Source organism: Oncorhynchus kisutch, linkage group LG1 (genome assembly GCF_002021735.2).
Source record: "Oncorhynchus kisutch isolate 150728-3 linkage group LG1, Okis_V2, whole genome shotgun sequence".
Lineage (NCBI taxonomy): Eukaryota > Metazoa > Chordata > Actinopteri > Salmoniformes > Salmonidae > Oncorhynchus > Oncorhynchus kisutch.
Genome location: NC_034174.2, coordinates 37,935,684 through 38,007,772, shown reverse-complemented (window position 1 = coordinate 38,007,772; position 72,089 = coordinate 37,935,684). Strand labels below are relative to the sequence as shown.

Below are 72,089 nucleotides of genomic sequence, written 5' to 3'. Positions count from 1 at the left end.
AAGCAGAATATTTGATAATGAATTGGTTGTTGAGATAAGAATAAAACACATTAGGCTACAGAGAAAATTGAGAGATATGATTTTCTAAAATTACATATCAACCCCTTACAATCTCAGAGCCTATTTAATGACCAGTATCTAATAAACGTTCCCCGTGTAGGCCTAACTATTATGAAACTGGCCATTCAAAAAAAATAAACATGTTCCACTTTAAAATTAATTATGAACTTTCTAGGTTTAATGAAACAACCATAACCCATCATGACACTTACATAGATGCTTCACAAACCATTTATGAGCAGTCATGAGGGGTGATATAGAATGTCCTTACATCTTGTGCTTGGCAGAAGGTAGCATAACCCTTTTGACACCATTTACCTAACGTTAGACAGTGGTGTAACAATTACTCAATTGTCATACTTGAGTAAAAGTAAATATACCTTAAACTATTGCTCAAGCAAATGTGAAAGTCAAGTAAAATACTACTTGAGTAAGTCTAATGTATATATATTTTTTAAGTATCTGGTTTAATAAATAAGTATCTGGTAAAAAATAAAGATCCGACTCAATTAACAAACATAAAAAGTAAAAGTAAATGCTATAGGTCTACATCAAATTCCGTATATTAAGCAAACCAGACAGCACGATTTCTTATTTTCTAGTTTAAAAAAATGTATTTATGGACAGCCAGCGGCACACCAACACTCAACCATCATTTACAAACTAAATATTTGTGTTTGCAGTAGGGATGACAATGCGTTATATTGATAGGTGTGGAATTGGACCATGCTGTCCTGCCTGAGCATTCGAAATGTAGCAACTACTTTTGGGTGTCAGGGTATATGTATGAAAGTAAAAAATATATATTTTCTTTAGGAATGTAGTAGAGTAAAAAGTAAAGTTGTCATAAATATATATACTAAAGTACAGATACCCCCCAAAGCTACTAGGATCCTACTGAAAGTATTTTTACAGGTATTGTACACCACTGAAGTTACATTTGCCTTTGGGTGTGTTCATAAATTCAATCTGGAGTGCCAGAGTGCGCTAAGAGTGATCTCTGGGCGTTCGTAAATTCAGAGCGTTGTCAGATTGTCCGTTCATAAATTCAGAGCTCTCAGAGTGCTCAGAGCACACACTGGACGCTCTGGCCGAGGAGCCTGTTCTGACCACACAACTGCAGTCAAGCACCCAAGCTAACTGGCTAACGTTGGCTAGTTTGCTAGTTTCTTCCAGACACAAAAGAGAGAACACCTCACTCTGACCATTTTACTCTCCCTAGCAGAGCTGGTTAGGCTGTTTTCATGTTATCCAGAGTGTTGGTGACTGTAACTGTGCTGCTGGCAACAATTTAATTATGCATTTTTGCCGACGTTTACTGACACCGGCCATATTCAACTGGTGTTGAGCGTTCATAAATTCATCATTTCTTCTGAGCTCTGACACACTCAGACTAGAGTGCTCTGAAATCGGAGTAGATAGCCAAAGCGAATTTACAAATAAGGCAAAGTGATGTTCTCATTAAGCCTCAATTGGTATCCTCCATTGAAGGGGAGACCATGGCAACATCCATATTTAGCCTACATAATGCAATCTGTATTCCAATAATGCTTTTCTGCCTACTTCAGTTTTTTTCAGTAGGCAATTCATGTTATGGACCTGTTACTTACTATGCTATCTATTACATAGGGATGTTGAGAGCAGCCCAGGGCCCTTATTCACAAAGGTTCTTAGAGTAGGCATGCTGATCTTGGGTCAGTTTAGCCTTTTAGATCAGCACTCTAAGAACGTTTGTGAATAACGGCCCAGTTTTATGAAATGGACTGCACCCAGCTGGGGCATGGGTCTGCAGTCAGTGCAGCCCACTGAGGTTTGGTGTGATGGAGAGTGGAGGAGGAGGTCAGTGAGTACCATCACTCAGAGCCTCTCTGAAGGTAGATTTTCCAGGGCCCTGATAAATGACAGGATAGGCCCAAACACACAGAGCTATCTCTCTCTCTTTATTCTTTATCTCCTTTCTTCTCTCCCACTATCTCTTTTGCTCTCTCTTACTCTTTCTTTTTATCTCCCTTTTCTTTGCTACCTCAACAAAAGGCCAACGCACACAGAGCTATCTCTCTCTTTATTCTTTATCACTTCTTCTGCCCTTTGTGGCCTTTCTGTCTCTCTAGGTCTGCCCCATTTATATAGGTTAATTTCTAACATTTAAGGTAATTTATATCAAAGACCAGCTTTTTACAACACCAAACCAGTCCATTGTATCACTGTTTAGACTAACTTGGCTCACCACTTGACAGCAAGTAGGCCTACATTTATGCCCTCTTTATACTGTATATCCTTCTATCACTGGTTTCTTTAAGACCTCACAATGACCTTTCAACTCTCTAAGAACTGGGTTTATCCTATAGTTGGATAGCATCGCTCCAAAATGTGATGTATTGTGATTGCTCTGACCAAGTGTCTTTATTAGGCCTATAGTTTCTCATTTGATATCATTGGAGAACAGTTTACCCGATTATATTCATTTTATAGCCTACGACACCATGACAGGAGCCATGTTAGGGATACTTGAGTTGAGTACTACACTTGTCAAGGGCCGAACCTAACTTTGAAGCACGTGCGTGTGTCATTCGAATTTTCACACATTTCCCATTGACATGAACGCATGATTTAGCACAAGCGTTAAAGTTTTGTGTGCGTGTCTCAAATTAGGATTTGGACTTTTGTCTCTTGACATGTCAAATGATTTATTAATAGCCTATGACTTCGTTGTATATGAAGTCTACAGCTCATTGTTCAAAATATAATCTTAAACATATCAAAATAATACCCTCGACCCTTACCTGAAACAGGTTGACCTGTCAAGCGCCTCAATTCAATCACAACCTCAGCCTATACACTTCAGAAGTAATTCAACCCTAGGACCCGTGATGACGTTGACTGCTTAGATTGTCCCTCGGTTTGTTCATGCAATGGCACCTTACCTCGAGTTGAGGACCAAAGTTAGACAAAAGTTATGCATGATCTGGAAATCAACAGGATTCAACTTTTCATTTTCTCTATTAGAAGATCTGTATTTAAATATTGAAAGTAAATATATTTTCTGAAAAAACAGTTAGCCTACTAACTGAAGTGATCTGAAGACAATGATGATCTATAGTGGACCCATGACTTTATTATGGACTCAGCATTGCATAAGCTGCATGACTCTGTGGTGGGCTCGGATGGTAAGAATCTGGTCGATCCAACTTCTGTTGTGGTGTTTATATTTTTCAGTGAGACATACATTCATGAAACATTTCCTGCACATCGAGAATGTATGTTTTCAAAGTTAGTTTCAGGAACCATTCGAATGTGCCTTGACCCCATTACATCTTAGTAATTTAGCAGACACACTTTTTCAGAGCAACTTACAGGAGCAATTAGGGTTATGTGCCTTGGTCAATCACACAATGACAGATTCTTCACCTTCTTTGGGATTCAAACCAGCGACCTGTCGGTTACTGGCCCAATGCTCTAACGGTATTTTGCAGTACAATATAGGCACATGTTTATCATGTCATGTTTCCCCAAACTATTAATTATCATCTGGCGAAATGTAGATTTCTAATCGAGGTCTACCTCTTCCAAACTGTTATCATAAAACTAAAGCACATTTTTATCAGTGGGGGAAAAATGCTAACATCCAAATCTCTCTGAAATCGAAGGAGACCTAGCAACACAATTAAAGTAGGCATTTTGACAAACTTGAGAAAAAAGAGATTCACATTCTCAAATTTGCAAAACACTTTCAAACGTTTTAATTATATGGATGATATGGAACTGAAACCTTAAATTCAGCATGATCATACATTTCTGTATGCTAAATCTATAAATTGGATTCATTTTGTAATAAGGGGACAAATTGATGTGTTTAACTGTGGCTGTTGTGCCATTGACATATCTTTTAGAGATTAATACAAAAAATAATAAGAGATTAACCATGCTGTCTCTTAACCTTTTAAAAAGATATATCTTAAATTATATAGCTAATCATTATTTGACCTTTTTAGGTTTTGAGAAACTTGTTTTTTTCTGAATGTTTTACAATTCTCTAATAATATGCCAGGCTCCAACAGAATGGATGTATTTATAACAACCGTTCATTTGAAAATATCCAGCACAGTCTAGTAATAATCCTAATAATTCACAAATGAACAGTTGTTCATTATGTAAGCCACTTACCTTTATTTGTTGTGTTTGGATGCCATGTCTGTCTTCACTCACATAGACCAGGTGTCAGGCGTTGTAGTAGAGACAGGGGCAGTCGCTATAAAGCCATTGACACTTGAGTGTTTCTCATGTGTCTTTCTATTCACTAGCATCAGTGGTCATTGATCTCTGAAAGGTATTTGGTCAAGTGAGATTTCCCCTCATCACTGGGATCACAGGTCAGGAAGCTGCTGGAGCATCATGGGCCCAGAGCCCGTATTCATAAAGCATCTCAGAGTAGGAGGGCTGATTTAGGATCAGTTTTGCCATTGAGATTGTAATGAAGGGACGGGGGGACCTGATAGATCAGCACTCCTACTCTGAAGCACATCAAAAATACGGACCCGGAAGGCAGCTTAGCACTAGTAGTCATATTGACTTTCCTTCCTATATGTACAAGATGACACACCTTTGAATTAAACCAACAGTGTATGAAGAAACAATGTATATTATATTTCCCTTTTGTCACTATTCTCCCTTTTGTTTTCTTTTGCTACTGTGTCAGTTTTTCATCATGGCAATACCACAGTATACTCCCATTGCATTATTGATTGATGTGATTGGGTGATATGGAGAATGGTAGTGAGTTAAAGACAGATAGAGACAGTGTGCAAATAGAGATAAGTCTTCATAATAAACAGACCAGGGGCCCTGTTTCCGATCACACAGTGATTCCTATGATTGATAGATGAGTTGCTGTAACCCTTGCATGTGTGTGTTTTCCCTATAGGAATCAAGTACAAGAGCAACTCCTGAGGGTGTGGTTCAGTTGTGGAGAGGCCTGGATGGTGAAAAATAATCACAGTGTAAATTAATTTATGTGCCTGTGCTCCTCTTCATCTAGCAGTCCTGCTGTGTTGACTACTGTCTCCTATGTAAACCTTTTTGCTGTTGTGTGTGTGTGTGTGTGTGTGTGTTAGCATTTGTGTTGGTCTTGTAGACTCATCCTGTGTGTTTGACTACTAGAGAGAATACAATTCAGATCTGTAGAGAAGCCAATTAAGATACAGTATGTACTTCATTATTGATATATGTACAGTACTTGTTCCCCATTTTTGATTACCATTGCAGAAATGGAAATAAACAATCAATAAACATAATTCAAATGTATTTACTGCTTGAGGTTGTTATGGTTGAATTATAATGATCTAAACATGATTAAAATGTATTTACTACTTGAGGTTGTTATTGTTGAATTACAATCATCATCAAAATCATCATAACCATCATCATAACCATCATAATCGTCATCACCATCACCCTTCCTCTCAGTGTCACCATCATGGGATATGGTCTGTTTGCATGGAGGCCATTTCGGGGAGATTTGATATACATTTGCAAATTAACAGCAATATGCAGTGCATGAGTACAACACTGAGACACATCCACGGTCCCAGCTGGGTGGGCTAATGGAATCCTACAGGCTCACTTCAACATTTGCATAATAAGCAGATCCTGTCTGTGTGACAGCTCCCAGGGTCGTCCAGGGTTCACCTGCCTCCCCTGCTCCTGTTTCTCTCCAGAGCATAATAAATAAATCTCCCGGTAGCTTCTTCTGTTTACCGTCTGAATATTAATTCATTCACAGTCGATAGTGGAGCTGCCCCAGAGACACACAGGAAACCGTGTTTATTTGTAATAGCCTGCATCTGAAACAGGGCACAAAGAAATGTCTGCCAGCAAAAAAAGGTGTCCTTCCTCGTCCTTCCCTTTTCTCTTTAATTAGCCCAGCACTGCATCACTCTTAAACCGACCTGCATTTCGCCAACACACACACACACACACACACACACACACACACACACACACACACACACACACTTCCCTAGGTTGGAGCATAATTCATTTTTTGTCTGAACTCATTTTCAGCTCATGTTAATTCATGAAATAATTAATTACTAGTCATTAACTTTGTTTAAAATTGGATCATAAATGTGCATGATGTCTCGATGATTCCATGCACCTCATCCAACAGTCCTTAGCCTACTCATGCCCTGAGTTTACTGGGTAAGACCTAGATTCAATCAGATCAAGCGTTTACAGGTAATAGCAGACACCCGCATAGCATATTGTTTTGGAGTGTCAGAGGTGGAAAATGTGTCATAGCCGTCAAATCGGTGAGCAGCTACTCTTGCGATCATTGTCACAAAGCCACATCCGAACCATCACATTAGAAGTTCAGAGCTAGAAAATCTAGGTTATATACAAAATGTTATGCTAAAACTGAAAATTCATGAAATGAAATAATTAGGATTTCTATCATCTAATCAAGGTGTAGATTACATCTCACATTCCAGTGTTGGAACTTGTAAACAAGGCTGCATGGGATTTCTGTTAATCTGATCACAGTGCAGCCAATGGCAATGTCTGCTTTAGATATAATACTGGGAGACACTTGCCTTTTCACTTGTCTGTCTAATCCTCTAAGAGCCCATACAGTACATCTAGTTTCCTGATAAACCTGCTAAATGCATTGGTGAGCCTTGGTGAAGTGGGTCAACCTTGGTACTCAGGTGAAGTGACCCATAGGTCAAGTGATAATGCTGTCATGTAATCAATCAATGCATGCTGAAACCCTTCAAACACTGTGGAGAGAAGAACAGCCAGACAACAGATCCAAACACCCTAACTGCTCAGTGAGATGATGCAAGTAGCAGCATTGTCATTTGCTAGCGGTGGACACGCCACACTGACCTCAAATCTCTCTCTCTGTCTCTCTCTCTCTGTCTCTCTCTCTCTGTCTCTCTCTCTCTGTCTCTCTCTCTCTCTCTCTGTCTCTCTCTCTCTCTGTCTCTCTCTCTCTGTCTCTCTGTCTCTGTCTCTCTGTCTCTGTCTCTCTCTCTCTCTGTCTCTCTCTCTCTCTGTCTCTCTGTCTCTCTGTCTCTCTGTCTCTCTCTCTCATATTTTAGAGTTCATGTTAAAGCTTGTTAACCCATTGTCTTTAAGGGTCTTGAACAGTGTCTTAACAATTCATTATCCTTCCTCTTGACTGTGCTCTGTGTATGTGTACCTTATACAGTTGAAACCTTATCCCAGAGCAGAAGCAGATGTCCTTGATTGTTCATCTCTCAAACATTAGGGGAGGATGGAGTTGAGTGCTTTCTGAATTACAGTGTTGAAATAAAAAATTATGTTTGGCACAGAAGTGAATCCCTAGATCCAGTTCATATAACACCAGGTCATATATTCATGTGTTTTCCTGTGTTTACATGAAGAGTTATAACCACGTCCCAGGCCTTCCTCTGCATCAGATCAGATCGACATCCCAATGACCTTGGTATTTAAGAACAGGGACGATCACATGGGGAGGTCAGGGCTGTTATGTAGTGAGCCTCACCCCATAGCGCGTTACCTCCTCACCTCCCTTGACAAGGCCCCGGGATATTATGCAGCGCCTGGGGGCCTCTCGTTTGATCCCAGTGGAACTCAAGGTGCCATTATTTGTTAATCTCTCAACCCTGGGATCACCGAAGGGATGAATTGGTGTCGACAGACGACTGTTAGCACCAGAGGTCAGTGAGCCCTGCTGAAGTTGAGCTAGGACTACCTGGGCTCCTGCTTGCGCTGTGGGGAGAGAATGATTGGTGTGAGCTGTGATGTTGTATTTGGGCCTTCACTTAATTCAAACATGCCAACCTCTGTGAAAGTATTGAGTGCTGCTGAGAAAAAGGGAGAAAGAGATAGAAGGAGAGAGGGATCCTTTACTCCATCTAAATGGACAGAGTGCCGTGGACAACAGCTGCCTGGAAGCATAGTACACTGAAAGCGAGCCATGTCATGATCTAAACACACTGACATGGAATTGATGTCACTGGTTAAAATCAAAGAGATGTTTCATGGCGGCATTTATTTCAAGAATACATTCAGCTACTTGAATCAGAGAAAAAATGTAGAGGGTATTCAAATGATTCTCTATTACCAAACATATGGCATCTTACTAGTTATTTCTATTGATTTAGTTGACTGTTATATTAATAATGACATTTGTTCAGAGTTGTTGTGTTTGTTTGTGTTTACCTCAAGCCTCCTCATACCTCTGCTTTAACTGGCACCAATCATCTTAACGGGAGTGCTGTTAAATCCCCATTGATTTTGATCATGTGCTGTTTTAATATAACAGAAACAGTTGTAAGCAATACAAGAAGTCAACTTCCTCGGATTGATGGTGAGTTACAACCCATCTACCTTACTGATGCCTCTGTCCCCAACACCATTATAATAAAGCAGACAAATAAATAAGGGCCATAAAGTTGACAAAACAAAAAGGGATATTTAAAATTCCCCAGTGAGACTAATCGTGTCCCAGCACACCATGGAATATCTGATCAAGAGAGGGGGAATGTGTTGCTCTTGGGGAAATTTCGTTTTTATGACTTGTATGTATAGCTGTTGGTTTGCAGTATGATTAAAAATAAGTACAAATGTTTCTTGATGTTTCCAATTTGATGCTATTATGATATGTACAGTGCCTTCGGAAAGTGTTCAGACACCTTTACTTTTTCTATATTTTGTTACATTAAAGCCATATTCTAAAATGTATTTTAATGTTTTTTTCCCTCGTCAATCTATACACAACACCCCATAAAAACAAAGCAAAAACAAGTTTGTATATTTTTTTACTAATTTATTAAATATAAAAAACGGAAATATCACATAAGTATTCAGACCCTTTACTCAGTACTTTGCTGAAGCACCTTCGGCAGCGATTACAGCCTTGAGTCTTCTTGAGTATAACGCTACAAGCTTGGCACACTTGTATTTGGGGAGTTTCTCTACGATTCTTCTCTGCAGATCCTCTCAAGCTCTGTACGGTTGGATGAGGAGTGTTTCTGCACAGCTATTATCAGGTCTCTCCAGAGCTGTTAGATCGGGTTCGAGTCCGGGCTCAGGCTAGGCCACTCAAGGACATTCAAGGACAGCTGTGCGCTTAGGGTTATTACCCTGTTACCCTGTTGGAAGGTGAAACTTCGCCCCAGTCTGAGGTCCTGAGTACTTTGGAGAAGGTTTTCATCAAGGATCTCTGTTTACTTTTCTCCGTTAATCTTTCCCTCAGCCCTGACTAGTCTCACAATCCCTGCCGCTGAAAAACATCCCCAAAGCATGATGCTGCCACCACCATGCTTCACCATAGGGATGGTGCCAGGTTTCCTCCAAATGTGATGCTTGGCATTCAGGCCAAAAAGTTCAATCTTGGTTTCATCAGACCAGAGAATCTTGTTTCTCATGGTATGCAAGTCTTTTGGAGCATTTTAGCAAACTCTAATCGGGCTGTCATGTGCCTTTTACTGAGGAGTGGCTTCCTTCTGTCCACTCTACCATAAAGGCCTGATTGGTGGAGTGCTACAGAGATGGTTTTCCTTCTGGAAGGTTCCCTACTCTACAAAGGAACTCTAGAGATCTGTCAGAGTGACCACTGGGATCTTGGTCACCTCCCTGACCAAGGTCCTTCTCCCCCAATTGCTCAGTTTGGCCTGGTGGCCAGCTCTAGGAAGTCTTGGTGGCTCCAAACGTCTTCCATTTAAGAATGATGGAAGCCACTGTGTTCTTAGGGACCTTCAATGCAACAGAAATATTGTGGTATCCTTCCCCAGATCTTTGCCTCGATACAATCCTGTCTCGGAGCTCTACGGACAATTCCCTCAACCTCATGGCTTGGTTTTTGCTCTGACATGCACTGTCAACTGTGGGACCTTATATAGACAGGTGTGAGTCTTTCCAAATCATGTCCAATCAAGTAGACTCCAATCAAGTTGTAGAGCCATCTTAAGGATGATCACTGGAAATGCACCTGAGCTCAATTTCAAGTCTCATAGCAAAGGGTCTGAATACTTATGTAAATGAGGTATTTCTGTTTTTTATGTAGAATACATTTGCAAACATTTCAAAAAAAAAAAATCTCTTTGTCATGATGAGGTATTGTGTGTAGATTGCTGAGGATTTAAAAAAAACCATTTTAGAATAATGCTGTAATGTAACAAAATGTGGAAAAAGTCAAGCGGTCTGAATGCTTTCCGAAGGCACTTGTATTTATAGGTCAAGTGCACACACAGAGTTTGAATTTCAATGGGATTGTTTTGCAAGACAACACTTGATTTAATGTCAAGTTATTCCGTGTAAACAGGACCATGCACAGACCTTTCAGGGGGCAGGTGCTCAAATTCGCATTGGCCTATTTATTTCTGCAACAACACTCTCACTCATCATAACAAGTTGTTAGCAAGCTAGTTACAGTGCCCCCTAAAGACATGATTGACATCTGGAAAAGAGGGTGGGCTATCAGCTGATCTTTGATGTTTATGATTGATGTAAATATGCTAGTTAGCTAGCTCGACTGATCGATTTGACTGATTGTGATTTACCTCTCTGTCTTTCTGCCTCTCTCTGCTGAGCATATCAGCCAACCAGTCTGAATATTGATGATGATGTAGGCTAAATCAGTTATGAAGTGTTAATCAAATGTTAGGCTGCTGTGGCAGTACTGTTGATATTTAAACTAGGTAGCTACACACAGTGACCGGTGACTGCATCTCTCAGGGAATGCATGTATGGATACCGGGCGCGCAATCTCCACACAGGGCAGACTGGGGAAAAGGCGCAAGAGGGCACGAGTGAGCCTCACCTGTGCAGGTGCCTGCATGTAAAACAGCTGTTGTTCAAGCAAGAGAGATTTTCACATCTTTTGGAGGCTCTTGACACATCTTGGAGGCTTGAAAGGGAGCTGGAAGTGGTGTTGGAGGGCCAGTAGGAGGCACTCTTTCCTCTGGTCTAAACAAATATCCCAATGCCCCAGGGCAGTGATTGGGGACACTGCCCTGCGTAGGGTGCCGTCTTTCGGATGGGACGTTAAACGGGTGTCCTGACTCTCTGAGGTCATTAAAGATCCCATGGCACTTATCGTAAGAGTAGGGGTGTTAACCCCGGTGCCCTGGCTAAATTCCCAATCTGGCCCTCAAACCATCACGGTCACCTAATTATCCCCAGTTTACAAATGGCTCATTCATCCCCCTCCTCTCCCCTGTAACTATTCCCCAGGTCGTTGCTGCAAATGAGAATGTGTTCTCAGTCAACTTACCTGGTAAAATAACGGATAAATAAAAATAAATAATGATAATATTTCTGGACCTTCAGAAGTCACGCACACACACGCATAGTATAATTCAAACCTTAACCGTATTCACACTCTACTTTTCTTAACCACAGTATGACTTGAGGTAGGAAAGAAAATACAAATAAAAATGGAACAAGAATATGAGAAGTTTGAACAGCAGGCTTGGTTGGACCACTGGGGCAATAACAAATAAACACAATTTTAAACAGACAAACAGAGGAAAAACTTGTTTGCTATTGGTCATTGGGGCTTCCCTTCAGCATTGTGGCAAGTGCTTGGAGTTTATCCTTTGATTTAACAGCCGTGGGATTTGGAGCCATGTGTCAACAAAATGCTCTCCTATCTGCATCTGTTCCCATATTTAAATCATTTTAATCTGAGTGTGATTATTCCAAAATGTCGCTATTCAGCAATGGCTTGGGCCACCAGTATGACCCCTTCAGGTAATACAGAACATAGGGTAAACTCTGTTCCAGGTCTCTGGGCTTCTGGAGTCATTTGGTTCTGGTGTTGACTCCATTTTGTAACTCCAGTAAGTAGTATGGCAGTAGCCTACTGCAGGGCCTCCGGAGGAATGTTAAATGTTGCACTAAAGATAAACGGAAAAACAAACATCATTCTCATTTACAATAGTAGTTTGCATTTTTTTTTAATATAGGGTCATGAAAAACCTTTCGATGAATAAGAATTTCTAGATTTCTTTTTTCACTAAGACCTAAATTAAAGTTTTCAAGTTCCATTTGTGAAATCTGCAGAAAAAGAGTGTCTTCATGTGGAATTTCGTGTAGATTGAGTTGCATTAATTGCGCTGGTGTATTTCTTCCCCCTCCAATTGTACTCCTGTGGCCATGATTAATAGTCATATGACAGTAATATCAGAATTAGAATGGTAGACCGCGAGGCTCGGAGCACAGAGTTGGCATTTGCTAGTGTCACAAACAGGGGCCATCAGCGGGCCATCTCCACCATTAAGCCCACCGCTGACTGCGTGAGTGATGGATGATGATGCAGTGGCGTATGTACAATAATAGCATCAGCATACACAGCCGCCACTGCAGAAACCATCAGAGAGGCAGAGAGAGAGAGAAAGGGAATGAGAGAGAAAGAGCAGTATGAATGAAATAAAAAAATAAGCAGTTTAAACATGCCCAAATCTCATCCTATGTTATTCACTGTCATTTTTTGACAATCATTATTTACATATTCTCTGAAAATAAAATAATTTGAGATGCTAGCAGGTGTTCTGCAGTCATTATTTGGCAAAACCTTTTAACCTAAAACAGTATTAGACTAAATTAGAAAGAAAACAGAGGGACAAAGCTGGATTTGACTGCAATGGGGATAATGTCAACAAGGTCTCACAGTCTCACTGCAGAATTAGACGTTCATCCATGTACTACAAACGTCAAATTTTGAAGTTGCTGCAAACGTCACATTTCATGGTGTTTTTGTTTCTCGTGCTGCTCTGTATCTTTCCATTTCTCCAAATGTCAAATGTTGAAGTTCAGGGTTAAGTTTAGGAACTCATTCCGAGTGGTTAAGGTAAGGGTCTGAACCAGAGTCATGGGTTTGAGATAGGGTTAAAACATTAAGTTTAGGCAATCATTCCAAATTGTTACGGTAAGGGTTAAAAAACTGTGTCTACCACTGGGATCAAACAGGCAACCTTCTGATCCAGAGTCATGGAATTACACCCATTCACCACCCACATCCACAATGCCCTAGTAAAAGGCTACTTGATGGCCGAAGCGCACACTTTTGCCCCTAATGGCCAGTTTTGAAGGCATTTCCCCATATCCTCAGGACATGAAGCGATGTCCAATTTTGAGCTCAATCTTGATTGATCTCTCTGAGGAAATTGTGTTTTTTGTGTGATTTCCATACAACAAGGAACACACTGTTTTATTTGTCACTGTCATGAATCCCCCTCTATCTCTCACAGTAAGTAATGTTATTATTTGCATGTCTAATTTGAACATGTATCACATTTACATTGCTTAGTACTAATGGCACAAACTAGAAAAATACCATCAATACTCTTATTAAAGAATTTAATCAACAATTTCACAATCTGTGCAGCAAATGTGTTTCCAATCTGTCATTTCACAGCTGTATAATAGACATATATACAGTACCAGTTAAACGTTTGGACACACCTACTCATTCAAGGGTTTTTCTTTATTTGAATATTTTCTATATTGTAGAATAATAATGAAGACATCAAAACTATGAAACAACACACATGGAATCATGTAGTAAGCAAAAAAGTGTTCATCAAATCAAAATATATTTTAGATTCTTCAAAGTATCAACCCTTTGCCTTGATAACAGCGTAACACATTCTTGGCACTCCCTCAGCCAGCTTCACCTGGAATGCTTTTCCAACAGTCTTGAAGGAGTTCCCACATATCCTTGTTGTCAGCTTTTCCTCTACTCTGCGGTCTAACTCATCCCAAACCATCTCAATTGGTTGGAGGCTGGGTGATTGTGAAGGCCAAGTCAACTGATGCAGCACTCTGTCAGTCTTCTTCGTCTTGGTTAAATAGCCCTTACACAGCCTGGAGGTGTGTTGAGTCATTGTCCTGTTGAAAAAAAAATTGAGTCCCACAAACTAGATGGGATGGCATAACGCTGCAGAATGCTGTGGTAGCCATGCTGGTTAAGTGTGCCTTGAATTCTAAATAAATTACTGACAGTCACCAGCAAAGCACCCCCACACCATCACACCTCCTCCATGCTTGACGGAGGGAAACACACGTGCAGAGATCATCTGTTCACGTTCTCTTCGTCTCACAAAGACAAGGTGGTTTGAAACATAGATCTAAAATTTGGATTCACCAGACCAGGACAGATTTCCACCGATCTCATGTCCATTGCTCGTGTTTCTTGGCCCAAGCAAGTCCCTTCTTCATATTGGTTTCGTTAAGTAGTGGTTTCTTTGCAGCAATTCAACCTTGAATTGCAATTCACCCACGGTCATCCCCCTCTTCAAAGGGGGAGACACTCTAGACCCAAACTGTTACAGACCTATATCTATCCTACCCTGCCTTTCTATGGTCTTCGAAAGCCAAGTTAAAAAACAGATCACCGACCATTTTGAATCCCACCGTACCTTCTCCGCTATGCAATCTGGCTTCCAAGCTGGTCATGCGTGCACCTCAGCCAGACTTAAGATCCTAAACGATATCATAACCGCCATCAACAAAAGACAATACTGTGCAGCCATATTCATCGACCTGGCCAAGGCTTTCAACTCTGTCAATCACCACATTCTTATAGGCAGACTCAACAGCCTTGGTTTCTCAAATGACTGCTTCGCCTGGTTCACCAACTACTTCTCAGACAGAGTTCAGTGTGTCAAATCGGAGGGCCTGTTGTCCGGACCTCTGGCAGTCTCTACGGGGGTGCCATAGGGTTCAATTCTCGGGCCGACTCTTCTCTCTGTATACATCAATGATGTCACTCTTGCTGCTGGTGATTCTCTGATCCACCTCTACGCAGGTGATACCATTCTGTATAATTCTGGCCCTTCTTTGGACATTGTGTTAACAAACCTCCAGATGAGCTTCAAAACCATACAACACTCCTTCCATGGCCTCCAACTGCTCTTAAATGTAAGTAAAACTAAATACATGCTCTTCAACCGATCGCTGCCCGCACCCGCCAGCCCGTCTATCATCACTACTCTGGAAGATTCTGACTTAGAATATTTGGACAACTACAAATACCTAGGTGTTAAAATATGTGGACAACTACAAATACCTAGGTGTTTGGTTAGACTGTAAACTGTCCTTCCAGACTCACATTAAGCATCTCCAATCCAGAATAAAATCTAGAACCGGCTTCCTATTTCGCAACAAAGCATCCTTCACTCATGTTGCCAAACATACCCTCGTAAAGCTGACTATCCTACCGATCCTTGACTTCGGGGATCTCATTTACAAAAAAGCCTCCAACACTCTACTCAGCAAATTGGATGCAGTCTATCATAGTGCCATCCATTTTGTCACCACATCCCCATATACTACCCAACACTGCGACCTGAAAGCTCTAGTTGGCTGGCCCTCGGTTCATATTCGTCGCCAAACCCATTGGCTCCAGGTCATCTATAGGTCTTTGCTAGGTAAAGCCCCACCTTATCTCAGCTAACTTGTCACCATAGCAGCACCCACCCGTAGCATGTGCTCCAGCAGGTATATTTCACTGGTCACCACCAAAGCCAACTCCGGCTTTGGCCGCGTTTCCTTCCAGTTCTCTGCTGCCAATGAATGGAAAGAATTGCAAAATCACTGAAGCTGGAGACTCATATCTCCCTCACTAACTTTAACCTCTTTAGGCTAGGGGGCGGTATTTTCATGTCCGGATTAAAAGCTTGCCCAAAGTAAACTGCCTGCTACACAGTCCCAGAAGCTAGGATATGCATATTAGTAATATTAACAGTTCTAAAACTGTTTGAAAGATGTATGTGAGTATAACAGAACTTATTTGGCACGCGAAACCCAGAGGACAAATCATCCAGGGGAAAAAAATGTTGAGGTCACTCTCTTTTCAATGGGGTTTCTATGGGGATCTAGATTTCTAAGGCACTTGCTTGCAGTACCTATCGCTTCCACTGGATGTCAACAGTCTTTAGAAATTGGTTGATGTTTTTCCTTTGTGCAATGAAGAAATAGGGCAGTTCAGAACGAGGGTCGAGTGAAGTGTACTGTTTGTTAGAGGCGCGCGACATGAAAGCACGCTCCACTTTGTTTTCGTCCGGTATTAAACGCAGTTTATTCCGTCTTAAATTGTATCGATTATTTACGTAAAAAAATACCTAAAGTTGTATTAGAAAAGTTTTTGAAATTTTTGGACAAAGATTACAGGTAACTTATTAGAACCAGTGTTTTTCTGGATCAAATGTCCCAAATAAATTGACATTTTGGATATTAATCCAACAAAAGGACCATTTTTTATGTTTATGGGACATATTGAAGTGCCAACAGAAGAAGCTTCAAAGTTACGGCATTAATTATATCGTTATTTCTGAGTTTTGTGTTGCGCCTGGTGGGATGAAATATGATTGTCTGTGTTTGTTTTACCTTTATTTAACTAGGCAAGTCAGTTAAGAACAAATTCTTATTTTCAATGAAGGCCTAGGAACAGTGGGTTAACTGCCTGTTCAGGGGAAGAATGACAGATCTGTACTTTGTCAGCTCGGAGGTTTGAACTTGCAACCTTCCAGTTAGTAGTCCAACTCTCTAACCACTAGGCTACCCTGCCGCCCCAGGTGGGATGCTGTACTCAGATAATCGCATGGTTTGCTTTCACCATAAAGCCTTTTTGAAATTTGACACCATGGCTGGATTAACAAGAAGTCAAGCTTTAATTTGACATATTGCATGTGTATTTTCAAGAATGAATTTACAATTCTGTAGTTTGAATTTGGCACCCTGCACATTCACTGGATGTTGGTCAGGTGGGACGGTAGCGTCCCATCTCGCCTAGAGAGGTTTAAGCATCAGCTGTCAGAGCAGTTTATAGATCATTGCACCTGTACATAGCCCATCTGTTTCCTTGGGATGTTTAAAGCTTGGGAAATCTTTTTGTATCCAAATTCGGCTTTAAACTTCTTCACAACAGTATCTCGGACCTGCCTGGTGTGTTCCTTGTTCTTCATGATGCTCTCTGCGCTTTTAGCGGACCTCCGAGACTATCACAGTGCAGGTGCATTTATACGGAGACTTGATTACACACAGGTGGATTGTATTTATCATCATTAGTCATTTAGGTCAACATTGGATCATTCAGAGATCCTCACTGAACTTCTGGAGAGAGTTTGCTGCACTGAAAGTAAAGGGGCTGAATAATTTTGCACGCCCAATTTTTCAGTTTTTGTTTGTTAAAAAAGTTTGAAATATCCAATCAATGTCGTTCCACTTCATGATTGTGTCCCACTTGTTGTTGATTCTTCACAAAAAATACAGTTTTATATCTTTATGTTTGAAGCCTGAAATGTGGCAAAAGGTCGCAAAGTTCAAGGGGGGCGAATACTTTCCAAGGCACTGTATATATATATATATATGTATGTATATATATATGTATGTATATATATATGTATGTACATTGTTTCAGTATTCAATATGAATATCTTAATACACTATTTCAAAAAATATAATTAATTAAATTAATTTAGCAATGAAAAATCAACTCTCTCACTGACAGTGAAATTTGAGGAGTCACAATGGGTCCACCAGATACAATGCTTGTAGAAATAGGCAGTGTGTGTGTGTGTGTGTGTGTGTGTGTGTGTGTGTGTGTGTGTGTGTGTGTGTGTGTGTGTGTGTGTGTGTGTGTGTGTGTGTGTGTGTGTGTGTGTGTGTGTCCTTAGAATGATCTTATCAGTTGTTCTTGTCAGAGGCTTCTACCAATGTCCCAGCTTTAGCATCACATATCACATTAACATGATTGGAATAGGTGACGGTCAATGGAGCTATTGGAGAGCTGACTGGCATGCCGGTCGACAGCAGTCCTCAGTGGTGTTGTCCAAAAGAGGCTTTTCCAAGGACCTAAGTGTAGCACTCTGCTCCCAACAGCCTTCACAAGTCATAACTTACAGTAAAAACTAAAAATAATTTAATTTATAATCACTGGAAGACCCCCCCCCTCCTAAGCCTCTACAGTTCAGCCTTGTTGACTCCTCTGGTTTCCTAATGCTGAAGCTCCGTTTACTAGGGGGCCAGAGGATGCACCATTTGCTGTAGTAGTAAGGTGGGTGGGACATAGCTTGTGCACTTAGATCCTTCTCAGAGCACTGAGTGAAGTGCTGCTGCACTCAGATTATCCCTTAGAGAATCATATCAAGGGGGAGCCCAAGAGCCATGTTCCTCACAGCATCCATCTCTGTTCAGTGTACTGTGGTCGTCCATGAGGAACAGGTGTGCTAGGCTCATCGGCTGACTTTGTCATCGGACAAGATCCACCCCACTGTGCCTTTCAGGTGACATTCCTGGGGAGATATAAAGCAGGGGAGAAAGACACATAGGGTAGAGGTTACACATACGAAATCAACAAATTAGAGACTGTCAATACATTTTTGTGTCATGATGCAATGCAGCAATTCGCAAAAAGCTAAGAGAATATCATTTGTATTTGCAGAAATTTGACAAAGCATTCTTGTGTGATTTTTAGATGTACAGTTCCAGTCAAACGTTTGGACACACCTACCCATTCAAGGGTTTTTCTTTATTTGACTATTTTCTACATTGTAGAATTATAATGAAGATGTAAACACAATGAAATAACACATACGGAATCATGTAGAATCCAAAAAAGTGTTAAACAAATCAAAGTATATTTTTGATTTTCAATTCTTCAAAGTAGCCTTGATGACAACTTGGCACTCTCTTGGCATTCTCTCAACCAGCTTCACGTAGAATGTTTTTCCAACAGTCTTGAAGGAGTTCCCACATAAGCTGAGCACTTGTTTGCTGCTTTAACTTCACTCGGTCCAACTCATCCCAAACCATCTCATTTGGGTTGAGGTTGGGTGATTGTGGAGGCCATGTCATCTGATGCAGCACTCCAATACTCTCCTTCTTTGTCAAATAGACCTTACACAGGCTGGAGGTGTGTTGGATCATTGTCCTTTTGAAAAACAAATGATAGTCCCACTAAGCGCAAACCAGATGGGATGGCGTATCGCAGCAGAATGATGTGGTAGCAAGATGGTTAAATGTGCCTTGAATTCTAAATAAATCACTGACAGTGTCACCAGCAAAGCACCCCCACACCATCACACCTCCTCTTCCATGCTTAATGGTGGGAACCACACATGCAGAGATCATCCGTTTGCTACTCGGAGTCTCACAATGGCACAGCGGTTGGAACCAGAAATCTCTTTTCAGCAATTTGACCATGAAGGCCTGATTCACACAGTCTCCTCTGAACAGGTGATGTTGAGATGTGTCTGTTACTTGAACTCTGTGAAGATTTTATTTGGGCTGCAATTTCTGAGGCTGGTAACTGTAATGAACTTATCCTCTGCAGCAGAAGTAACTTTGGGACTTCCTTTCCTGTGGTGGCCCTCATGAAAGCCACTTTCATCATAGTGCTTGATGGTTATTGCGACTGCACTTGAAGAAACTTTAAAAGTTCTTGAAATGTTCCAGATTGACTGACCTTCATGTCTTAAAGTAATTATGGACTGTTGTTTCTCTTTTCTTATTTGAGCTGTTCTTGCCATAATATGGACTTGGTCTTTTACAAAATAGGGCTATCTTCTGTATACCAACCCTAACTTGTCACAACACCACTGATTGGCTCAAACGCATTAAGAAGGAAAGAAATTCCACAAATGAACTTTTAACAAGGCACACCTGTTAATTGAAATGCATTCCAGGTGATTACCCCGTGAAGCTGGTTGAGAGAATGCCAAACATTTGTAAATCTGTCATCTTGGCAAAGGGTGGCTACTTTGAATAATATAATTAGATAGTTCACAATTTTTTGGTTACTACATGATTCCATATATGTTATTTCATAGTTTTGATGTATTCAGTATTATTCTACAATCTAGAAAATAGTTTAAAAAAAATGAAAAACCCTGGAATGAGTAGGTGTGTCCAAACTCATGACTAGTACTGTACCTCTCTCCATCCAGAGCCTTGAACCAACACCAAAGTTAGAGGACAAGCTACTTGGCTTTCCCTCTTTCATATAACAATTGTATGTCATATTTGGGAGACTTTATGCCACATATAGCTGCCTTCCACCCTCTGAGTCACATTGTTAGGTAAATGGAAACGTTTGTAGCCTCCACACTAAAGAGAACAAGGATACTCTCTCATCCCCTAAGTGGTTTGAAGGATGTTCTGTAGATATAGTGCAACAAATTCAATTTGTCAATTCTACTCAGAGATGTTTGCTGTCTTTGTGCAACCATAGACCTTTAAAAATGTAATTTGCATTTATTTCAGATTTGCCAAGACCCTTTCTCTTGTGGACATCTACTTATGAGGAGGTGAGTCCATTCCTTCCAGGAAGAAAATGTAATATTTCCCTTGTTTTAATTTGGTTACAGATATCACTACACAATATTTAGTTGAGTAACAGCCTGAGACATCAGTCAAACATGTCAAAATGTATTAAAGCAAGGACGAAACTTGTACATACCACAGCAAATTTGAAATAGCAGAGAAATATATACAACAAATGAAATATTGTTATAATTACTTGATACTCGCAGTCTGACATAGAATTGTCACCAGTTCTTGTGCTCATGTGTGTCACGTATACTCCCTCTCTGGCCTCTAGGTCACCAGACTGCTGATTATTACGCACACCTCTCACCATCTTCACGCGCACCGGCGCTTATTGACACTCACCTGGACTCAATCACCTCATTGATTACCTGCCCTATTTATGTCACTGCCTTTGGTTCCTTCCCCAGGCGATATTGTTTCTGTTTCATGTCAGTTCCCTGTTAGTGATTCTGGTTTTGGTCATGTTTGTTTATTAATTAAATGTATTCACTCCCTGAACTTGCTTCCCTACGCTCAGCGTACATTGTTACAATCTGTGTGTGTTGCATATCAAATTGCCCAATGTTGGGAAAATATAGCTTTTCTCAATCTGAAACATAAAAAAACATATTATTAGAGACACAAAGTAGCCAAATAGACCTTTTTCCATCTCCCCGATGATGGATGCCATGTAGGAGAGCATTAACCCAGTGTTGATGCGGCCTCTACTGCATATACAGATATGATCTCCGTTTAATTTACCCTTCAAACCTTTGCGGCCTCCACGTAGTGCTGATAAAACCTATCTGCCCTATTCCATTAATGCAACTTAATGAGAATTTAACATATTATGAATAAAAGTATATATTAATTTTACCCACAGAGGTTATCATAAAAAGCTGTAAGGAGGCCATGCCAGTCCTTGAAGGAAAATTCCACCCAAAAACAATATTTTGGTAGGCCCTGAATGAGACATGAGCTCCCCTTAACGCAACAAAAGTAAAACTTTGAGAAGGGTCTCTAGATTATAAACCTTACTGTCTGTCTCTCTGACATTTGCAACATTGTTTCAATATTCAAATTAGACCTCCAGCTGTCCCATGGTAATGAACATGTCGGGAGGAGACAGACAGACAGGCAGGCATGCAGCATTTCTCAGCCAGTTGAAATCATGAATCAGGTAAAACGAAACAACTTGCAGCTAGTTTGCAGTCTTTCCAGCTTCATTTTGAAGTGATTGTTTTACCTGTGCTGTTGGCTAGCTCTTCTGAACAACAGTGTCCTGATGAGTGAAATCGTGCCTCATTAGCTCAATGTTATGGATGTATCCAAATATATGTCACTAGAAACAGCTGAAACAAATGCAAATACACCTACTTTGCTGTTATTCTGGCTGCACTTTTTGATGTGACTATAAATTAGCTAGCTAGCAAGCAAGGGCTAAGAACCGGGGCAGCGAGTAGCCTATTGGTTAGTGCATTGGGGTTGCTGGAGTGATTCCCCGAGCTGACAAGGTAAAAATCTGGACTTCTGCCCCTGAACAAGGCAGTTAACCAACTGTTCCCCTGTAGGCGTCATTGTAAATAAGAATTTGTTCTTAACTGACTTGCCTAGTTAAATAAATAAGAACATTGCCAGCCAGTAATTTTTAATTTAATCTTTATTTAACTAGGCAAGTCAGTTAAGAATAAATTCTTATTTTCAATGATGGCCTAGGAACAGTGGGTTAACTGCCTGTTCAGGGGCGGAATGACAGATTTGTACCTTGTCAGGTCGGGGGTTTGAACTTGCAACCTTCCGGTTACTAGTCCAACGCTCTAACCCCTAGGCTACCCTAGGCTACCCTGCCGGCCCCGTAATGGAACATTTCAAAATAACGACTGTATCGTTTCCATAAATACAGAACAAAAAGACTGCGAATGACTGGGTTCGGGTCCATAGATCCAGGATAAAAAGACTGAATCACACCAGCCGGTTTGGGTAGCAACCCTAGATTTGTGTCGGGACTATGGAAATCTAGGGTTCTTGTGGAAGGATGAGAGTGTATGAATAAATGTATCAAAATAAAAACAAAATGAAAATATGTCAATCATTATTTGAATATGTTGTATAAAATGGATAATGGCATCGAAGTCGGTGTTTGGAGGATACATTTGCATGGTTTACCGGCCAGAGACCAAACACAATATATCATCCAAACACCTATATCCTCAAAACCATCGGCTTCTCGGGCATTATCAGTTAAATAACCACGTTTGCATCCACAGTTTTTAAGCCAGTAAAGTAATACCATAAAAAACATCAAGACAGTTGTGATGGAAACAGGAAGTTTCGGTATTTAAAAAAAAAAGTGTTTTTTTGACTTGGTGCAATCTTTTTTGTTGAAAAAATTAATTATGCGAGACAATTGTGGTGGAAACGCAATTATGTGCAAATATTGATATACTAACAATCATATCATATATGGTGTGTGGTCCTCCCACTATGACTCGGGAAACCATGCCGTTTATTAGGCTATATATTAAATAAGTCATGATGAACTTCACAGGTTGGTAAAAGTGCAAGGTGTGAACATTATACCCCTTTCCAATAAATGTCAAGGGTCTTATTCTGGTGACATGATGATCGATCATTTACTGCCATTTGACAAATAAAAAATATTTTCGCTTTAAACCATAATAAATTCATTATGTGCAGACTAACCTGCAGAGCCTACCCCCAATGTATCAACGAGCTGTTGGTTGGTTGGTTAGAGCATATGTCCCAAGACCATTGGCACATTTGCTCTTTAATCAACAGTTTGTGACAAAACTGTCGATAGACTTGAAAATGTGATGGAACACATTGAACATTAGATGTGTATTTGGTACATAAATACTTAAGCGAAAAAGTACATTTTGTGCGCAGTATGTCATCACGCGCTGATTTTTATCTGCATCAAGTCCGTTTGGTGGAAACACACCACTGGTGGGAAGATGTTTTCTTTATGTGATTTTAGAATGTTCGTATGAAAGTCCGTCACCAGTTGGATGAAAACCTAGTTACTAACCAGGTTTCCATTCAACTTTTTTTTATGCAAGTAGGATAAAAATGTCATGACAGGCCTGATGGAAACAGCTCATTTGTCTGTAAACTTTTTGAATGTAGACAAAATAAAATAATCCAGACAAGGCGGGATCTTTATGTTGGTAAAATGTATTATGCCAGAGATGGTGGTGATATAATAAGCATCATATGCAAGTCAACTTGGAGTCAAGAGATAACTCATTGTGTGGTCCTCCCACTATGACTCGGGAAAGCATGCAATTTACTAGATGACATAACTTACATGTTTTATTTAATTTAACTAGACAAGTCAGTTAAGAACAAATTATCATGTACAATGATGGCAATTGTGCACCACCCAATGGGACTACTAATCACAGCCTGGATTCAAACCAGGGACTGTAGTGACGCCTCTTGCATTGTGATGCAGTGCCTTAGACCAGTGCGCCACTGGCGAGCCCTTATAAATGCTTCAAATGGTTTTCAAAGTGCATGGTATGAGCTTGATGCTGCTTTCCAAGAAATATCGAGTCTTAATCTTCTGACGTGATGATAGACGCTTGGCTGCCTTTTGACAAATACAAATAATCTGTCCATCTCACCATCTCATCATGCACTGTATCTGCAGCATGTTGGTGAGAGCGCACGTGCAAATACCAGAGTGGGAACATTCTGGTATTTAACAGTAAAAGTTATATTTATGTGAAATAAATAATCACCCACAGACTTTTATGCATAGAATATATTGTTTTATGCGGATTTTCGAATATTCGTATGAACATTTGTCGCCAATTAGATGGACATTTAGCTGATCGGATGAAAACATAATGACGAGGTTTACTGTCAAAATACACGTCTTTAGTATTAGGCCCATAATTTAATTTAACTCGTAGGCAAGTCAGTTAAGAACAACTGCTTATTTTCAATGACGGCGTAGAAACTGACTTGTTCAGGGGCAGAGCGACAGATTTGTACCTTGTCAGCTCCGGGATTCGAAATTGCAACCTTTCGGTTACTAGCCCAACGCTCTAACCAATAGGCTACCCTGCCGCCCCATTATAATTCCCCCACTGTGGAAAATAAGACCAAGCATTTGCTTTCCATTCTATTAACTTGTTGTGCCAATTGAACATTCGGCTAATAGCTGTTAGCGTTAATATTTTTTCAAACCCATTTCCGTTTAAATATTCTGCTGTGATTTGTATTGTTGTTGTAATTAGCAGGTCTAATTTTAAGCTTTGCCAGGTTGCCCAGACAGAACAAGTGAGTACAAGCTGGGGAGGTTAATAGACAAGAAAAGCAATATCAGGAAACTATATTGCACTTTACACAAGTCTTTTCTGCCTGCACAAAATAGAGGTAAGTTTGACTCAATTTCCTGTGTTGAATTATCCTCATAATAACTGGTATGTCTTGAACATCAGAAAAGACAGATATAGGCCTAACCAAAGTCATTATAGGACAATTTCCTTGTCATTTTGCCTAACATTAAGGTTATCATAAGTGTATCAAATTTGTATAATGTTATGGAAAATTATGCTTTCTCCAAGAAAATGTAGTTTTATAGACTAGGCCTATTGTTCAGGTGAACACTTTGTTTTCTATGAAATAAATCATGCATATATTGCACAATTATATAATTCTCAATCTCTTTATTCTTAAGCAAAACTACTCTGCCATAGCTCTCTCAATTCTGCTTCACCAGAGTGACAAAAAAGTATGTATTGTTATTATTACTACTACTACTTCTTACAGGGTAAACATTAGACTAACAATGTAATTATAATATTTCGTGCTATCGTTGGGTTGCCTTATTATTATCAACATTTTCCATTTTATATTTTATATTTTGTTATTCCCTTTCTTCAGAGCGCTAGTCTAGCTCGAGCCTTTCCTTTCCTCTCTGCACAAGCAGGCAGCAGCTCCTCGTGAACTCTGTTTGAACCGCGATGACAACAATAAATTATTTTCTCCCATCGCTCGCGCCTGCCGTTAGCTCACCCTGTCAAACCATTATAATGTCTCCCTGCCTCCCTTCCCTTGATCTGGTCTAGGCTAGGGTATATCGAGAAGCAATATAAATAAAAACGAATATTAAAGATGATTTGAATAAAAAATAAGTAAAACTGGTTGTGTGCTGCTGGTAACTGGCATGCAGTCAATAGTCTCACATGTTACAATGGGTTTACTATTGTTTGTTTAGTGAATTCATCAGGCAGAAAGTGACTTATGAATTGTAGTTTTGATTCAGCCCCAGGTAAACACAGCCTCCCTCCCTGGGGTCAAATTGTGTGATAGTCTATAGAGTACAGCCTGACCTGGGGGTAAGAGAAGGCAAGAGGCGAGCTGGGGAGACGTGAATGGGCAAGGCACTGGCTGTGGTTAGAACCATGCATACAAATGGCGCTGTCTTGGCGCGTTCGGGGTAAGATTTATGACTCCATCGCTTTCTTCGGATGTAAACAACGCCGAGTAAAAGAAAATAAGACTGAGTCGGCTTTCCATTGAGTAGACCAACAATAATGTGCTGGACAATTTCGCAGGATGGCAAATTCTTGTTTCAAGACAACAGAGGTTCTAGATTATAATCTTAATTAAAATGGTTATGTAGGCGAATTAGTTCTCTCATTGAAAAAAATAGCATTTAGGCATTGTCAATTCTTCATCACCATTATATATCACATTAGGACAGTCTTAAACAGGTGGAAGAGTAGGCCTGTTTTAATTTGATGAGGCATTATCCACACTAACCTAGATATAAGCATTAGAAATGGCCTCATTAGCAGTTATTATATGGCTATTATCTAATGTCCTCCTTTTAAGTTTAGAGTTTATTGGGACAGCTAATGAAAGGTCCTACTGGTAGGGTAAGGTGAGGTTACTAGCCCCCTGGGGTAACTTCCCCCTGTAATTCTCACAGAAACATACTTTATGTCACCCATCCCACCCATCACTTTCCCTGGCTGCCACTACTCTTGTTCAACTAAAAAATGTTGTCTGTCATATCAAAAAAGATTTCACTCTAACCAAATGATTCGGAGGTAAGTTGATCTAATATTTTGTATTTAGAAAAAGTTATATACACTGAGTATACAAAACATTAAGAACACCTTCTCTTTCCATGACATAGACCGACCAGGTGATTCCAGCTGAAAGCTATGATCCCTTATTGGTGCACTTCAATCAGTTCAGATGAAGGGGAGGAGACGTATTAAGCCTTGAGACAATTGAGACATCGATTGTGTGTGTGTGTGTGTGTGTGTGTGTGTGTGTGTGTGTGTGTGTGTGTGTGTGTGTGTGTGTGTGTGTGTGTGTGTGTGTGTGTGTGTGTGTGTGTGTGTGTGTGTGTGTGTGTGTGTGTGTGTGTGTGTGTGTGTGTATGTGTATGTGTTTACCATTCAGAGGGTGATTGGGCTAGATAACATTTTTAAGTGCTTGACCAGGCTGACAAAAAATGATGTATTACTACTAATAGAAGTAGTATTACTATTCATACTACCCCAACCTCACTGTATAGTGCTCATTGTCATAGATATTTCCTATATGATATTTTCCTCCTCACAGAAATACAGTGCCTTCCGAAAGTATTCACACCCCTTGACTTTATCCATATTTGGTTGTGTTACAGCCTGAATTTAAAATTGATTAAATTGAGATGTGTGTGTCAATGGCCTACATACAATACCCCATAACATTATTTTATGTTTACAAATTAATGAAAAATTAAAAGCTGAAATGTATTGAGTAAATAAGTATTCGACCCCTTTGTTATGGCAAGCCTAAATAAGATCAGGAGTAAATATTTGCTTAACAAGTCAAATAATAAGTTGCATGGACTCACTCTGTGTGCAATAATAATGTGTAACATGTTTTTTGAATGACTACCTAGTCTCTGTACTCCACGCATCAACTATCTGTAAGGTCCCTCAGTCAAGCAGTTAATTTCAAACACAGATTCAATCACAAAGACCAGGAAGGTTTTCCAGTGCCTCACAAAGAAGGGCACCTATTGGTAGATGGGTAAAAATAAAATAAGAACCTGGACATTTGAGCATGGGGAAGTTATTAGTTACACTTTGGATGGTGTAGTAATATACCCATTCCCTTCAAAGATACAGACGTCCATCCTAACTCAGTTGACAGAGAGGAAGGAAACCGCTCAGGGATTTCACCATGAGACCAATTAATGGTGACTTTAAAACAGTTGCAAAGTTTAATGGCTGTGATAGGAGAAAACTGAGGATGGATCAACAACATTGTAGCTACTCCACAATACTAACCTAAATGACAGAGTGAAAAGAAGGAAACCTGTACAGAATAAAAAATATTGCAAAACATGCATGCTGTATGCAATAAGGCACTAAAGTAAAACTGCAACAAATGTGGCAAAGAAATTAACTTTATGCCCTGAATACAAAGTGTTATGTTTGGTGCAAATCCAACACAACACATCACTGAGTACCACTCTTCATATTTTCAATCATGGTGGTGGCTTCATCATGTTATGGTATGCTTGTCATCGGTAAAGACTAGGTAGTTCTTAGCATAAAAACAAAACAGAATAGAGCTAAGCACAGGTCAAATCCTTATGAAAAACCTGGTCTGCTTTCCAAAATACACTGGGAGACAAATTCACCTTTCAGCAGGACAATAACTTAAAACACAGGGCCAAATATACAGGAGTTGCAAGACCCTGGGAGACATTGAATTTTCCTGAGTGGCCTAGTTACAGTTTTGACTTAAATAATCTTCCAAATCTATGGCAAGACTTGAAAATGGCTGTCTAGCAATGATCAACAACCAACTTGAGAGAGCTTGAAGAATTTTAAAAGAATAATGAACAAATATTGTACAATCCAGGTGTGCACAGAGACTTACCCAGAAAGACTTACAGCTGTAATCTGTGATTCTAACATGCATTGACTCAGGGGGTTGAATACTTATGTAATCAAGATATATTAGTGTTTTATTTTTCATTATTTTTTTTGCAAATGTTCAGTGGCATGTATTCATGGATGTCAATGGAAGCCAGGCTTCCACACAAAAAAAATTACCAAGAAAAAAAGCTAAAAACAATATTACAATTCATCTTTCAACTCTCTGTGTTTCATAATTTTCCGTCAATTTGCAAGAGGCTTATTGTATCTCATCCGAGCGAGCAAAACAACTCCCCTCTGTCTCTGTATGTGTAGGCCATCTATCTGATGCTCTCTGGTCAAAAAGAGTATGACATTGTACCATTGAATGCAAGGGAAGCCAGCAAGCATTTGGACTCCTTGATAAAAAATAAATAAAATAAAAGCCAATCAGCATTGAGCTAAACTGAGTGAGCTCAACTGTGAATCGTCCTGATGCACCAAAGAAGTGTCAAGGGAAGCCAGTTTGGATTTGGCTTCACACCAATCACATCACATCAAAAGCCAAATTTCATTGAAAGAAATTGAATTGCATATTGTTATTGTTGTCTTCCAGTGGCTAGCTAGCTAAAATTGGGCCTTTCCTAAATTAGCCAGGGATGGAGATAGGGATTTGGTCTTGTGGTTTGATTTAATTCTCCGTACTGGCCAAATGCTAATGCTGATTCTGATCCAACCATAGATTCATACATTGTGCCCCTGGCCTGAGAGTTTGGAAGTCAATCTGTAGCTACAGTGGGGCAAAAAAGTATTTAGTCAGCCACCAATTGTGCAAGTTCTCCCACTTAAAAAGATTAGAGAGGCCTGTAAGTTTAATCATAGGTACACTTCAAATATGACCGACAAAATGAGAAAGACAAATCCAGAAAATCACATTGTAGGATTTTTAATGAATTTATTTGCAAATTATGGTGGAAAATAAGTATTTGGTCACCTACAAACAAGCAAGATTTCTGGCTCTCACAGACCTGTAACTTCTTCTTTAAGAGGCTCCTCTGTCCTCCACTCGTTACCTGTATTAATGGCACCTGTTTGAACTTGCTATCAGTATAAAAGACACCTGTCCACAACCTCAAACAGTCACACTCCAAACTCCACTATGGCCAAGACCAAAGAGCTGTCAAAGGACACCAGAAACAAAATTGTAGACCTGCACCAGGCTGGGAAGACTGAATCTACAATAGGTAAGCAGCTTGGTTTGAAGAAATCAACTGTGGGAGCAATTATTAGGAAATGGAAGACATACAAGACCACTGATAATCTCCCTCGATCTGGGGCTCCATGCAAGATCTCACCCGGTGGGGTCAAAATGATCACAAGAACGGTGAGCAAAAATCCCAGAACCACACGGGGGGACCTAGTGAATGACTTGCAGAGAGCTGGGACCAAAGTAACAAAGCCTACCATCAGTAACACACTTTCCCCCGCCAGGGACTCATATCCTGCAGTGCCAGACGTGTCCCCCTGCTTAAGCCAGTACATGTCCAGGCCTGTCTGAAGTTTGCTAGAGAGCATTTGGATGATCCAGAAGAAGATTGGGAGAATGTCATATGGTCAGATGAAACCAAAATATAACTTTTTGGTAAAAACTCAACTTGTCGTGTTTGGAGGACAAAGAATGCTGAGTTGCATCCAAAGAACACCATACCTACTGTGAAGCATGGGGGTGGAAACATCATGCTTTGGGGCTGTTTTTCTGCAAAGGGACCAGGACGACTGATCCGTGTAAAGGAAAGAATTAATTGGGCCATGTATCGTGAGATTTTGAGTGAAAACCTCCTTCCATCAGCAAGGGCATTGAAGATGAAACGTGGCTGGGTCTTTCAGCATGACAATGATCCCAAACACACCGCCCGGGCAATGAAGGAGTGGCTTCATAAGAAGCATTTCAAGGGCCTGGAGTGGCCTAGCCAGTCTCCAGATCTCAGCCCCATAGAAAATCTTTGGAGGGAGTTGAAAGTCCGTGTTGCCCAGCAACAGCCCCAAAACATCACTGCTCTAGAGGAGATCTGCATGGAGGAATGGGCTAAAATACCAGCAACAGTGTGTGAAAACCTTGTAAAGACTTACAGAAAACTTTTGACCTCTGTCATTGCCAACAAAGGGTATATAGCAAAGTATTGAGATAAACTTTTGTTATTGACCAAATACTTATTTCCCACCATAATTTGCAAATAAATTCATTAAAAATCCTACAATGTGATTTTCTGGATTTTTTTTCTCATTTTTGTCTGTCATAGTTGAAGTGTACCTATGATGAAAATTACAGGCCTCTCATCTTTTTACGTGGGAGAACTTGCACAATTGGTGGCTGACTAAATACTTTTTTGCCCCACTGTATATGTTGTAGGCTATTGTTAACTAGCTGGCTCATGAAAGGGGCAACGAGCGAGCATTTTAGACAGATAGCCTAAGACAACAAAACTAAAAGTGTGTTTTTTTATGACAGAGTCATAGACCATTTCTACATCATGAAAGAGAGGAGGATGGCATTGGCATTTCTGTACAAGTAGGGTGAGCATAGGTGATTTGATGATGTTGAAATATTGAAGTTGAAATGGTGCTGGAACAGTGGAGGCAGCTCCTGTTTTTTTTGCAACTTGCTGTGTTCTAAATCAATAGTTGTTAAGTAGTCCGAAAAAATCGAAAAGATTAACTTGATTGACCTAGGTCATGTAACTCTTTGTTACATGCAATATGTTTTGTGGACTCCACCGGACAAATGTTGCTCTGTGGTTTTGTGATGAAACAAATGTGTGGTTGAATATATTCTGCAACTGTGTCTTCTTATTGTCTCGGCCTTAGGCCTATGTATCACGGTAGCAAGGAATATGAACTAACAGGTTTTATAGCAAATAATGCAATTATCCCAACACAATAGGCCTAGGTTGTAATATGTATTTTTTTCCCTGGCTTCCTCTGTGATTTTACCCACTCACCGCTACTGCAAATGTTAGAATGTTTTTTCCACTTTGACATTACTATGAGTATTTTGTGTAGATCGTTGATTAAAAAAAATAGTATTCAATAATCCCACCTTGTGACAAAACAGAATGTGGAAAAAGTCAAGGGGTGTGAATACTTTCTGATGGTACTGTATATGTTTTATCAATTGGACTAGATGGTACTGGACATTATTTTCCACCAATGGGCCTGGGGGGGAAGAGTCAAACATTACTTTATTTGTCAATGGCATCATTTTGGATCCTCCTAATAAGCTGTTATATGTCATTTGAATTAACATTCAGTAGGGGAAAAAACTACTGTAAACACTCATTTTGGAATATAATAGAGCAACATATAGGGCGATTGAGTCTGAACACCCCTAAGCCTATCCACATACTGCATATACTATACTGTAATCTGTGAGTTGGTCACATGTGGACAGAGAGGATTCATTGAGGTAATACCAATAACCAGTAGCCAGCTACTGTGCAACTGAACTTCCTTACCTTTGGCATTTCATTGAGTCCTCGAAATGAAATTATTAATCTCAATAAAATCCCAACTAAGTGTCTAATTAGCCTACAGGCATCTAGTCCTAAGGAACTATACACAAAATGAACATGGAAGATATTGAAGATAGGCCAAGTAGTCTAGGTTGCAGTAATATCCTATTTGTCATCCATTACGACTTAAAACGGCCTATTGGCTATTCGTTTACAATATTGTAAGCATGAACGCAGCACGTAGGCCTATTATACTGTAAATCTGGCAGTCTTCTTAGACCACATATTTTCTGAGAGAACATGTTGACAACCAAAATATTATCTGGTTAGCAAAACTCCCTTATAAGGGGGTGCATGGGATTTGTGAGGTAAAAATGATTCCTTACAATGTATGAAGTACAGTGCATTGGATAACGAATGAAAATATGCGTTTCGTTTCGTGTACAGTTTTCATCACATCACGTGTGACAGGCTACAGGGGATAAGTCCTCGACGACCAAGCGCGCGCGCATCCGGGGAGAAGGGAACATCTGCTGTGCTCCACAATTTGAATAAGGGAGCAGCTAGATTTATAACACACCATTGAGAGTGCCGTCCTTTTTGTTCAATAGCCAGACGACCCCTGTTTCAACTCTGGGCTCCTATATGCTGCTTCCATGATGCACACAAAGCCTAATATTAACTCTCCTGCATACTGAAACTATCCGTGAACTCACAATAGGCTATCCGTGAACTCAGCGTAAAATCCAAATCCAAACCGAAGGCTATAAATAAAAGGCATTTTTTAAATAACTTGGGCATTTGATGAAATATCACAAATAAGACTGCGTAAATTAGGAAGCCATCTGCTGCAGCTGTAGCCTACGTTTTCGTTCACATTGCCTGGCCTATTCCAAAACCATTCCATGTCTTGTGGAAGATTTCCACATTTTTGCGGGGCGTAAGGGCAATACTTTAAAACGTGCTATAAATCAGAGTGAGACAGAGGAATGCTGGAAAGACACTGCACAGTTCTAAAGCAACCCAGGGGCTGGGGACTCCTCCAGGCATGTAGCGACACAGAAAGTTGTATCCCTATTTAGGCAGGCATACTGAATTACACAAAACAGAATGTTTTTGAGTAACTTATGTTTAAACCAATTGATATATAGGCCTAATTGCAAGTTGAATCGCACTTTTCTCAGGGTTCTTGGTGGTATTAAAACGGATTTAGGCCTATAGACAAAAAACAATCAAGTGTGCTTGCCAACATGAGGCTAACTGAGGTTAAATTTAAAAAACAATCTTAGTAGAACATTTCAAATCTGACTTGAACACTGATATAATGTTGATATTATGACGACATAACTTCGTACCGCCTCATTTGTGAAATGTAGGCTTAAGATATAATGGTGTCATTTTTGTAGGCTACTAAAATACACGAAAGGTCTAAATACCAAATACTACTAAATCCATTTAGGCCTATACCTACAATTAATGATGGGCCTAAGCATATATGCTCTTACAAAAAGACAAACTTCGATCCAGTTCTCCATTGCATCATATCTGAATGAAGGATTCCTTGGCTAGAATAAATATCTGTCCATGTGCCATGCCTATTGTACCTGCTTAATATAGCCTAGTTTGGTGCCAGTGGTCCATAGCACAGCGTTGAATGGGTCTCTGCTGCACCTATTCTCTTTTCTACTCTCTCCTCTAAAGTGTCCTTCCCCGTCTCAAGTAGGGTCATGGCCCTTTTCGTTGCCAGACACGAACTCAAAAGAAACATGTCATTGGGTCTTTAAATATTTATCATTGCTCTGCAAACAGGAGACAAATCCAGAGACTTGAGTTTAGCCTAATACGGCCAAAAACATAGTCCACACCGCACGCTTGTTCACCAAAGACATACAAAAACAAAAACAGAGTACAAAAAAAGTAGCCTACACATGCTTAGTTATATCAACACAGATGTCCAAATGGGTGAATAAGCTCAGTAACCAAACCCTTGGTATTTAAGTCCATTTAGTAGGCTAGTCAAGGGGTGAGCTAGGGCTAAATCAAAAGTTCCAATGTGAGAGGTATGGGGCAATCATTTAGTAATAATGATTATGACAAGGGAAGTCAATTATACGACTTGATTACATTTTTTAACCAAATGTCCTTTTGAGGGATAAAAATAATCTGCATCTATTTGAAAAACATTTGGTTCAGTCTACGGATACCAGGCCTTTATTGTACTCTGTTCAACCCATTCTGAAATCCTTAAGGATTCATCAAATCGACAAGTCTGATGCAGACAGCCTGTTTGTAAAATATTTGTTATAGATTTGTAGAAATAAATACAAATGGCCAAGTTCTAGGCTCTTATCACGACCTTCTGTGTTTTCGCTGTTGGGAGTTGTGCTAAATAAATCGAAATTGTTTTTTAAAACCTATCAATTGTATCTTAAACACTTTTCTATCTCAGCTTTTTTTTTATCAGCAAATGCAATGATGGTGGTTATAGATATCGATTACTTTTACCAATATGAAAATGGAATGGACTTGTCAATTCAAGCCTAACAGACACAGTCATATCTCTCTGTCCCGTCAAAGACGCCAACATATATAGGAATATATAGGAGGTGATACGGTAAAACGTTTTAGGCTTCTGGATGTATGAACGAACATGTGTGCTACATTAGGACATAATAACCCTAATGCTAAACACGTCTTAATGTTTTCCGCTATGTAAGATGTGCATACAGAGAGTGGGGCATGCACCAACAATGGCGCGAATGCATCCGATATGTTTTCCACATGTAAATAACACTTATTTTCTCGGATATACTATATCTTTGGTAGGCTGCTATACTCAGAGGATGAAAGTGAGATAAATACAGATTTTTGACAACACAATTTAGGCTACTAGCTGTTTGGTAAAAGGCCGTTAGCTAATATTATTTTATGTTAAATATATAGGCCTAAAAATACACTTTAGTAATTTAGCAGGCACTTTTATCTAAAGTGTCTTACAATAGTGCTTGCATACATTTTGTTATAGGTGGCACCAGTGGAATCGAACCTACGATCCTGACGTTGTTTGCGCCATGCTCTGGCACACAGAACCCATTCCCAACCATAAAACCGTGTATGTTTTTATACAGGCCAATACGAAGTTTTCAATGTATGGCCCAAGGTGTAGTAGGCCTATTACAAGTTAATAATCATAAGCTAAGCATTGTTATAGGCTATTAATTTCAGACATTACTCACGCATTTATGTTATAATGGAATAATGAGCTATAGCCTTCATATTTGTAATTAGAGGTCACAGGTACAACAGCATCAGGACAATTAACAAGTCACATCACACACACTCTCCCCATGACAATTAACATAGAACAAACATCCACAATCAAGGCAACCCCCTGACGACACACACACAAACACACACACACGTTACAAGTCGAGGGAGCTTGACCGACCATGTTAGACCGTTGAAAGGGTCGAGCATCCCGGACTGAAATTAAGCTAATGGCACAGAAAAAAATGTCCCCCGCATGAACCCCAGCCTTTTCTGCCATCCGTCTGAAAAAAAGTTCAATAGCATTGCCCTTTTCAGCCGCGCTATAGGGCGACAGAGTGATATAGAAAATAGATGACGGGGAGGCTGCTGTTTTGGTATGCACACATACTCATTTCTCACCGCTGTCCGGGAGTATAATGGCAGCCAGAACGGTGGGTGGATCTGGTGGGGTTTACCCTGCATCTTTCTGTTCTATATTGGATGAAATCTAGAAAGGCCTCACCATGTGGCTTTGTTCTATAGGAAAGAGTTGAGTTGTCCATGCGAATATGGAAACATGTGGATTAAAGGCCCAGTGCAGTTAAAAACGTAATTTTCCTCTGTTTTATATATTTGGTCTGCCTGGTGACATCATGAGGCGGTAAATTAATTAATAGGCCGATAAGAAAGAGAGTTCCAAACCTCTCTGCCAATAACTGCTAGTTTTCAGTTTTACCCTCCCCACTCAGACCACTTCCAGATAGTCCTAGCTAAATTCTTGCTTGAGAAATTGCTCTTAGCTAAGAAGCTATTTTTTGTTTTTTTTGTTTTCTTCCATTTTTGCCCCTTTTTCTCCCCAATTTTGTGGTATCCAATTGTTGTAGTAGCTACTATCTTGTCTCATCGCTACAACTCCCGTACGTGCTCGGGAGAGACGAAGGTTGAAAGTCATGCGTCCTCCGATACACAACCCAACCAAGCCGCACTGCTTCTTAACACAGCGCACATCCAACCCGGAAGCCAGCCGCACCAATGCACCGGAGGAAACACCGTGCACCTGGCCACCTTGGTTAGCGCCCACAGGAGTCGCTGGTGCGCGATGAGACAAGGACACCCCTACCGACCAAGCTCTCCCTAACCCGGGCGACGCTAGGCCAATTGTGCGTCGCCCCACGGACCTCCCGGTCGCGGCCAGTTACGACAGAGCCTGGGCGAGAACCCAGGGACTCTAATGGCACAGCTGGCGCTGCAGTACAGCGCCCTTAATAGGGAGGCCCCTATTTTAATTCATTTTTAACCATTTGAATTTAAAACAATCCCACTAAGTTACTTAATTGTTACCCAGAAATGATTTGATATTGAGATAAAAATGGCTGCATCGGACCTTTACAAAGTAGAATAAGCCATGGCCCAAGATTGTTCAAACCATACACCTTCAGTCTGTAAGTGATGCTAACAGGCAGTATTTGGGCTGTAGGCAATTAATAGCACAATCCGTAGACATGTAGCTGCTTATTAGTTTATTAACGTATAATAATAAAACACTAAGGCCCTATTACTCCAGCGTTATAATTTTGTTGCCATACAAGACTTTCTAAACTGTTTTTAAAAGTATTTTTGCTCTCTTGAACACTACAGATAGCCTATAGATATCACGTGTTATTTGCAAGTGAAAATGGCTTGGAATTCACCTTGGAATATTGTAAACAACTGTTACATATACCAAATGAGGATTCATTGTGAATCTGTAGGTTACAAAGCTGCACTGGTCTTATACCTCTGCTAATAGCAGTCTCACCTAAAAAATTTAAAATCACTTTGGATTGAACAGACAGACTTGATAGTGTAGTTTGATATGGGGTACCTTTGAGTGTGCATGAATAGGCTAGTAGACAAATTCAGTGTTTTCTACAATTCAAAGATTACACCTACCAAACACTGGAATTGCTAAATGTGTTTCCTGAAATAACATAACACAATATTTAGGTTACAGCCAAGTAATTGGAGGAGTTATGTTTTATACTCTATATGTGCAAAACAGTTCCATATAGGCCTATGGAAATGCACACGCAGATCCATGACATAGTTGATAGCCTAACTGAAACATGGACGTCACCTGTGCTTCTATAGTCAAACTTTGGTTGGAAACACATTTTATGACATTAAGCCTCTAAATCAGCAGTCATATTGACACCATAGTGCCCTCCAAGCTCATCACTAAGCTAAGGACCTTAGGACTGAACACCTCCCTCGGTAACTGGATCCTGGAATTCCTGATGTCCGCACCTAGGTGGTGAGGGTAGGCAACAACACATACGCCACATTGACCCTCACCTTGGGGCCCCTCATGGGTGCGTGCCTAGTCCCCTCCGGTACTCCCTGTACAGGAAGGGATTAACCACCAATAGGACCCTGAACAACTTCTACCCCAAGCCATAAGACTGCTAAATAGTTAGTTAAACAGTTAAGGAAACAGCTATCCGGAATATCTTCATTGACCATTTTTTGCACCAACTGTTTTTACTCATCACATACGCTGCTGCTACTGTTTATTATCTGTCACTTTATTCCTACTAATATGTACAGTACCAGTCAAATTGTACTACTCATTCAAGGGTTTTTCTTACTTGTGCTATTTTCTACATGGTAGAATAATAGTGAATACATCAAAACTATGAAATAAAACATATGGAATCATGTAGTAACCAAAAAAGTGATATACAAATCAAAATATATTTTAGATTCTTCAAAGTAGCCACCCTTTGCCAGTCCCCCATGCTCTTCTCAATTTACATCAATAACATAGCTCAGGCAGTAGGAAGCTCTCTCATCTATTTATATGCAGATGGTACAGTCTTATACTCAGTTGGCCCCTCCCGGATTTTGTGTTAAATGCTCTACAACAAAGCTTTCTTAGTGTCCAACCAGCTTTCTCTACCCTTAACATGGTACTGAACACATCCAAAACAAAGGTCATGTGGTTAGGTAAGAAGAATGCCCCTCTCCCCACAGGTGTGATTACTACCTCTGAGGGTTTAGAGCTTGAGGTAGTCACCTCATACAAGTACTTGGGAGTATGGCTAGACAGTACACTGCCCTTCTATCAGCACATATCAAAGCTGCAGGCTGAAGTTAAATCTAGACTTGGTTTCCTCTATCGTAATCGCTCCTCTTTCACCCCAGCTGCCAAACTAACCCTGATTCAGATGACCATCCTACCCATGCTAGATTACGGAGACATAATTTATAGATCAGCAGGTAAGGGTGCTCTTGAGCGGATATATGTTCTTTACCATTCAGCCATCAGATTTGCCACCAATGCTCCTTATACTCACTTATAATCACTGCACTCTATACTCCTCTGTAAACTGGTCATCTCTGTATACCAGTCACAAGACCCAATGGTTGATGCTTATTTTTAAAACCCTCTTAGGCCTCACTCCCCCCTATCTGAGATATCTAATGCAGCCCTCATCCTCCACATACAACACCCGTTCTGCCAGTCACATTCTGTTAAAGGTCCCCAAAGCACACACATCCCTGAGTCGCACATCTTTTCAGTTCGCTGCAGCTAGCAACTGGAACGAGCTGCAACAAACACTCAAACTGGACACTTTTATCTCAATCTCTTCATTCAAAGACTCAACCATTTACACTCTTACTGAGACTTGTGGCTGCTTTGCGTGATGTATTGTTGTCTCTACCTTCTTGCCCTTTGTACTGTTGACTTTGCCGAATAATGTTTGTACCTTGTTTTGTGCTGCTACCATGTTGTGTTGCTACCATGTTGTTGTCATGTTGTGTTGCTACCATGCTGTGTTGTCATGTGTTTCTGCCTTGCTATGTTGTTCTCTTAGGTCTCTCTTTATGTAGTGTTGTTTTGTCTCTCTTGTCATGATGTGTGTTTTGTCCTATATTTATATGTTATTTAAAAAATGTTTTATTTAATCCCATCCCCGCAGGAGGTCTTTTGCCTTTTGGTAGGCGGTCATTTTAAATAAAACTTGTTCTTAACTTACTTGCCTAGTTAAATAAAGGTTAAATAAAATCAAATAAAATAGTTTTGCCTTGACAGCTTTGCACTCTCTTGGCATTCTCTCAACCAGCAGTCTTGAAGGAGTTCCCACATATGCTGAGCATTTGTTGGCTGCTTTTTCTTCACTCTGCATTCCAACTCATCCCAAACCATCTCAATTGGGTTGAGGTCTGGTGAGGTCGCACTCCCTCACTCTCCTTCTTGGTCAAATAGCGCTTACACAGCCTGGAGGTGTTTTGGTTCATTGTCCTGTTGAAGAACAAATTATAGTTCCACTAAGCGCAAACCAGATGGGGTGGTGTATCGCTGCAGAATGCTGTGGTAGCCATGCTGGTTAAGTGTGCCTTGAATTCTAAATAAATCACAGTGTCACCAGCAAAGCACCCCCCACACCATCACACCTCCTCCATGCTTCGCGGTGGGAGCTACTCGTGCGGAAATCATCCATTTACCTACTCAGCAATATCCACCGGTGTAATGACCATTGCTCGTGTTTCTTGGCCCAAGCACGTCTCTTCTTATTATTTGTGTCCTTTAGAAGGGGTTTCTTTGCAGCAATTCGACCATGAAGGCCTGATTCACGCAGTCTCCTCTGAACAGTTGATGTTGAGATGTGTCTGTTACTTGACTGTGAAGCATTTGTTTGGGCTGCAATTTCTGAGGGTGGTAACTCTAATGAACTTCTGCAGCAGTGGTAACTCTGGGTCTTCCTTTCTTCCTTTCATGAGAGCCAGTTTCATCATAGTGCTTGATGGTTTTTGCAACCGCACTTGAAGAAACTTCCAGATTGACATGAAGCTGGTTGAGAGAATGTCAAGAGAATACAAAGCTGTCATCAAGGCAAAGGGTGGCTACTTTGAAGAATCTCAAATATAAAATATTTTTTATTTGTTTAACACCTTTTTGGTTACTACATAACTCCATATGTGTTATTTCATAGTTTTGATGTCTTCACTATTATTCTACAATGTAGAAAATAGTAAAAATAAAGAAAAACCCTTGAATGAGTAGGTGTGTCCAAACTGTTGACTGGTACTGTACATATACCTCAATTACCTCATACCCCTGCATATTGATTCAGTACTGGTACCCAATTTATATAGCCAAGTTATCATTACCCATTGTGTATTTATTATTACATTTATTATTATGCGTTTTACTTTTCTATTATTTCGCTATTTTCTTTCTCTCTGCATTGTTGGGAACGGCACATAAGTAAGCATTTCATCGTTAGTCTAGACTTTTTGTTTGCAAAGCGTGATTAATATAATTTGATTTGATTGGTTAGTTGGTGATGAATAAAGTATTGAGCACGGTGTAAGGTATACATACGGGCACTGAGACTTTTAGCCTAAAGCCGATATGGACCAATGTACCTCCACAATAATTGAATAGTGGCCTATATCCCAAACTATTTAGGGGGGTATGTTTTAAGAGTGAATGATGTTAATCTGAATTTGAGGAAAATATTTTCTACCTTTTGGTGTACTCTGAAAGGGCTATTCTTGTGAGATGACTCGGAAAACTCTTTGACCTTCTCACTCACAGAAGAATAGAATTGTTTCAAAGGAAGTTATTCCAATGACGTAAGGACTACCACTTTAGGGTCCGAGCACTTCTTCGTTGGGGACGCTCAAGGGTTTCCCATCTCTTACATGGATGAACTTTCAAAACACAGTGTAGGCCATATGTATATATAATATATTTTTTGTGCTAAATACGTAAATAAAGATGACAAACGTATTTTAAACTACTCGACACTGTTTTATTGACCACTGCGATTATCACAAATACACTATACGTATTTTGTTGCATCTGATCAATTCAAATAAAGCTAAATCACAGAAAAGTCATCACAAAACACACTACACTCATTACCTAAGATTTACTTTTCCTGATAAGAGGTTGTGCTGAAAAATAATTCACAACATTTCACTGATTCACATGTAGGCTATTGCAATATATTGTTTTAATGGTACGTATACTTGCTATTGTTACTGTCACTTTTGAGATTAAAAAATAAATAAATTACCCTACCATTCTTTTTCAGAGAATAAATAAAACTATTGTGCATGTAGATCTATTGACATTCAAATTCATTGATAATGTCCATTATTGTTGTCAAAAATGTTTTACAAAAAAATGTAGCAATTTCTACCATAAATAAATGAACCCTGATAACCGTAATAATGCATTGATATCTACAGTAATCCATGCTATGTAACATGCAATCGTGAATAACTGTGGACTGAGAGGAAAACCCCGTTTACGCACAAGAACACTACGAGGAACAAATATATAAAAAATAATATGTATTTTTATAAATAATCCGTAGTTTTTTCTTCCTATTTGTTAGATATTATTGTTTGTCTATAACCTTGTAATATCCTGGTTTCTTTCGACTACGGACACTCGAGAGAGTTCCTCCGAAGCTGGCACAGTGTTGGAGACCACCGCACGCTGGAGAGGGCTGGCTGTTGTTGACGCTGTGTTGGACCCGGAGATAACGCTAGTGTTGGAGGAGGATCTCACTTTCGTGTTGGGTAGCCTATGGTCTTTTTTCCACTTCATCCTTCGGTTCTGAAACCAAATTTTGATCTGGCGCTCGGAGAGAACCAGGGTGTGGGCAATCTCGATGCGTCTTCGCCGAGTTAGGTAGCGGTTATAGTGAAACTCCTTCTCCAGTTCTAAGACCTGCTGGCGAGTGTAAGCTGTTCTGGACCGCTTTGCGTCTGCTCCATTGTAATTGGGATTCGCTGAGAGGTTTGGAGAGGTAAATAGAAAAGAGAGGAGAAAGGAAATGAAAAGCAGAAGGAAAAGGAGTGAAGCAAGACTGGCGTAAATTGAAATATGAAAAGAAATAGCGCGGAAAATTGAGAGTGGAATCTCTATTATCTAGACCCCAATCAAATATTTCACAGTCAGGGACTCGACTCGTGGTCTATATAATGGGTAGCACTTTCCCCACAGCGAGGGAGCAGCTGAATTATTTATTCAACATTAAAAATAAAAAAAATATTCTTATCCCTCTTTTTCTCTCTCACTCTCTCCTCCCTCTGACACATAGCCTACATAACACAAAAAGCCACATGGCAATACGGTTGTCCAGACTAGTCCCCCCGCTATAAAATTTATGGCGGGTGTAATTGCCAATGCTGACTCGTAAATCCTCCTCATATGTGCCATTTCAAAGGGGCTGCTCTCTCACAACGTACGTAGCACGAGCCGGTGCAGGCGATGTAGGTAAAATAAGGGTGAAATAGTGGAAGAGAGGGCGCGAGAGGGAGGGAGGGCGAGTTATTAGAATAACTACACAGATTGCCTACCGGTACTGACGTGGATTTTCTTCATCCATGGGTACACTACAGGCTGGTTAGACGAGGTAGAGGTGATGGGATGCTCCGGGGTGGCTTGGATGCAGGTAGGCGGCGCAGTCGGTGGGGTCGTAGGGGATGTGGGTAACGGTGGCAAGGGCTCACGTGGAGCTGTCTGTGCCTTCCCCGCGAGAAGATTCCCGGAGTGTGTAAGCCCATGGCCAGTCTGGGGCTCGGGCTCGGGCTCGGGGATGCTTACACAGTTATACGGGCGCTCCTGGTAGGTCACTCGCGGAGGATACAACTCCTGGTGGTGATGCTGGTAGACAGTGTCTCTCATGCGGCTGTAGTATTCAGTGCTGTGTTCTGGGATGTAGCTATTTTGTGAATATTCCTCACAAGGAGGAAATTTCGGATCGATGTAGTTAGAGTCCATCAAATACGAGCTCATGATCATTAATTTCTGGAGTGAAAAATTATTTTTCTACCTTTGTCGTTTTTCTGGTCCATAAAGCCCTCCTACTAGCAAGCGACCCTGTAAAGTTACTTTAACCACGTGACACAGCAGTCCAATGGCAGCTGGCGAGGTAGTTCCCGGATAGGGAACCAAATATTTATTATAATATTTTTGTACTCTTTGTATAGGTGTGACAGTTTTCTCGAGGTTAGGCCTCTTCGATGAAGATCCATATCAAATTACTGAATAGGGCAGAAAGAGGCGAAGGTCAGTGGGATGTTGTGTAGGTATGCGTGCAGAGATACATCTCAGGCTGGGACTGAGGCTGAGCAAAGGTATTATGACATGAATAGGAAAACACAAAAACAAACAGAACATTGTGGCAATGTAGTAATGTGATGTGAACTATGCAGTTAGGCACATATAAACCACTCCATTCCTAAACCATTACAGCAGAACGTAGTCATACTCATAACCCAATGGCTAACACTGATTGATTTAAGAAACAGGACCACATTCTTACCATAACACACTAAACGTCTAATTAATTAGGCATTATTGATAATCGACAAGCCAATCCGTTGGAGACCGGAACGCAAATGGATAATTCAACCATTTGTAAATTAACACATTCTAAACCAATGAAGATGGTGCTACTACCAGTACTAGGCCACTAATAGATAATAGTCGGCCTACTGCTAATGCTACTTCTCACGATATGAAAAATCTGTCGTTCTGCCCCTGAACAGGCAGTTAACCCACTGTTCCTAGGCCGTCATTGAAAATAAGAATTTGTTCTTAACTGACTTGCCTAGTAAAATAAAGGTTAAATATATATATTTTTTTTAAAGGACAGCTGCCATGTAGGCTACTCCTATTAGCACCCTACCACGACCTAATGCTAGAGATGGTAAAACATTGCAATCACAATATGGTTGTTGTTATAACAAGCCAACAATAGCCTAAATCAAATGTTATTGGTCACATGCGCAGAATACAACTTTACAGTGAAATGCTTACTTAAGAGCTCATTCCCAACAGTGGAGTGGGGTCCAATGGTCTAATAGTATATTACTGATCATATTATGCGTAATATACTATTATACTTATATTATATACTGCACTGTTGGGAATGAGCTCGTTATAACAATGACGGCCTAGGAAAGTGGGTTAACTTTCGACAGATTTTGTACCTTGTCAGCTCGGGGATTTGAACTTGCAACCTTTCGGTTACTAGTCCAATGCTCTAACCACTCGGCAACCCTGCCACTCCTTGCAATAGACTAGCAGTTATTGTTTATCTATTGACCCTATGAGTGATAATGGCCTGGCGGGTTACAGACGGAATCCCCCTCACAGTTCTATATCTGAGCGACTGAGAGCTGAACCTCCAGGTTAACTGTCTCTACTTCCTAAATAATAGGCGTCATTGCTGTGTCAGATTTTATCGGATAAAAATAAAAACGACACATAAAAGTTAGCATGGCTTATTTATTAGAATCGCGCGCCTGCCCGCCCGCTGATGTTGAAGGCCCCTGGTTAAATGTTGTCTGAGTTTTATTGGGCTGTAAAAAGCAGTAAATCAATAGCTTCAAATGATCCTCGCTTGCACGTGTGCTTTACGATTTCTTAGATCATTCTTCTCTCTCTATCTTGCTCCCTCCCCCTCTCTATTTGCAGCACCATCTCATTCTCCTTCTCCATCTTCAAAAGGTTAGAATTTTGCTCACATCCATTGAAGCATTATCAAATGTTCTTGACTGAAGTTGTACTTGACACAGCTGAGGTATTGAAATCGCCCATGTATTCCCGTAGAGGCGAATTTGCGGTTTTGTAATTGTTAACACAAATTCGGTTCTACAGGGTGCATATAGACGACTTGAACTGCATTGCAATGCTGCGAGCTGTGATTGTGAAAACGAGAAAATAATATATAAATCCCACTCAGAATAATAAGTAGCCTAGGCCAATGGCATGAGGGCATTGTCATCCAGGAGGAGATATAGGCCTATTCGGCTTATAAACTTTCTTACAGACTATAGGTTGTGAAGTGTCAATACGCACAACAAAACACATAGTGATCTATATCTTATAGTATAGGCTATTAATGGGTGCACATAATACTATAATGTAAGTTGTGGTAATAATTATATAGAATTCAACATTTCTGTCAACATAGCGTTGGAAGTGAATAGTGTTATCTAAACAGGATGGACACAGAAAACCCAAACATTTAAGACATTTCCGTAACACTGTGAGACGCCGTTAGTGTTAGACCCATCCCACTCCGCACAACCTGGTTGAATCAACGTTGCAAAGTTATCAACAGCTATTGTTTCAATTCAACCCAGGGTTCAACTAAAAATAGACAATATATATTAGGCCTAGGGTTTTGGTTGATTTCAAATGTAATCTTCAAGTTAATCATAAAAATGCTGGATTTAAGTCTCCATCACAACCAAAGTTAAAGAATCACAAGATCAAAGTTAAAGAATAGGCCTAAATCAAATCAAACTTTATTTAACGTGCATTTAAAGTTTGATTAGATTTAGTCCTATTCTTTACCTTAGATGTTTTATTGAGATGGAGACACGAATCCAACATGTCAATTATTCATTTGTAGACAAACTGGCATTCAACATCCTTTAAATGTTGATATTTTGTTGTGTTGTCAACCAAACACAATTCAATATTGCTATTGTAATACAGTAAATTGTCTAAAGTTAAGGTTTTCTTACAAACTAATGTACAGTATTTATTCAACCTTAAAATGCGTAACATCCATGGCCACATATTGAGGTTAGCCTACTGTAAAGCCCTTCTCATGTAATCATAGAGAGCTTGAATGTTCAAGATAGCATGCAAAGGTTACAGCTCAGTGGAGATCTTCACAATTGCTTTAATAATCTGTACAGAATCTCAAACAGCATTGATCACTTGTACTATGTACTTTTAATGTAATCTCAACTGCAATCCAGATCATTTGGTTGTGCTTTTAGATGAAGCACAGTGGTAACACATTAAGTTTTTGTATAAATACCAAATATCTGACACGATATTCCCATATGAACTTTGTTGTGCATTTAAATGGTTGACAGCACAGTGATACCATATTGATACCATACTAAACCAAACATCAGACATTGTTTTTCTATTGGAATTTGGTTGTGCTTTTAGATGGTTGAACGCATAGTGAAAACACATTGGGAATTCATCAAACTTCTGGCTGTCTTTTTGAGTGGGTGAATAAAGGTTGAAATCTCATTGATCAATGTCTCAACCAAATATTGCCCAAATTTCCACGTTGAAATGACGTGCACAGTGGGATAGATTAGTAGAGGCAAGACCCTGTGACCTCTGCACTGCTTCTCTCCACCCTCAAATCTTTTGTGGCACAAAATGTATGCCTTTAGCTGAATTTCCTAATATGTTAGGCCTACTCCTGGAATGTATAGGCTTAAGCTACACAAAGGAAAAGCGAGAAGTAGCTTAAACACACCACAAACAAGTGAATATGCATGCGTAAAACTTACATTTATTGTCTAATGCCTTTCAAAATTGCACTGAACATAACCTTGCGGGTGTGCACCCCTTCCTAATCATAAATATTCCGTTTGGAAAAACAGAGGACACAAAGCGACCACGTGACAGTAGAGATGAAAAATTACTTTCTATTATCCCCAAGGGTTTATTGTGTTCTTCATTACCATACTGACCTCTGGGTAACCCGAGTGTGGCACACTGAACAAACGGAATAGACTATGCCTATGCAAGACATCAAATAAAGGAACTCCCAGAAAAATACCTTGAATGTAAGCTACACTGAATAAATATAAACCTCAACGAGCAATAAGGATTTTAATGTGAAGAATAAGAGTAAGCAGCATTTTCAAAAGGAAGAAATTGGCTATAGCCACCCTCTTCTGTTTTGTTTCATATTTGAGAACCTTAGCCTGCTTGATACAAATAGGCTAGTCTAAGAAAGGCCCTTGACTATCTATAAAGTAATTTCCTATAGGCTTATATGTGGGGGAACAAGACTATCGCTTTATTTACCATCCCCCACAGTCCTCTTTCTCTCTCGTACCTTTTCTCGCTGAAGCCACATTTAATATTAACTGGTAGACAGCTTGACCGGCGTTTCACCTCTTGTGTTTGACTCGTTCCAATAGTTCACTGCCAAGGGGTTGATGAAGAATCACCAATTAAATTTGTCTTAAAATCCCATTTAGATCTGTTACCTTATTCAATAACTCAGTATAGGTAGAGATGGAAAGATGAACCCCTTGAGTAAATAATCTTAAGTTATTTCTATTATGGCAAATGGATGTTTCTTGAATCTATAGAAATCATATGGGCTCTGTTGGAATATGTAGGATTCTTCAACTCAACGCATGCTTTTGGAAAACGTCTTAAAACTACTACTGTCTGCAAACTCCACCCTCTGGTTTATGGGTTTTACGCAGAACAGAGACTATACATTTAGCCATTTCCTGAAATGTTGTGACTTGGTGGTGATACCCACTTGAAAAGCACTTTCAATTGATTGCAGTAATAGATCAATGACATGCTATTTTATCCAATCAAACAGACAACTTTACTGAGCAATGCTGTACCTGCAATGACATTTGCAGGTACACTCTTAGAAAAATAAAATCTGGATAGAACCAAAAATTATTATATTGCTTGCTTCACATATGGCACCCCTAAAGGTTCTGTAGGAACCCTTTTGAAAGGTTCTTTGATCAGATCCCCAGAAGTTATTTTTCACTGAACCAAAATTGGTTCCATATTAGAAACTTTGGGTTCCATGTAGGGTTCTATATGGAACAAATTTCCGTTCTGCAGTGGGGAGAACAAATATTTGATACACTGCTGATTTTGCAGGTTTTCCTACTTACAAAGCATGCCATTTTTATCATAGGTACACTTCAACTGTGAGAGACGGATTCTAAAACAAAAATCCAGAAAAGCACATTGTTTGATTTTTAAGTAATTAATTTGCATTTTATTGCATGACATAAGCATTTGATACATCAGAAAAGCAGAACTTAATATTTGGTACAGACACCTTTGTTTGCAATTACAGAGATCATACATTTCCTGTAGTTCTTGACCAGGTTTGCACACACTGCAGCAGGGATTTTGTCTCACTCCTCCATACAGACCTTCTCCAGAACCTTCAGGTTTTGGGGCTGTCGCTGGGCAATACAGACTTTCAACTCCCTCCAAAGATGTTCTATTGGGTTCAGGTCTAGAGACTGGCTAGGCCACTCCAGGACCTTGAGATGCTTCTTACGGAGCCACTCCTTAGTTGCCCTGGCTGTGTGTTTCGGGTCGTTGTCATGCTGGAAGACTCAGCCACGACCCATCTTCAATGCTCTTACTGAGGGAAGGAGGTTGTTGGCCAAGATCTCGCGATACATGGCCCCATCCATCCTCCCCTCAATACGGTGCAGTCGTCCTGCCCCCTTTGCAGAAAAGCATCCCCAAATAATGATGTTTCCACCTCCATGCTTCACGGTTGGGATGGTGTTCTTGGGGTTGTACTCATCCTTCTTCTTCCTCCAAACACGGCGAGTGGAGTTTAGACCAAAAATCTCTATTTTTGTCTCATCAGACCACATGACCCTCTCCCATTCCTCCTCTGGATCATCCAGATGGTCATTGGCAAACTTCAGACAGGCCTGGACATGCGCTGGCTTGAGCAGGGGGACCTTGCATGCGCTGCAGGATTTTAATCCATGACGGCATAGTGTGTTACTAATGGTTTTCTTTGAGACTGTGGTTCCAGCTCTCTACAGGTCATTGACCAGGCCCTGCCGTGTAGTTCTGGGCTGATCCCTTACCTTCCTCATGATCATTGATGCCCCATGAGATGAGATCTTGCATGGAGCTGTCGTGATACGAAAACTTCAGCCCCGCCCCTTGGCTGTCAGCGGGGTGCTAGAGGGGTTAGCGCTCCGTTCCCTGGCTAGGCAGGGCACTATAGATGCTTGAGATTATGTCGGTATAATCAGGACCACTCGCGTAGTCCTGCTCCTCTTTCTATTGGGTGGTTGTCCGGGTAGAGAAGTCTTTTGCCTTGTCACTCCCACCGGCCTAACTCTAGCAGATGTGTGCGAACCCCACTTTCCTCAGAGACTATTTACCCGCTAGAAACCCTAGATTTAATATGCCGTTGTTTGAGATCTGATAACCTTTGTCTTTGTGAGTATCTCCTTGCTGTGATGTATCTGAGTTAAGATTGAGAATTAACCACTTAATCCTGCAAAATGTACGTCTACTACTATCGCTCGGATAATAAAACTAGATAAATCCATAAGTAATTAATGTTCACACTGGACACCAATCTTTGTCTTTTATGATAAGTATTCTGTTATAGAGTATTGGTCTCCTTCAGTGTTCCGGTTTCTATAGGGAGTGTCAAAGTTGTTATCTCCCCTACCGCTGACTGTTAGAAGGCGGGTACTCGAAACAAAATAAATATCCTTTATTTTGAAATACTCTGTTTTTTGCCTTTTTACTCAATCAACAACATCAATACACAATCTTACTTGAATACATACAGCAAACAGCAAACATGCACATGCGTATACTTAAATGACTGAAACCATGATAACTTTTACTTATGCAGTATAAGAATTCCTTAATTACCTTTTATATGACGACAGCGGGACCCAAGAGATCAGGAGAGATTTCAATCTAACAGATTTCTTTTGTAATTTAGAACTAAGAGACTCCCCTCTAACTTCTGAGAGGTTTACCTAGAGTCGTAATGCTAAATTGGATTCAAGTTATATTGAATGAGGAACTAGAGTAGTTCTTGTCAACTGATCGTCTACTGATGTTTCAATATCCTCCAACGAAAACTCTGGCCCGGTGTTATGTCCTTTTTTGGGATGCCAAACTATTTCCAGTATTGCTAGTGATTAAACCTTTGTCAGGCGATCACGAAGCAGGGACTGTTGTATAGTGGACAAAGCCTCAAGGTTTTACACAGCCAGTAGTAATGGTTGAAATAGATAGGAACATGAGGAGTCTCAGAGCAAGAGTCTAGTCAAATTCAATAGAGTTAGAATCGTACTTTGAGTTAGGTTAGACCTAAGTCAAATGGTTGCCTTCTAGTATAATGAATTTAGAATTCAAGAAGTCAGCACCTTAGCACTGGTGATCTTCCCTTTTATACCTTTTAGTTGTGGATCTCTCAGGTCTCCTCTGTCAAGTAAATCTGAGGATGTGCTACACCTCAGTTAAATACAAAAGCGGATGTACCACTCCTCAGTCAAGTACAAAAGTGCATGCGTCACACCAAGTATATGAGGACAGGCTCTTCCTGCCTTAAACAATGTTTAACCTCCCACTTAGGGGGAGTTCTATTCAAGCAGTAATGATTCTAGCAGTTTCTCCCAATCAGATGGTTATTTTTCAGGTGTAGGCGGTTCATTCTGATGCCACTCTTTTTCAGTAGGTTGTGGACTGCTTTCATCGGCGGGTGACATCACAAATGCAGGAAGTTCATCAGGCACAGTCAGTTCTCTCATGATGATTAGTGGGTAAGGTGATGGGGGAGGGACATAGGGGAGATCCATTCTGTGTTGCACTACAGAGCCCCAGACCGAGGATGATTGACCGTCATCTTGAACTTCTTCCATTTTCGAATAATTGCGCCAACAGTTGTTGCCTTCTCACCAAGCTGCTTGCCTATTGTCCTGTAGCCCATCCCAGCCTTGTGCAGGTCTACAATTTTATCCCTGATGTCCTTACACAGCTCTCTGGTCTTGGCCATTGTGGAGAGATTGGAGTCTGTTTGATTGAGTGTGTGGACAGGTGTCTTTTATACAGGTAATGAGTTCAAACAGGTGCAGTTAATACAGGTAATGAGTGGAGAACAAGGGGGCTTCTTAAAGAAAAACGAACAGGTCTGTGAGAGCCGGAATTCTTACTGGTTGGTAGGTGATCAAATACTTATGTCATGCAATAAAATGCTAATTAATTACTTAAAAATCATACAATGTGATTTTCTGTATTTTTGTTTTAGATTCCGTCTCTCACAGTTAAGGTGTACCTATGATAAAAAATTACAGACCTCTACATGCTTTGTAAGTAGGAAAACCTGCAAAATTGGCAGTGTATCAAATACTTGTTCTCTCCACTGTATATAGAACCAGTAGTGGTACCATATATGAAGCAAGCATAGAACCCTTTTTATTCTATCCAGAACCTTTTTTTCTAAGAGTGTAGGCCTAATTGGTGTATTATGGAGTGTCCTCTCCAAATCCCATGTCGGGAAGCATTTGAATGTTGTATGGAAAAATATATATATATTTTCAGTTATACACCCTCCAAGGTGGCTCCAATGCTACCCACAGTTGTGTCAAGTTGGCTTAATGTTTTGTACACTCAGTGTATATCACAATATATCTATTTTCTCTCGCCGATGCAGTTTAATCAAGTTGGAAGACTCTTTCATATTCTTCTAGTCAGGATGTTCCAGTTCTCTAGTTTTCACAAACAGTTCTCCACAAATCCATGAAACCCGTTTGGCAATCAAAGGATGTTAGATGTTAACTGGGAAAAAACAGCCTACATGTGTCTATTGATTGAATTTTGATTATTTAAAAGTTCCTTCATGTACACCACTTGAGATGCACTCAAATAATGAATACTCTGTGCTTGCACAAAAGTTGACCCCAACATCATTAGTGTGTTTCTGGCCTACCAAGGACTGACGTGTACTCGATATTGATATTGATGATGAATCTTCAAAGATGATTAGCCTATATTGTAATTGTTTGTTAAAGCAATAAACTCATTATAATAGTGGGGAAATGGTTTTAATCATTCATAAAAAATGCAGCATTGAAATCCTACAGAATTTAAAGCTAACACAAAACAAGTTAACCTTCTATAGAAACGAATAAGTTCAGTTAACAAGTGTTTTTATGTAGAAGTGAAAGTTGAAAGGAGTATTCGGGGTGCAATAGCTGAGTATGATAGCAGACTAGATTATTGATTGTACTGATTTAATAACTGAGGCATAGGCTGTTCTCAATGTTGTTAAGGGTTGGATAAGTGAGTAGAGGTGATAATAATTCAGAGGTGAATGGATGAAATATATAGCATGCAGGGTATGTTTATAGCATGCCGGGTATGTTTTTAAAATTAGGAGGACGGATCTGGAGAAATGTGGCCCTGATGGAAACTGTAATATAATGCACATCATTCATTTTAAAGGTTAGTTCTATTGTTATTGTAAAAATGCAGTAAAGACATCATGTTATTAATACACATGTTTGAGCATAGAAGAATTAGAGGTGGTACAACACTGATTTGAGTAACTGGTGGAATTGACATGCATTGTAGCATCTTTACAAATAAAAGTTAGTGTGATAATCCTGTATGAATCTGGAATAATGATGAGTGAGAAAGTTACAGAGGGTCAAAGATCATACCCCCAAGTCATACTAACCTCTCTCCACTACCAGTAACAAGGGAAGTTATAGCATGTCTTGGGGGGTATGATTTTTGACCCTCTGTAATTTTTCTCTGGCTGGAGTCTCTGACGATTTTTAGGGCCTTCGTCTGACACTGCCTGGTATAGAGGTCCTGAATGGCAGGGAGCTAATCCTAAGGATGTACTGGGCGGTTCCCACTACCCTCTGTAGCATCTTGTGGTCGGATGCCAAGCAGTTGCCATACCATAAGGTGATGCAGCCAGTCAAGATGCTCTCAATTGTGCAGCTGTATAACGTTTTGAGGGCCCATGACAAATCTTTTCTGCCTCCTGAGGGGAAAGAGGCATTGTCGTACCCTCTTCACGACTGTGTTGCTGTGTTTGGACCATGATAGATCCTTCACTTCCCATCGATGTGAATGGGGGTGTGCTCGGCCCTCCGTTTCCTGTAGTCCATGATCAGCTCCTTTGTCTTGGTGACATTGAGTGAGAGGTTGTTGTCCTGGCACCACACTGCCAGGTCTCTGAGTTCCTCCCTATAGACTGTCTCATCGTAATCATCATCATGATTGGCAAACTTAATGATGGTGTTGGAGTCTTGCGCAGCCACGCGGTTGTGGGTGAACAGGGAGTACAGGAGGATAATAATTGTGACAGGTTACCTTGGCGTTCTTGGGCACAGGGATTATGGTGGTCTGCGTGCTACGGGGTGATAGTCATTTAGACAGGTTACTTTGGCATTCTTGGGCACAGGAACTATGGTGGTATGCTTGAAACATGTAGGTATTACAAACTGGGTCAGGAAGAGGTTGAAAATGTCAATAAAGACATTTGCCAGTTGGTCAGCAGATTCTCTGAGTCTGCGTCTTTGTAAGCCGTCTGACCCTATGGCCTTGTGAATGTTAAAGGGAAATGTTGAACATTGTCCACTTCATATTTATCTCCAGCACCACCCCAACATCAACATATGTGAAAATTGCACGTTTTTAAGTTTTGTAGTAAAAAAAAGATAGAGGCAGGTAAGTGTTTCCAATGACATCATCAGTGTGCATCATATGATTTTAACCAATTACAAGTAGGCATTGCCCACTAATTGTCTACTAATTGGTTGATGATGTCATTGGAAACATTTATCTTTCCTCTATCTTTTTTACGACAAAACATAGAAATTTGTCTTTTTCATTTACAGTGGGGCAAAAAAGTATTTAGTCAGCCACCAATTGTGCAAGTTCTCCCACTTAAAACGATGAGAGAGGCCTGTAAGTTTCATCATAGGTACACTTCAACTATGAAAGACAAAATGAGAAAAACAAATCCAGAAAATCACATTGTAGGATTTTTTATGAATTTATTTGCAAATTATGGTGGTAAATAAGTATTTGGTCACCTACAATCGAGCAAGATTTCTGGCTCTCACAGACCTGTAACTTCTTCTTTAAGAGGCTCATCTGTCCTCCACTTGTTACCTGTATTAATGGCGCCTGTTTGAACTTGTTATCAGTATAAAAGACACCTGTCCACAACCTCAAACAGTCACACTCCAAACTCCACTATGGCCAAGACCAAAGAGCTGTCAAAGGACACCAGAAACAAAATTGTAGACCTGCACCAGGCTGGGAAGACTGAATCTACAATAGGTAAGCAGCTTGGTTTGAAGAAATCAACTGTGGGAGCAATTATTAGGAAATGGAAGACATACAAGACCACTGATAATCTCCCTCGATCTGGGGCTCCACGCAAGATCTCACCCCGTGGGGTCAAAATGATCACAAGAATGGTGAGCAAAAATCCCAGAACCACACGGGGGGACCGAGTGAATGACCTGCAGAGAGCTGGGACCAAAGTAACAAAGCCTACCATCAGTAACACACTTTCCCCCGCCAGGGACTCATATCCTGCAGTGCCAGACGTGTCCCCCTGCTTAAGCCAGTACATGTCCAGGCCCGTCTGAAGTTTGCTAGAGAGCATTTGGATGATCCAGAAGAAGATTGGGAGAATGTCATATGGTCAGATGAAACCAAAATAGAACTTTTTGGTAAAAACTCAACTCGTCGTGTTTGGAGGACAAAGAATGCTGAGTTGCATCCAAAGAGCACCATACCTACTGTGAAGCATGGGGGTGGAAACATCATGCTTTGGGGCTGTTTTTCTGCAAAGGGACCAGGACGACTGATTCGTGTAAAGGAAAGAATGAATGGGGCCATGTATTGTGAGATTTTGAGTGAAAACCTCCTTCCATCAGCAAGGGCATTGAAGATGAAACGTGGCTGGGTCTTTCAGCATGACAATGATCCCAAACACACCGCCCGGGCAATGAAGGAGTGGCTTCGTAAGAAGCATTTCAAGGTCCTGGAGTGGCCTAGCCAGTCTCCAGATCTCAACCCCATAGAAAATCTTTGGAGGGAGTTGAAGGTCCGTGTTGCCCAGCAACAGCCCCAAAACATCACTGCTCTAGAAGAGATCTGCATGGAGGAATGGGCCAAAATACCAGCAACAGTGTGTGAAAACCTTGTGAAGACTTACAGAAAATGTTTGACCTCTGTCATTGCCAACAAAGGGTATATAAGGGTATATAACAAAGTATTGAGATAAACTTTCGTTATTGACCAAATACTGATTTTCCACCATAATTTGCAAATAAATTCATTAAAAATCCTACAATGTGATTTTTTGGAATTTTTTTTCTCATTTTGTCTGTCATAGTTGAAGTATACCTATGATGAAAATTACTGGCCTCTCTCATCTTTTTAAGTGGGAGAACTTGCACAATTGGTGGCTGACTAAATACTTTTTTGCCCCACTGTATGTTGATGTTTAGGTGGTGCTGGAGATGATGAATATGAATTTGAACAATTTAGAAATTTGCCTTTAACCTGTTTACTCAAATCACCTACAGAGAGCATGATCACACAGTCATATAGAACACCTCACTAGAATACCTCATGATAAACTGTTGACCATACTGTTTACCAAGAGAGTTTATCTATATTTTTTCAGCTTGCTGTAAATTTACCACCACAACCCGATGCTGGCCCTAAGACCGCACTCAACAAGCTGTATATGGCCATAACCAAACAAGAAAATGCTCATCCGTATGCGGCGCTCCTAGTGGCCTGTTATTTTAATGCAGGAAAACTGAAATCCTCCTTACCTAATTTCTACCAGCATGTCACCTGTGCAACTAGAGGCGAAACTCTAGATCACCTTTACTCCACACACAGAGAAGCATACAAAGATCTCCTCGCCCTCGATTTGGCAAATCTGACCATAAATCTATGCATCTGATTCCTGCTTACAAGCACAAACTCAAACAGGAAGTACCAGGAACTTAACACTAACCTGGACGCTTATAAAAAACATATGCTACGCCCTCTGACGAACCATCAGACATGTTTCAATTATACAACACTATAGCATGCCCAACATGACCATATTACACCCCTGTGGAACCTCATAACAAACTCAACTTTAACTTTTAGAGTCAAGATCATTTAAAATTCCAGTGCCATCCCTTCTATGATAACCCTAATGAATCAGGTACATTTGAGAGAGAGATAAAGGAAAGCAGCAGTGATTATGACCATTGAAGACAGAGACTGGGCACAACATCTCCAATACACTTCCATATAAATTAACCCACCGAGTCAGCATATAGGTCAATGTTATTCTCTGAGGCTGACCAGAACATATCCCAGTCGGCGTGATCAAAACAATCTTGAAGGGTGGATTCCAATTGGTCAGACCAGCATTGAATGGTTCTAGTCACTTGTACATCCTGTTTGAGTTTCTGCCTATAAGACGGTAGGAGCAAGATGCCGCCCTCACTTCAGCAAATCCGACCACAACGCCATCTTGCTCCTACCGTCTTATAGGCAGAAACTCAAACAGGATGTACCAGTGATGAGAACCATTTATTAACCAGAAACCATGGATGGATGGTGGCATTGTGTGCAAAACTGAAAGCACGAACCATCGCATTTAACCATGGAAAGAGGTCTGGGAAAATGGCTGACTATAAACAGTGTAGTTATTCCCTCCGTAAGGCAATCAAACAAGTGAAATGCTGGTACAGGGACAAAGTGAAGTCGCAATTCAATGGCTCAGACACGAGACGTATGTGGCAGGGTCTACAGGAAATCACGGACTACAAAAAGAAAATCAGCCACATCATGCACACCGACATCACGCTTCCAGACAAACTACACACCTTCTTTGCCAGCTTTGAGGATAATACAGTGCCACCATCTCGGCCCACTAACAACAACTGTGCCCCCCCTCCTCCTTCTCTGTGGCCGACGTGAGTAAAACATTTAAACGTGTTAAACCCTCGCAAGATTGCTGGCCCACACGGCATCCATAGCGGCGTCCTCAGATCATGCGCAGACCAGCTGGCTGGTGTGTTTACGGACATATTCAATCGCTCCCTATCCCAGTCTGCTGTACCCAGGAAGGCAAAGATAACTGAACTAAATGATTACCGCCCCATAGCACTCACTTTTGTCATCATGAAGTGCTTTGCGAGACTAGTCAAGGATCATATCACCTGCACCTTACCGGCCACTTCAGTTTGCATACCGCCCTAACAGGTCCACAGACAATGCAATCGCCATCACACTGCACACTGCCCTATCCCATCTGGACAAGAGGAATACCTATGTAAGAATGCTGTTCATTGACTACAGCTCAGCATTCAACACCATAGTACCCTCCGAGCTCATCATCAGCCATGACCCCGCCCTGTGCAATTGAGTCCTGGACTTTCTGACTGGCCGCCCTCAGGTGGTGAAGGTAGGAAACAACATCTCCACCTCACTGACCCTCAACACTGGGGCCCCACAAGGGTGTGTGCTCAGCCCCCTCCTGTACTCCCTGTTCACCCACGACTGCATGGCCATGCACGCCTCCAACTCAATCCTCAAGTTTGCAGATGACACAACAGTAGTGGGCTTGATCACAACAATGACGAGAAAGCCTACAGGGAGGAAGTGAGGGCACTCGGAATGTGGTGTCAGGAAAACAACCTCTCACTCAAAGTCAACAAAACAAAGGAGATGATTGTGGACTTCAGGAAACAGCAGAGGGAGCACCCCCCTACCCACATCGACAGGACAGCAGTGGAGAAGGTGGAAAGTTTTAAGTTCCTCGGCGTACACATCAACGATAAACTGAAATGGTCCATCCAAACAGACAGTGTGGTGAAGAAGGCGCAACAGCGCCTTTTCAACCTCAGGAGGCTGAAGAAATGTTGCTTGTCACCCAAAACCCTGACTAACTTTTACAGATCCACAATCGAGAGCATCCTGTCGGGCTGTATCACCGCCTGGTACGGCAAAGGCTCCACCCTCAAACGCAAGGTTCTCCAGAGGGTGGTGCAGTCTGGGGGCAAACTACCTGCCCTCCATGACACCTATAGCACCCGATGTCACAGGAAGGCAAAAAAGATCATCAAAGACAATAACCACCCGAGCCACTGCCTGCTGACCCGCTACCATCCAGAAGGCGAGGTCAGTACAGGTGCATCAAAACTGGGACCGAGAGACTGAAGAACAGCTTCTATCTCAAGCCATCAGACTACTAAACAGCAATCACTAACTCAGAAAGACTGCTGCCTACATGGGGACCCAATCACTGGCCACTTTAACAAATGGATCACTAGTCACCTTAAACAATGCCTCTTTAATAATTTTTTACATATCTTACATTACTCATATCATATGTATATACCTTATTTTATAGCATCTATTGCACCTTGCCTATGCCGCTCATTTGGCCATCGCTCATCCATATATTTATTACACCCCTTTTAGATTTGTGTGTATTAGGTAGTTGTTGGGGAACTGTTAGATTACTTAGATATTACTGCACTGTCGGAACCAGAAGCATTGCGCTACACTCGCATTAACATCTGCTCACCATGTGTATGTGGTAAATAACATTTGATTTGAAACCAGCAGTTTTGTTGTTGCTTAAATTACACAATGCTATAAGCATGCCCAACATGACCATATTACACCCTTGCGGAACCTCATAACAAACTAAACTTTTCATTTTAGAGTCAAGATGATTCAAAATGTATAGCAGTGGCCTGTAGTATTTTTTAAAGTTTCATTATAACATTGAATATCACAGGTACCTGTCCAATGTTATGTTAAAAACCTCTTAAGAATTAGGCCCTTTTTTTCCAATTTTTGCCTAAAATGACATACCCAAATCTAACTGCCTGTACCTCAGGTCCTGAAGCAAGGATATGCATATGCTTTATAACATTTGAAAGGAAACACTTTGAAGGTTGTGGAAAAGTGAAATGAATGTAGGAGAATATAACACATTAGATCTGGAAGATAATACAAACATCTTTGAAATGCAAGAGAAAGGCCATAATATAATATTGCAGTTTAGGCGCAATTTAGATTGTGACCACTAGATGACAGCAGTGGTGCAAAGTTTCAGATTGATCCAGTGAAGCATTGCAATACTGAACAATATCTACCCAAATGTGCCGAATTGGTCAATAGATACATTTTCAAGTTCATAACTACAGAGAACATACACAAATTATATGGTAATACAAAATATAAGTTTACACACTCCCAGGAATGTCATACATGATGGATCATTAGCTTATATACTAACTTTCACACATCTAGATGGCTGGGTGGAGTGGGTGTGGAGCCAGAGACAGCAGGGGTTCCAACTGTAGAACCCGGTTCCCACATTTTAATTAAAAAATATATTTGATCAAGCAAAACTATACTACATTTTATCTCTGGGACCTTCAGGATGACAAGTCAGAGCAAGATTACTGAATGTAAGTACATTATTTAGCTTCAGAGGTGAATGTATCAATCCAGTTGCTGTGAAAAAAGTTTTCTGTTGTTGTGCACTCTCCTCAAACAATAGCATGGTATTTTTTCACTGTAATAGCTACTGTAAATTGGACAGTGCAGTTAGATTAACAATAATTATTTTTTTCTGCCCATATAAGACATGTCTATGTCCTGGAAAGTTTGCTGTTACTTACAACATCATGCTAATCACATTAGTGCACGTTAGCTAAACCGGCCCGGTATAGGGACACGGAACCCGTAGAGGTTTAATGAGGCCAGAATTGCAGCAGTCTGTAGAGAGTAGTCAAACAGACATGACATCACATGACCCAATCTTTATATCCTGAACCATAATAGGGATCTGGCCCTGACTGTATCTGTCATGTAAAAAATGTATTCCATCAATATTGACATTTTTGTTGATATTCAATTAATTCAGAAATGAGCTCCTGTCTACATTTCCTAGGCTACTGGTGAAGCTTTAGCTAGGCTACTCATGGAAACTTCCATACAGCCTCTGGGGGAAACTATTCAAAACAAACATCAAACAAAGAAAGAAACAAATCACCACTTGTAAAACCTGTCTATTGAACTAACAGCAAGCCACCATCTAACGTTAAACACAAGCAAACCACTAGGCCTACCCAGCTGGGATTTTTTAAGTTAAATTCAGAGGGCCGGAAAATTAGACTTGCACAATCTGTTCCTGTGTTCAGTAAGGACCGGGAGTCTCTAATGAATGAATTGGTGCCTGCGATACTGGCAGGCATCACAGGGTTTAATGGTCCAACCGTCTGTTATGCTACAAACTTTGAGATTGAATAATTGCTATCACAAACCACGTTACCATTCAAAGTTTTTATGCGAGTAAAGTCATAGCTTATTTTTTTTTAAATCACGACAGCTGTGATGGAAACAGAGAGTTTCGGTACAATTTTATAAATGCGACAAATAATTTGTTCATTCGAGATGGTGAGCTCTTTTTGTCATAAAATTAATTGTGCGAGAAATGGTGGTGGAAACGCCTTTATGCTAAAATATTGAAATAATAACCATAATGTCGAAGTAAACTTGGAGTCACGCGATGATATGGTGTGTCCTCCCACTAAGACTCGGGAAACCATGCAGTTTATTAGAATACATCTGAAATCAAATTATGATGAACTTCACAGGGTGGTGAATGGGTGGTTGATGCTCCACAGGGTGGTTGATGCTCCTTGCCAATAAATATAGAGGGTCTTATTCTGCTTGACTGCCGTTTGACAAATAAAAAATATTCTTGCACTTATCCATAATAATCTCATTGTGTAGACTATACACCTTTATGCGGATTTTAGAATATATATCTGTCGACAATTTGGATAGAAACCTAGCATGTAAGTAGCCTGATAGCAGCAGAATGGTTCCTTTGTAGACTACCCCCACCCCCACCCCACTCACACAGACATGGGCACAATACTATTCAATACAGTGAGCTGTGATTAACTTTTGAAACTAAGTTGATAGCCTACAATTGCTTCTATGTTGAATTTTTAAAGGAGTTATTATTTGTTCATTACTAATCAACCCATTTTGTTTTATGTTCATGTTCCCTTAAAAACATTAAGCTATTAACTCTATATGATGGTTGCTGAATCAAAGCTGATTGATTGCTGGATCAACTAAACAAAATTAACTCAAAGACAATCACATTGCAATGTTGGCGTCTAGTTATGTGACGACAACTCCACATACGTCAAGAGAACACAGGGGGCTTCCGATATGCTACAAGCTACAAAGACCTAAATGAAACGCACTTAGCCTATACTGAACTGTTAACCCCCACAGCATCACATCTATACCACATGCAACTAGTCTACCTTTAAAAGTAATCTGAGTCGTGAGAAAATGCCAACATGTAAAGAGCCTAATTGAAAACCATTCGCGCCAGATCACCAAGGCATTTATCAGGCTAACATTAAAATTACAGTATTAATTAACCCCCCTGGTGTTACAAGGGGCAGGTGTATATTTCATTACCAGCAAGATAAACAAGATTATTAACTTACTGCACCGTCTGGGAACCATTTGCCTGAGTCAAACGATGAGAGTGCAGACTATTGAGGGCTAGATAGTCCTTACTAAACGCCTCATACCCCACCGTCCACTCAGATACGAGCGTCCAACAGCTGCGATTCACGACAGTTAAGATTACATATGATGTAAATATATCGAGGACTGGGTTGTCAGCTCTCCCAAACCATAAAACTTACTTTAATGGCATCACGTGTTCCCCGCGAGCCACTCAGGGTCAGCGCCCTAGGCCCTTCTGCATACACAACCTCCAAAAGTTTAAAAGTACAAAAGACAGACAGACGGAAACTAAAAAGCAGGCTATCCAATAGAAGAAGAAAAAACTACTCTACGCGTCAAGTCTGAAACTGACATAGGTATGTCAGACGTACGACTTCTTGGGGGAACTATAACCACAATAATGAAGAGGTGAGTAATGTTTGTTTCATTCTTTCTGACATGGAACAGGGTTTGACGTGTAAATAGTGTTGGGGAAATACTGTACCAAGGAGTTGCAGAAGACTGCAAGGTATATACCAGTTTATCCTCTTGTGGAAAGGACTCCTTCACATGTGAAAGGGCTTGAGGAGGGGAGGGGTTGTCCAACACTGTTTACCTGTGTTGATATGTTTGAGACAGCAAGGTTGATGCTGCGTGATGACGGCTACAGAGGTTCCTCCTGAGGATTTGTTACATGGGGTCATACTGCTCCCGGTGTAGGATCATGGAGGGAATGCATGTAGGCTACTTTTACAGACAGACAAGATAGTTGACCCTAATAATTACACCAAACCAGAATTCTCTATAACCAGCGTTTTTTTAAATGATCGATGCAAAAGTGATACTTTAGTGCATGTTTCGCTCAAAGGTGGCTCCATAAATGTGTTTTTGAACGAAAAGTTCCGTCAGAAACTTTGATATGGACAACATGTGACATTAAGGAAGAAATCATGTTTGGACCTGTTTTGAGATCAAATAAATGATAAATGATAGTTTCGGGTCCAAAGTTGGTGGATCATTCAAAACGACAAGAGAAAGCTTTTACGTTGTCACATAAGTTAGATATTGTGTTGAATGTTCCTGGAAATAGCCCAAGAGAATAATATATTTCTAGTTCAACTGCTGCTTGGGATTTTGATTAAAAGTTTTCTTTTCCCTGGGAAAATGATATTCATTTTGTCAATCTTGGGTGATTAAGTTACTATTTTAGCTAAATGAACAGATTGGTTACATCAAATGGAAATAGCGTTTTCTCCTGTATTCAGAGCCTCCCTGGAAGTGCATCTGTTTCGCTAGACAGAAAACAACTGTCGTTGTTTGAGCGGTGTTAGGGAAAGCTGTAAAGTTTTATGACACGACCGGGCCATAAAGTTTTACAGGCATCCGTCTGTACTGTAAACAATTACTAAGGAAGTGGAGCCTGACAGTGAACCGGTGAGCACGTTGAGAACTGCTAAGGGCCAAAGACTAAAAAAACAGCCACTTCTTCTTGGAGTTGGCTAATCAAACCGCTACTGAATTAGCCGCACAAAGTTCCAGTATACCATTATACTTTCCCACACCCCGTTTTCCCCGTGACACATTCAAAAGACATTGTTGTAATATGAAGCACATACGACGCTGTTTTTTTCCCCCCAAATTCACCCATCTTTATTTCATTACTTAAAACACAAACATAGCACGAATGCCTTTCTCCTCAAGATCCACTTCAGTCCACTTCAAAGATAACACTTCAGCTATCTATAATCAAGATGAGCAAATTTAAATCTAAGCTATACTATGGTGCTAACTGTTCTAGTTAATATAGGTAATTCAAGTGCATTTCGTTCCAGAGGATCATCCTCCATTAAACCACTCAATAGATTATTATTATTTCTAAAAAGTGAAAAGAAACCTGGTCAAGAATATGTTAAATGTAATATGTGAATTTGTTTTACCTACAAGGCCTTCAAAGTTGTATATGTGAGGAATTATAACCGTGTAGCATATGAGAAAAGGTTCTGACACTTGTGTGCTTTGTGGCAGCCGCCGGAAACGAGAAAATTGTTTAATTGTTAGCTACTCATTGTGGACATGAGTCTCCTGCCTCATGACAACCTTTATGTCAACCCAAAATCTCACATTAGTTGGAGAGATACGTTTTCAGAAGAAAAACAATACCACGTCTGTGTTCTTCACTTTCAAACCTTAGGTACATTAATAATGAATCATTATTGAAGTGAACATCAGGCCTACATAAATTCTAGACTACAGATTGTCTTTTTGTTTGCCCATGTTCCCAAGTAATGTGAAATTTGCAGGACATGTAGGATGTTGGGCTATTGCCCAATTCTCAGCTGTAATCTGCCACTACATGTATTTTTCGTGTTTTACAAAATATTCTAAATTGCTAATAATGATTTGTGACAAATGTAATGCTGAGGTTTAAAAACAAATCCCATGATCATACTTGGCACATTAGGTCAGATCTTAGTCAACAATCAGGCCAAATGTTATGTTTCCCCCAAATATGAAGCCCCTGCCTATACTGGCAAGTTATGTAGCCTTATACAATATACCTTTTCAGATGAGGAAACCATTCACAGTATACATGTTAACTACGAAATGTATAGTAAGGTTTAAGTATATCACTGTTCTCACGACACTTTATGTCCAAAACCAATCATTTTATGTGGACTATTTTAAATACAATCACAGAATGATATAGCCCTCGCAATTTATTAAAATGTTTCTATGTTACATCTTAAAATGTTTCTATGTTACACCATTGTTTAAACGGGGCTGGTAAAAAAACACAATCAGAAAATAAATACTTAAGGAGTTTGAAGATAAACTACAAGGAATTTATTTACCTTGTTGTTTTTTATATAAATAATAGGCACCTCTCACGAAGAAAACAATAGTGATAGTACAGTAGTAATACCATAATAACAATAAAACGTTCAGCTTTACAATACTTCAAGGTAAAAAAAGGTAAGTGGTGAAATGTTACAATTTTCGCTAATTAATATATTTCAAGCGTTTCTATTCTCACAAGTTATATAAGACTCTGCTGAACAAGTACATATTCAAAGATAGAAAATTAAACAATACAACATTCAAACCAAAATGACAGGTATATTACATCATCAGATCCATAATCGAAGAATGTTCAATATTTGTCATCACACTGAAACATCGCATCACAAAAGTCACTGTTTGGAAACATGGGTGGTGCTGACAGTCTTTGAATGACATCTCTAAGGAACGTTGCTAACGTTTGAAAATGGCTCCATGTTTTAGATTGACTCTTTAATTTTAAGCTTTGAGTCCTTCTTCCACTTCATTCGTCGGTTCTGGAACCAGATTTTGATCTGCCTCTCGTTCAGACAGAGAGTATGGGCGATCTCGATACGCCTACGACGCGTCAGATACCGGTTGAAATGGAACTCTTTCTCCAACTCCAGAGTTTGGTAGCGCGTGTAACTCGTCCTTGACCTTTTACCGTCAGCCTCTGGAGTGTAATTGAGAGAAAAATCATCTGTGACCACACTGGAAATGTGACAATTCAAAGAAACATTCTCAACATTATCACTTAAAATATGTCTTAACTTGTCAATGGACATGCAATGACTTGTAGCATATCAATTAATAAGAATTAATAGCAAAACACAGCCTCTTCTGTGACTATATCCTCATGTTAAAGATTACTTTAACATTTGAATGTTACTGTATGGCTTAATGAATATAGCCTATATGAGGATAGCTGGATAACTGGATAAATGGTAATCAATGTGGAGCTGCGTGAGTTACCAAAACCTAGGCAAAAAGGTTGCCATTCGGGTTCACTCAATGAAACTACAATGAAAGTATATTACTAGTAGGCTTATTACTAATAATATTATTGTTATTATAATAATCATTATTATTATTATAACTATAACTAAAACAACAACAAGGTCGTTACAGTTACAGAAATATCATTTGAGCCTTTAAAGTAGGTTACATGCCCTGTTACATAATACAAAATAAGTTGCCATGGCAAGTAAGTAGACTATTCAAATTTTCTAAACGTTCAGTTAAAGTGCACAGTGAAATCCACAATCTCACCCTTCAACTCTCCTCAAAATAAGCATAGGCCTACTTATCATACTATCTTGTTTTGATTCTAAAGTAGAATGAAAACATTGTTTGTTGAGATTTTTAAGGGACTTGTGTCTCCCTTATCCAATTACCCTGTCATAAATTTGGACGCAGATCGCTTCTTCGGTGAAACAGGACATTTTTACGAGCAATTGATGACTTTGTCATAAAATTTACGACTGCGAGTTTTATTATTTCCGAATACAGCCTATGAAACTCAAGAAAGAAAAAGTGTGAATGGACTCAGGAGGGTAAAAATAGAGACACACATGGAGGAGAGAGGGTGTGAGAAAGAAACTTCCCTTTGTACAAAATAAAGAAAAGATATACATGAAACTTTACCGTGACCCATGTGTAGTTTCGTCATCCAGGGATATATTTGTGGTTGCGGTTCGCTGGTTTGTGGCTGAGTAGAATGGTTTCCTTGTCTTACTGGCTGGACGGGTTGCAAACTTACGACTTTGATCTCGCCTGTTTGAGTCTTGCATATATGCATTTCGCTGAAATCCGAGTCCGTCTCGGGTTTGCGACAATACAGTCCGAGATTTAGAGAACCCTGGCGGCTTGTCTGCTCGTTCATGTGGCGTCTCTGGGAAGCGTCTCCTGTGGAAGACTCTGGTCGTGGTGTAAGGTCGCCAGGATTGCCATGCAGCCCAGAGTTCATCTCTACCATGCCAAGGGAGCTCGAGGACGGTGGGGACGCGAATGACCCCCGGTGATCATGCCCTCCAAAACCACAGTAGCCAGACACGTTGAGTTCGGAGCTAGAGCCGTATCCATGGTTGTGCAAAGCGAAGGCTGACGCCTCGTGAGTTTGCTTAAACAATGAGTTGGCTACGTAAGAGCTCATTTCAAGAGAAAACGCTAAGGAAACGAAATGGAAGCATTTATATGGACTAAATTATTGCATTCAAGTTTTTATTTAACACGATACTTGTAAAATATGTAGGCCTACAGATAGCAGTTGTAACGGTTTGTTATTATTATTGCGTTTGATTTGTAGCTCTTTTGAAGTTCATGGGGTTTTATCCTAAAAATGACCACGATTTATAGGTGGGTGATTTTTTATTTTTTTATCCATTGCCCAAATATGGGATGTTTAAAAATAATCACGTGCTCGTATCGGCCAGTCATAAATTTGGTTAGATCACACTTGGAGGTTATTGATGGAAATAGGAGAAACGCCTGATATCCGGGCAGCGGGGACCCTGTTGGGGCACTGGCGGTGCAGTGCTGGACGAAAGGCCGAGAGCGTCACCTGGTGCCAGGGATGGATAAAGGCCATAAAACTCACAAGCCCCCCCACATGCAAACGATGTAGTAATCTACCTGGCAACAACAACACAACATTTGTGTGGTGTGTATCTGCATATAACATGTGTTTGTCATAGGATAGAACTGCATTGAAGGCCTAATGTTAAAGTTTGTTATAACCAGTTGCAGACAAACTAATTGATTACCACCAAAACTACCGATAGTAAAGGGGGATAAGGAAAGGGGGATAACTAGTCAGTTGTACAACAGAAAGGGGGATACCTAGTCAGTTGTACAACTGCATGCCTTCAAATGAAATGCGTCTTCCGCATTTAAGCCAACCCCTCTGAATCAGAGAGGTGCGGGGGCTACCTAAATCGACAGCCACGTCTTCGGCGCCCGGGGAACAATGGGTTAACTGCCTTGCTCGGCGGCAGAACGAGATATTTTTACCTTGTCAGCTCGGGGATTCGATCCAGCAACCTATAGGTATAAAATCATCCCTAAAAGTGCAGCATAGAGCAGGCAGTTGGTCTCCAAACTATAAAAGGCAATAGAATAGGCAGCATCAATGGTGGCTACATAATGTGTGACCACAACTTTACACAAAATGCCCAGTGGGCACAGACATAAATTCAACGTCAATTCCACGTTGGTTCAACTTGGAAATAACGTTGATTCAACTCGTGTGTGCAAAGTAGGTTGTCAGTAGAATTTATTTAATTGTTTTTCACAATAAACAGATAATAGTAATAAAATGTAATAATACACATTTTAATGGGCTAAACAATCAATTGCTTTGGCATATTACTTTGGCCAACTGATATTCAGTCAACGTAATAGCAATGCATGAGAACATTCTACTTGTTTGGGTCGCTATACTGTAAGTACACATTTGTTCACTATATGTTTCATATCGTATTTTAGGCCTATCTGGAATTGTTTTCTAAATGGCTTGACTGACCACCAGGAACAATTTTCTCGATAAGGCAGGTATGCCAGAATTCGAAATCGACGTGAGTAATTGTGCGTAATTGTATAGCCTACAACGACTGATAGCCTACTTAGAATGATAATGCCAACGTTGACAATAATGGTGATAATAATAACAGTAATCCTAAATTATCTTTATTCAAGTTGCATCATTGGTTTATCTGAAAAGGTAAAGCGCAAACAGAATGTCATCTAAACAACTGCAACATCTCCTGGTTTGAATTGGCTTGTGTGTGACATGAGTCACATAACTGGACAAGTTTTCTTAAAAAAAGAAGACCTACTTTATTAATAACACGTATGAAAACGTTAAATCATACCGTGTAAGCTGAAATGGAAGTCTATTTAGACATAACAATTAGACAGGCCTCTCAAGCGGTGATTTTATATCGAATTGTGGGATTTGCTTTTCCTCTACTCTCCCGATCCACATCTTCCAACATTTCTGTAGCTATTTGAAGTGACTATTCAAATACTTCACTGCATTGCTTTGACAAAATGAGTGTGCTACTCTTTTCTTTAAGTTGCGAAGCTTTGAATTCGCGGATAACGTCGAAGAACCATTATATAGATAGGGTGGCTGGCTTTGGGTCTGTTATATGACGAATGAAAAACGTGAACAAGGATAATGTACATATTTTACCTGCATGGAGGGCTATTATTGAGAACTAGACCAACATGGTATGATGGGCGCAAAAACATGGACGACAACTTTTTTTTATTAACAGTTTTATTAAATATGACTTGAAGTGAATTTCATAGCCTTCATCACTGTTATTGTTTTATTTCGGATTTTCAACTAACGCTACAATTCAAGCCACATCGGTCAGTTATGATTTGACCACATACTCAATGTAGGCTAGCCTACTGGTACATATCTAAACATAAATAATGTAGGCTAGCTAATACAAAGAAGGTGCGGGATGCGGACGAATGCTCTCACAGGACTAAGGCGTGTAATATAGATATACATATATTTACAAACATATCAACAATTTAGGTAGTGTGAGTCGTTATTATTCAGCATAGTTTTTTCGTACAACAAAACGAAACAAACGTAAATGGGTTACTCAAGCGGATGTAAAGCTTATACCTTCCTTCACATCTTATGACAATTACTTTTGTAAAACATATTGCCAACATCATATGTGTATAGACATCTGAGAACCACTGTTTTTTCTTTGCTGTCAAACAGCATTTAAGAACATATAATGATGAATGTCTTCGCGTTACACACAGTTTGGGTATATAAGGGAATGTCAAGTAAGGAATTAAATGATTTGGTCACGGTGAAATGTTCATATCCAATACAGAAAGAAATTAAAAAGGCAAACATTGATGTCTGAAGATATGTAGCGTCCACATTGCATTTAACGCAGCCACATATTTTAATACACTAGTTTCTTTATTGTGCCAAACAATAGTTGATAGGTAGGCTACTTGATAGGTAGTTAAGTTATCCTCACAGAACGGCGGATTGATGCATATAGTAAGTTAGGAACTCGTTCATTCTTTCTTCTCTTCTGTCGCCTCTTCTGTGTCCTCTTTACCCGTGTCTTGACTCACCCCTGCCGAACCACTTTCGGTGAGAGTCGTAGTTAGATTGCTTTCCTTTTTCCATTTCATCCGGCGATTCTGGAACCAGATTTTTATCTGACGTTCGGTGAGACAGAGTGCATTGGCGATTTCGATACGTCTGCGTCTCGTCAAGTAGCGGTTGAAATGGAATTCCTTTTCGAGTTCTAGAGTTTGGTACCGGGAGTAAATTTGTCGGCCTCTTCGTCTGTCAGAACCGTATCCAACTCCTGAGTGGAAACACAATTTAAATTAGCATAATCAGGAAATATATTTTAAAGTAAGCTATATGCAATGTCACTACCCCAGCGTTTCCCAAACTCGGTTTTCGGGACCTCAAGGAGTGCACGTTTAATTTTGCCATAACACTACACAGCTGATTCAAATGATCAAAGCTTGATGATGAGTCGATTATTTGTATAAAGGTAGGCAAAAACCAAAACGTGCACCCCTTGGGGTCCCTCGGACCGAGTTTGGGAAACCCTGCACTACCCAAACACACATAATCACAAAAACCCACGGAAATAATCGATATAGGCCTTCATTCATAATCATTCGCAGTCTAGGATCGTGTCCGGTTTTCATGCTAGCCTATGTTTTGCAATTACCTAAATAAACAACAGTTGTGGTAGCCTATGTACTGACGCAACACACACACACACACACACTTTCGCTATCAGGGGAACCCAGTCTACTGAGTAATATTTGAAGAGATTATACTCGTCTTAAAATTCCGTGAACTCTGCTATGGGTCACAAAAAGATGAACTTAAATGCTATAAACTCTTTTGTTTTAAGGGAAATAGGGATGGACTGTGACGGAGATTTGTCCAAAAGGGATTTCCTACGAAGATAAAAGGTCTTTATTGACGGCGACAGGGTGCTGCTGTAGTATAATGGTTTATGGGGTGATAAAACGTAGCTTCCCTAGTCGTAAAACGGGCCAGCTCGTCTAATTTATCTCTATGAGTTGGTAATACTCACCGCTATGAGAGTTCATCCGCTGCATCCACGGGAAGATCTGAATGTTCCCCTTCTGTTCCTGCGAGCCGTTCCTGCCCGGATCAGACGGGTAATCCTGGGGGAGTGAGGTTTGTGCACCTTGTCCCAAACTGCTCTGCCTACAGCTGGGCAGCACGTCCTTATCTTGGTAAAACACGTTGGATCCATACTCGTACGGTCCCCTGCTCGAGCCGAACACTACGTTGTCTTGGGGCGAATAGAAAGGCGAGGAATATATCCGATTTTGGGCCACAGCGGCTCCGTAGGATGAGTAGTGTCGAACAGCGTCATAGGTAGTTGAGTTTAGGGCCACGTTAGGTAAAACCTCTTGACCACCAGCTAAATGGCATGAGAGCGACGGGTTTGCGAAATACGAATTCATACCTTGCCTCTCTCCCTTGCTCCCTCTTTCTCTTTCCCTCCCTCCCTTACAATCTCACCTCTCTCTCTATTCTCCCTCTCTCACACTAAGTCACTCTCTTTTTTTCTCTGTCAGTCTATCTTTTAATACCGGCACGCTGAATGATTTCTTTATAATGTATTTCTAGACACCAATAAAGACACAAGGTACAAAGCCGAATGTTGTTGCTAAAGCCTCACTCTAGGATGGACAAGATGACAATGTCAGCTGACCAAATTTCCTCCAATAAAAAGCAAGGAGTAGAAGACTAAGGGAGAAAAAAAACGTTACTTCATTTAAAAAAATCCTCGCTTGAAACTACTCTCACATACGCGCATGTACACACACAAACGCAATCGCAAGCTAATACATTGTCATATGCGTGCGCACATACAGAAAGACGGACTACATAAATAGGGAGCGTTTATACACACACACGCGCGCGAGCGCGCATGCGCACGCACAAAGTCACATACTTGCCAATCTGCCTCCGCAACACATGTTCTTTGTTGCACAGTAGCCTGTACTATACTGAAGCAAAAATAATAACACTAATGCTCATAAATGTATAAAGAACATGCAGTGAATGAATTGAATCAGATTGGCCATAAACAATCACATTAATCAATTAGCCTAAATGTAGAATTGAATTATTGAGAGAAATAGATGCTAACGCTAGACAAGCATGCTCTGTTTCAATTATTTGACTTGAGTTCATTCTCTTGTTATTTTTTTAAAGACGGACTTAGAGACGACGGAGAGTTATGTTTTCAAGTCTCTCGGGTCGAGAAAATAAGATTAGGGTCCGCAACTGCAATACAGTGATCGAATTATTCAGTTAGAAAAAGTCTTGACAATATTGCCCTAATCGATTAATATATATTTTCCTCGGTGTGAGATACATAGCTTATAAACTGATTAAAAAGCATGATTTATGATAAACAAAGGGGTTTAATCAAATTGTTCAAATAGAGTTTAGAAAACATGTTTGGGTGACATTTAATTATATCGTTTGTAATAGCAACGTTGCTATAGGCTTTAGACTTACATGAATGGACTGAATGTTGATGTTTCGATAATAGGAATGGCCATAGCACAGTTATCTAATCTTATGAGATAAAATACAAATAGTAAGTATTGAGTTAATTCAGTTTGACATAAAACAAGTCCTAACACAGGCTTGTTTTGAAGCCTAGAGGCTGACAGGAAAACTGAACACAGGAGCGTGCGCTTTGACACACACACACACACACCTAATTTATCATTAGAGCTGGAATTACACGAAATAGTTCGCCATGCAATGAGATCACTGCTACTTATGTCACGATAGGCCTCCACGACAGGAGTAATACATGGAATTGTATTTTACCTGAAATTGCGTTGTTGTGGATAGACAGGCATGTAAGGATATGCCTAAATCTTTTGAGGCTTCTCCATCAAAAAAGACAGGTCTATGCTACATTTGATAACACATGAGGTTACCTGCTAGGCTATAGTCTATAGCAACTTTGGACAATAATTAGATTAGAGCTGGTGCACGAAATTCGACACATTTATTCGAAGAGGTAAGGAAAGTCTTAT

The 72,089-nt window shown here is 40.2% G+C and overlaps 3 protein-coding genes across 3 annotated transcripts; all 3 read right to left on the bottom strand.

Annotated features, from left to right (window-relative positions):
- Nucleotides 1-40,812: 40,812 nt before the first annotated feature.
- LOC109895041 (homeobox protein Hox-C4a-like) lies at nt 40,813-42,856 on the bottom strand. Its single transcript, XM_020488697.2, has 2 exons — nt 42,383-42,856; nt 40,813-41,812 (listed from the first exon to the last, which is right to left on the bottom strand). Exons 1-2 carry the CDS (start codon nt 42,825-42,827, stop codon nt 41,427-41,429), a joined length of 831 nt encoding a protein of 276 aa, XP_020344286.1. The 5' UTR covers nt 42,828-42,856; the 3' UTR covers nt 40,813-41,426.
- A 19,930-nt stretch (nt 42,857-62,786) lies between these two features.
- Nucleotides 62,787-66,281, bottom strand: LOC109895071 (homeobox protein Hox-C5). Its single transcript, XM_020488722.2, has 2 exons — nt 65,628-66,281; nt 62,787-64,656 (listed from the first exon to the last, which is right to left on the bottom strand). The coding sequence occupies exons 1-2, from the start codon at nt 66,133-66,135 to the stop codon at nt 64,442-64,444; spliced, it is 723 nt and encodes a 240-aa protein (XP_020344311.1). The 5' UTR covers nt 66,136-66,281; the 3' UTR covers nt 62,787-64,441.
- Nucleotides 66,282-68,250: 1,969 nt separating this feature from the next.
- On the bottom strand, nt 68,251-71,674 carry LOC109895083 (homeobox protein Hox-C6-like). Its single transcript, XM_020488732.2, has 2 exons — nt 70,091-71,674; nt 68,251-69,337 (listed from the first exon to the last, which is right to left on the bottom strand). The coding sequence occupies exons 1-2, from the start codon at nt 70,488-70,490 to the stop codon at nt 69,039-69,041; spliced, it is 699 nt and encodes a 232-aa protein (XP_020344321.1). The 5' UTR covers nt 70,491-71,674; the 3' UTR covers nt 68,251-69,038.
- Between the last annotated feature and the right edge of the window lie 415 nt (nt 71,675-72,089).

Coding starts and splice junctions, on each gene's coding strand:
- LOC109895041 (XM_020488697.2), bottom strand. CDS start 42,827: ATGATCATGAGCTCGTATTTGATGGACTCTAACTACATCGATCCGAAA. Junction 41,813..42,382: donor GAAAATCCACGTCAGTACCG/GTAGGCAATCTG, acceptor CAAACCTCTCAG/CGAATCCCAATTACAATGGA.
- LOC109895071 (XM_020488722.2), bottom strand. CDS start 66,135: ATGAGCTCTTACGTAGCCAACTCATTGTTTAAGCAAACTCACGAGGCG. Junction 64,657..65,627: donor GAAACTACACATGGGTCACG/GTAAAGTTTCAT, acceptor ATTACACTCCAG/AGGCTGACGGTAAAAGGTCA.
- LOC109895083 (XM_020488732.2), bottom strand. CDS start 70,490: ATGAATTCGTATTTCGCAAACCCGTCGCTCTCATGCCATTTAGCTGGT. Junction 69,338..70,090: donor GCGGATGAACTCTCATAGCG/GTGAGTATTACC, acceptor GTTTCCACTCAG/GAGTTGGATACGGTTCTGAC.